Source organism: Musa acuminata, chromosome BXJ1-5 (genome assembly GCF_036884655.1).
Source record: "Musa acuminata AAA Group cultivar baxijiao chromosome BXJ1-5, Cavendish_Baxijiao_AAA, whole genome shotgun sequence".
Taxonomy (NCBI): domain Eukaryota; kingdom Viridiplantae; phylum Streptophyta; class Magnoliopsida; order Zingiberales; family Musaceae; genus Musa; species Musa acuminata.
In genome coordinates this window covers 41,436,920-41,509,008 of record NC_088331.1, presented here as the reverse complement: position 1 = coordinate 41,509,008, position 72,089 = coordinate 41,436,920, and the positions used below count along the sequence as shown (strand labels likewise).

Genomic DNA, 72,089 nt, shown 5'->3' with positions numbered 1-72,089 from the left:
ATCATCGATAATCGTCATATGCTCCTTGTCTCTTCAAGAAGGGAAAAAAAAAAAAAAAGGAGGAGGTGGAGGAAAAAAAATCTTTATGTCCATTTGTAAGATGATTGTTTTGAAATATTAAAATTTTTAAAACAAAATTATAAATAGTAAAGAGAGGATTGTAAATAATAATCTCGAGACTCAAATCTTTTTGGTATGATAGCAATGTATCTCTTATAGGAAATATAATTATAATTTTATCTAGTTATTTGAAGTTGTATTTGGGTGTTGACTGTAGTTATGTCAATCCCTCTTGTTTATTATGTCTCCAACAAAGTTTCATTAGTTTCTCTTCGTTTGCAAAGGTAAGTTGATTCTATCATTTCTTGATCAGACTACCTACTTTCTCATCATTATAATTGATAAATTATATAATCGATGTAAGTAAATTGACCTAACTTTAAGTTAAAGTTTTCCCTCTGATTAGGAAGATGTGACTCGTAATATTATCTTCTCCTTAAATTAGGGAGAGCTTTACATAATATATCTATAAATTATGAAACTTAAGGACGATAATGAGGTCTCCCAAAATAAATTTCAATATGAAAAATAATAGTAATCCTCATAATTAAGACAACAATCCTAATGCTCATTTCATAGAACAAAGCTCTGGCATCAAATAGATAGACGGAGATTTTTTTTTAACATATAAAAATATTAGAACATAGTGGTTTCATATATATCTATGAGAAATTATCATCCAACAAATTTATATACTTAAAATACTACTTTGATAAAAGTGTGCCATAGATATTTACCAGAGGATTTGAAGTCTTATTCGATAAATTTTTATAATAAGACATGGGACTATTGGTGATATTCCAAACACACCTACCATGGAATGAGGATTCAAAGTCTTATACGATGAATTGAAACTATCGTTTACTACATACTCGAACATAAATGATTAATTCAGCTGTGGTTTCAAGCCTGCAATCCACAAAACCCTACAAGGAACTAAATTCCAGTTGCTTTAGCCAATCTGCAGGTGTAGTTGGTAACCTATACTGCAATCTATTAGTGTTGCATGGCCAAGCAATGCAATCTATTGGTGTTACATGGCCAAGCAAAATTTTAAACTAGGGATAAATCATATCCACAAGGGATACAAAAGCCAGCTTATTAATCATAATAAACTCTTATAAAAACAATGTCAGGTGAATCACTACATTATCGTCTTCTCTCTCAAATATTTTTGGCAAACAAAAAAACCATTCGGCATGGGTCTACGTAGTTCTCTTATCTAAAAAAGAGATGCCCTTTGTGTACAAAGAAGTAAGATGATTAAACTGTGTTTGCCTCACCAGTGATATCCTGTCCAAGCCTGCAATGAATAACGTGAAAAGCATTTACATGTCAAAGAAACGGAAAGTTATTATCTGGAAATGATGAAAAATAATGTTGGTCTGCCAAAGAAAACTCGAGTTAAGAAAAGTATAGAGGAAACAGCTATGTCCGATATGAGTATTTATATAAACAAATGTAAAGGCAGACAAATGACAAGGTATCCGCTAATCCATTATAAGAAGATAGTTAATATACACAAGTCTGATCCTTTTAAGCAGAAGGTTGGTTTTATAATTCAAACTTAGCTGCTTATTTTGATGCCGTCATGCCGAGGTCCATTCTCACACAATTATAATTCATTTAAGAAGCACAAACATAGACATGAACATTGACATAGTAACATGTCATCTTTTTCTAAAAAAATATAAATACGGCGAGGATATATATTATATATATATAATATTTGATTAACATGAGTTTTATAGTATTTATATTTAAATTGTATACACTCAGTAATGTGAATAAATAAATATTATCACACAAGTTAAATAATTAAAATCATCTAAATCTAAGTATCCAAAATAAAATTGAAGTATATCAAATAATATTTAACGATGACTATGTGCATTCTCTATGTCATTATCACCTCTATCTAGTGATTCATTAACATCATTAGTAAAAATAATTTTTTCAACTCTTGATTCATCTAAGGATAAATTTGTAACTTCTAAGTACTCCAGCATCTTCCAATAAATTTGATTTAGATCTAGCAATATCTCATATATATATATCTAACTATTCTAGTGTTTTTCTAGAAAGAAAATAGAGATTACAATGAATTAATAACAAATCAACCGGATGTTGAGAAGTTATTTTATTTTATTTTTTTAAAGAGCATATGAAAGAATAGTTGTTTCATTTTCTCTCATGGTGAAGAGGAATAATGCACAAGCAACTTCGAAGCTAATGCCTGAAACATAGAAAGTGATGAACCATATATAACCCATGAACTTTTATGATCCATATGATAGTGATCATGTAAAAAATCATGGGCAGTTTACACAAAAAAAACCCTTTCTTATATGACGCTCCCATATTTGATTTTTACCAAGGGGCATCCTTTTTTTTATTATGACCAAAACATCCTCTATAAAATAAAATAAAAAAATAAATATCCATTGACCTTGTTTGACTTAGGGTTTTTTTAGCATGTTTGATATAAACCAAACCAATTAAATGAAAGCCTATCTATTTGCTTTGGTTCAATTGAGACCTAAATTATCCTTTATTTTTTCCTAAATTCCTAAATCATGCTATCCCCATTTGATGAATGCAACAAAAACTTGTAACAAGATCATTGTTTCCAACCTTCTTGCCACCGATCATTGTCGCAACCACCGTCACCGTAACCAAACAAAAACTTTGTCGGTGTTTCTTGGCCTAACCTAGTGATGCATTGAGCCCTAGTCATTACAAAAGTGGTAGGAGGTTACCATTGCTTTCTTTTGTAGGTTATTTAAATATTTATTCTAAGAATATATTCTTTAAACATCTTAGACGATAACGTCTTAGTAAATAGATCACCAATCAGTATAATAAAACATAGATTCTTAATTGACACTAGTTATTTATGAACTCTTTATCTAATTATTAAGTATTTTATGCCAATATACTTAGAACCACTAAAGTAATTGACATTTATACAAAAAATAATAATTATGGTGATTATAAAATTTCTTTAGCGATTTGACTATTGAATCTAATCACATCCAAATGAAATTTGATAATTACAAAGCTTCGTTAGTGACATCAAAGTAAATTAAGAAATTAGCTTCTATTATTGATAATGTATTAATAACTTATATTATACTGTTCTTATAAATTACCCCTCTACCTAACATAAATACAAATCTTAAAATGAATTTCCTGAGGTAATTTATATAAATAATATCTAAAAATTCTATCATTTTAAGTTGATCTAATTTTTTTACACATGAGCATATAGTTACTTCATCTCTTACAAATATCTTTTTTTTATTTTTTTAATATTTTATTCCTATGTAACTCTAATATCTATCTAGCATTTCAATTGTAAAACTGATATCTAATATTGTATAAACTTCTGATTATACATGCATAAGAAATATTTTTTTATTTGATTTCTTTTAAAATCATTTTAAGATACTGAATTTGACTAAATTTTTTACCTTTGATTATAAGTGTAATATTTGATGAATAAAACTACATATTAAATCTCTCTAAAAGTTAATCAATATATTATTTTTGAGATAGTCATAGGAATTATTAAGATGTATCCATAAATATCTCTATGTTAATAAAATAATCTATCTTGTTCATATTAATCATTTTAAAATTGTTAGTAAGAAAATTTTTAATTTTATATAATAAACTAAGATCAGTACTAGTAAGTAAAATATCATTTACATATAAAACCAATATAATAAACTTACTCTCACTGACCTTTATATTTATGCACTGATCAATAATATTTTTCTTAAATTTTCAAGAAGTTATGGTATCATAAAATTTTATATATCATTCATTATCTAGAAGCTTGCTTAAGATAATAAATAAATAGTTTAAGTTTGCAAGTAAATTTTTTCTTTCCCTTCCTTGTGAATCTTTCAAGGTATTTCATATAATTTTTCTCATCTAGTTTTCCATTTAGAATAGTTATCACATTCAACTGATATAATTTAAGATAATAATGAGCTACAAATATTAGGATGATTTTCAATGAGTATGTTTTAGAAATTAGATAAAATATCTCATTATAATTACTATTTTTTAAGTAAAACTTTTAACTTTATATCATTTAATATTATACCCTTTGAGTCATATTCTGTCCTAAAGATCAATTTATACTCAACTCTTTTATAATTATTAGATAATTCGATAAGTTCCCAAACACTATTTTAGTTCATTGATTTTAGCTCTTCTTTCATTACTTTATACAAATTTCAGAATCATTACTTTCAAACTTATAAAAACGATAAGAGATCCTTTTTTTTATTCCTATATAATAATATAATTTTATAAATATATCAATAATCATGAGAAATGTTGAATCTTCTTTCCCTTTAAAATATACTAAAAATTACCGATTATGATTTTTAAACAAGTTAATCACTAGCAATATTAATATTTTATGATAATATATTAATGTTATTTTATTATTCGTCATCATCAAATCATTTAGTGATTTAAAAAACAACAACTACTCAAAATAAGAAATGATAAACGAGCATCAACCTACATATCCCTCAATATCAAAATCAATTTTTTAGGATTTTTCATTCTCATTGATTTCACTATTTTCTAAAAATTTTGTATTACCATATTCAACTATTCTCATGATAATTAGGATAACAAAATCTATACTCATTGGATTTTTCATAATAACTAATAAAATACTCATAGTTCTAAGATCTATTTTTTTAATATGGATTGAAGACTTTAATCGATGTAGTATAATTCTAAATATGTAAATATCTCGGACTATATATTTTATCAATTTAGAACTCAAATAGAGTTAATAGAACTAACATATGAGCAACTTTATTCAAGATATACAAAATTGTCCTTAAAACTCCACCTATATTGATTTAGATATAGAAAAATAACTCATCATGCTTCTACTCATATTAATAAGCATAGAAGTTCACTTTTTCGTAATTTTATTCTGTTGTGCCATACTTGATAAAGCATATTAAGTATAAATAGCTAAGATTCTGTCTTGATACAATAAAATTTATCACCCCTTTGGATTTGATGATAAGTACTCATTACTATCATTTTCACTTTAAAATGATTCCTTGTGATGACAAATATGCTCTTTTAGTTCTTTGAATTAAAATAAATTAATATACATTATTAGTAACATAAGTTAAAACACCAAAGTCAATCCACTAAGTATTAAAAGGGACTTCTATAAGTTTGTATAGTATTTCTAAACTTAGATGATTTATTTGGTGGATTGTGCTCCAACTTTTATTTATTATCACCCACTTCTTAAGCAATAGTCAAAATATTATGAGATGTTTTCTATTTTAATCTTAATTCTTTCTAGATATATAGTTTCACTTATTCTTATTTGCATGAGAAAAAACTCGTTTACATTCATACCCAATGTTTGGAGCTTTGTAATTTTATCAATTATATTAAGGATATGATTTAGAATTTCTCGAATGTCTTTCAATAATATGTCAATTAATGACTTGTTAATAAATTCAAATCAATATTAAATATTCAAATAGACTAATTACAAATGATAATGAAGTCTAGATGTTATTAGTAATAAGTACAAGACTAAGTCTATTAGACGTATTTCAATCATTTATTTCTATTATTTATTTCACGGGACTTAACATTTCATCAATTAAGTGTGTGACCCTTTCAGAGTCAAGATCTAATACTTCTTGTGTAAATTGCATAAGATTGAGCCATTTAGAATAATTTGATCTAAAATATAGTGATAAGAATATAATCAAGAAAGTAACATTTATAATAATAATATAATATAATATTAATCTCTTAAGTTTTTAAAAAATATGATGAGCGATTGATATATCTCTATTTTACCTTTGGATAAAATATCAATATATCAAGTATTTACTCAAAAATTTATAATTATGGAGAATTAATATCATCTTATTGATTAATGTTGTTACCTTTCAGTATATAACCCTAAATTATAAGAACATAAAAAATAGTATTATCATATTATATCACATAATTATTAAATGTGAATCCAATTTGGGATTACCCAAATATCATAATTATGTGTATCATTGCAAATATTATTATCATTAATAACAACCATGATAATTTTTTTATGTTTCTATAATTTTATCGATTCAAGCCATTTTTACAACTACAAGATAAATATAAAAATATTTTTAAAATAATAAATATTTATTATATTTTATATATCATAAGTCTATTATTGTATGCTACTTTGGTAACTACTAATCAAATAAAACTTAAATATATAAATTATAAATAATATTTAATAATTTTTATATTAATTATAGAGAAATTATTTAATAAAAAATGACCATAATAACTATTGAATATAAACTTTAATCAATAGAGCCATATAATAGCAATGGTCATGATAAAATAAAAAGCATCCTTTCATGTGAAAATAAATATTATTTTTTAATTTTTCTCTCATGCTCATGTATTTAATAACCACATAATTTTTTAAAACAAGAATTAAAAACTTAAATACCACAAGAAATTTAATTTAGAAAATCAAATATTAAATCAATTAAGGATAATAATATTCATAGTGACACACACAAATGTCAAACCACTTATTATTCTATCACATGAAAAAAACTAAAATATCAATAATTTTTAATAATTTTGATAAAATTATTTATTAGATTATGTTATGACATTTTATGTTTTTATTGATTCTATAAAGACTTTAATGGGCTAATTTTATTAGGCTAGACTAATTGGATAACTTAGAATTGGACCATCTAAATTAAATCAGGTCAATCATAAATCTACATTGTGTTTAAAGAGAGTTGAGCTTAGTCTAAATTGGCTAATCAGGCCAGATTGGAGTCAAAATCAGGTTCGATGGAGTATGAACTAATTAGGGAGGTGAGAGAAAATATATTTATGATAATTAGATACTAGGATGTCTTATCATTATACAGGGAGAGTCTAGAAAAAGACAATTAGAAGTATTCCTCCCAAAGTTTTCTCCTAAGATATCCTAATATAAGTGAGCTTCATTTTCATTAATCAATAACTTTAATCAAAATTTAATTATATATTTAATATATATTATTTTAAGTTAATTAGATTATAAAATAATAAGGTTCCTTCACTTAATACCACACATCACCCATGCTTGCACCCGTGAATAAGAGGGGAGAACTAGAGTTCATGGTTATTGACAAGAAGGAAATGGAATGGAGGAGACGGAGAATAAAAGGGCAATGGCCAATGGGTGTACTTCTCCGCCTCCCTCTAAAGGCGAGCAAGATCGAGAAAGATGAGCTATATCCAAATTGGATTAAGTTAGCCTATTCAACCAAACTTGAGCTCAACCTAATCCATTAAAATATGGAAGAATAAGCATGTGTCAATTTTTAAAAAAAAAATTATAACAAACATTGAGTAGCATTTACTCCTTAAATTATTATAATTTTTTATATCAATAATTTAATATAATATCAATAATCTGTGGGACACGATAATTTATTCACATATTAAATTTCAAAAGATATTTGAGTTAGTTTGTAAGATTAGATAAACATATTATTATTAAGCTGAGTTTAACTATTTTGGACAAATGACTCGAGCCTATCGATTTAATAAATTAGTTATCCTACATGTTATGATTAATGATATTAATGCATAGTAGGTTACTTGTTGATGAGACTAGAGCTGTGAGTTGGTTTATATAATTAGATGGGTTTATCTTAAGATATGAGTTGGTTTATCTTATAATGAGTTGGTTTATCTTAAAGTTCAATATTTTTGGGTTAGTAGTTAATAGCGAAAACTCAAAATGTATTACCATATGTATGTGAATGATTTCCTTCTTTATTTTAGGGGCTAATAAGTAATCTTGTGATGTTATTAGAAATATTTTGTATTTGTATAAAACTCTTACTAATCAAATGATTAATCTGTAGATTTTTTTCCTTCAAAATATCCCAATAAGTGTTAGAATAGACATTTGTAACTTTTTTAAGTCTAAGAAGGGTTTTTTTTTTCCTTTTAAGCATTTGGAAGTATTTATAACCTTTTTCTTAGTGTAATATGTTGTTGATAAGATAGAGAATTAGCAGGGAACTCTTATTACTCCTAGAAGACTAAGTAAATTGTATCTTACCATACATGAGAACATTCTTATCACGTGCGGGTCATATTGTCTTGATTAATTATATATTAAATTTTATTTATTTTTAATTCTTAAGTGTCTCCTAGATGCCGAATAGGATCATTGATGCGGTTATGAAATTTGTTAGAAATTTTCTTTAGGATCATTGATGAGTGTTATATTTTCTCTCCTAAGAAGTGGTACTCAACCTTAGAAGGATAGGTTGGGTATTAAATACTTGCAAACTATGAAATTTGCTTTGTAAAGAAAGAGAATTTTATAATATTTGAATAATTATGATAATCTATGAGTTAAAGTAGTTAGGGCTAAATATGGGAGTATTGATCCTTGGGATTTATATTTTCTTCTAAAAACAGTTGGTGTTGGAGATTATTTTTTTGTTACCTTTGAAATTATATGATGATTTCTGGATAATGGGTCTTTAATTAGAGCTATTTTAGAATCCTTGGATTCTGGCCTTATTTCACTAAAGCTCACTTCTTATAATATTTTTGAGATGTAAAATTGGTTGTAGTTTTAGATTTATTTTAGATGTAAAACTAGGTGTACTTTTTATAACGAAGGTTTAAAATGTATTTTCAAAAATGATACAAGCGATCCTCTATTTATTAGATGCAAATATATTGAAAAGGGGAGTATCTGAAGTCCTAATGTATCCAAATTACTATTTAGGATAAAATGAAGATGATCAATGAAGAATTAAAATACGAGATTCTACTTCAAATTCTATGCAAGACGATTCCAATTTGATGGGTGATGAAAATTTTGATCGAAGATCCTTTGTATATCCTTAGTTATTTTGGTTCTTTTCTTATTACTCATTAATATAGATAAAAGAATAATACTACTAACCAGTTAGCCGTGGCCAAATATAGATAATATTTTGGGAGAAGGTAGTGACCCTCACAGTTGGTTAGTTTTTTTACACTCTAATTGACACAACTATTCTTGTATCTTTGCAACTTAATTAATATAGTTTATTTTAAAAAAATCATACTTATCGAATAAATAGACTAGTTTTTTTATTGGACCCTATCACAACATCTAATTGACTGTATTTTCTGTTAGTTTTTCCATCATTTTATTTTTTTCAAAAATAAAAATCTCTTTTTTAAGATGGATTCTACCTGATGCAAACCGTTGCTCCTACCCAGATTAACACAACCTACATATCTTAAACACTTTTTCTTCTTATTTCTTCCTTTTGCAACGTCAGAAAATTTTGTACAATGGAATGATACAGATATATTTTATTTCCTGCTTTTATTTCTTCCCACGAATGAGAATTTTATACCACACTAATTTTTCCCTGCTTTTCTATGTAATATCAAGATTAATTTATTTTTATGAAACAGGCTATCAAATGATACAGCATCAGTCTTTCAGAAAAAGAAAAGGTAGTTGATATATACAGCAGCAGAGTTGATAATGGAATCATGAAGTCCCCACTGCAGTTGCAGTTCTGCATGTTCTACTTTGTGAAGAAGGCAACCGAAAATGCTGATCATTAACCAGCAGCAACCCTTCCTCTCTCTCTCTCTCTCTCTCTCTCTCTCTCTCTCTCTCTCTCTCTTTTGGTGTATGCAGTTCATCTCCATGTGGGGCTCGTGGATTCTACCTGATGGCTAACCATACAATCCAGTCAAGGGAGAACATGACTGAGAATCTAAAAGACAAAGAATGGTGCCTTGGATCTTCTAATTAAACAGCAAGTCATACATATGCATGCGGTCCAAGACAAGCAGAAAGATCTACCAAGTGTTCGACGAGGACCCTCCACAGTAACTGCTGCTTGTGTTTGACTTATGGATCATCTAATATTGACATAGCATTAAGCAAAGTCTAATGCATCTAAAAGTGAGCCAGATAACTACAATAAAATAAACCACATACCCCAAGTAAAGCATGCATGAATGTGAACTTGATCACGTTGAGCTTTGAGTTTCGCAAAAACTTAAATCAACCAACAAACTAAACTTGAATCTCGTCTGCAATTCCCATATGCAAAGGAGCATGAACCCAAATCTTGAACCACTAAAGGCATAGATATGTGGCATCCATATGTGGGTGGAGCAAGATTCTCCACAAGGAAGAAGATACTGATGAAACAACAGAAGAACACATAGAAATTGATGCAAACTTTCCAATGTTCTCTCTCTCTCTCTCTCTCTCTCTCTCTCTCCATGCCAATACTCTATGTTTCTTACCATGTGATTTACCTAGGAAACTGGGCTGACACAAAAATAAGTGCACAAATCCCTGTGAAACGACCACTGTAAGAGTGCCATTCAAATCTCATAGACATGAAAACTTAGATTGGTGAAGAAAACAACAGCATGTGTCAGATGGTAATGCTTTGAAAACACTTAACAATCAAATAATTATAGTTCCACATGGTAGTTAAACGGTTAGCTACCGACCACATAAGGAGAACCTGACCGTTGGGAAGTGGTCAGATCATTTATGTTAGTCACTGTTGACTGAGGAAGACGAGCGGATGAATCTGTTTTGTCTATGTGATGAGGCAATGTGCCACCAGATGATTTGATTCTCCTCTGGCCTGATGCCATGTGACCACCAATTCGATTCTAATTTGACTCAGCCATATGTCTAACCACCTCTTAATTAATTATAGTTTCAGGACTAACGAACCCGATTAATACACATGCATGAGCATCGGATTAAGTGAATGAGATGCCATTCTTTTTTCCATGAACTAATTTCTTTTAAGAATTTTTTTTATCATGATGCATGTTAACTAGTAATGCATGCAAATAAATGTTTGTGTTATTAGGTTATCTGAGTTAGAGGCCAAGGAATGTCAACTTTGTGTTGTTCTTATTGTAAGCAGATAATGTGGTTCGATTCGAGGAAGGATTTAATATGGCATTGGAATCTTTTAGTTGTTTGATTGAAAGAGCATGAAGGTAGATCATCACAAGGTAATGAGATGATGACATCTACTTACCCACTTGGTTAAGTATGCATGAACCTTCACATTCTCCTCAACACCAACCTTCCAAAAGCCTGGTAAATGCTAACCTAATGTGGTTACTAATTATATAGTCTCTTATCCATGTATTTGTTAACTTCAACAACTGGTGCCATTTTGTAAACTATTTAATATCACACCGTGCATTATGATCTGTGATATATTTATTTTTTCCTGTCCATATACTACTAACATTGAACAGTTATATATAATATGGGAGTTCCTGCACAATGCAATCAACACTTAACAGTATCAGTCCTTTCTTTCATAGCAGAAAAAATAGGAATAAGAAGTTACAGAATACGCTCAACCTACCGACAAAGCTATAAAGCTTGAGATTTTTTTCAGTTTGGTATGACGACAAAGCCATGACCAATCAACATAAGCAGATCATTTTGCTATGTTTCTGCTGTTGCAATTTGCCTATGTGCATTGTTGCAATTTGACCAACGATGCACATAGCAATTTGATCATTGCCATTTGATTTGATTAAACGATCTATTTACTGTTGCAATTTGATCATTTTGATATGTTTTATATAAAACACTACTTGTGTTAGCATTTGGCAAGGGTGGAAATTCTGGACTCAAATATAGACTTTATCCATCCACATGATGTTGGATAAAGCCAACTTTACAACTCTGGCCACGACTCAAATGATGTCAAGGAGATCGTGACATCCCCGGGAGTCCGATATGTTGAAATTACTCTGGCCACAACTCAGATGATGTCAAAGAGATCTTGACATCTCTGATAGTCCGACAGATTTGATTTATAGTTATCTAGGTAGTTATCATGATCTAGTAGTTATAGGGTAGTTACCACTAGGTCCTATAAAAAAAATCATAGTTCATGAAGTGATTGAGAATATCTTGTAAGTGTTCTTGTCAATCATCTTGTTTTTAATATTACAATAGTATTTTGTTTTTAATATTACATAGATGCGTTCTATCAAGGATTTTGAGAGGTGAGGCTAAACAAAAAGAGAGGTGTGGCTAGCGATTTTGAGATGACCACTCATTGACATATCACATGTGTATGTATCTAAAACCATTAAAGTAAAAAGTTGTGTCTAATCCAAAGCTACATTTGTTTGGAAAATCTCAGTGATCTTCAAGTGAATAGAAAATATAGATTGTATTCTTGTTAATGAATAATAGAATATATTAGGTCCTAATTGGGTTTGATATGCATGATCACAAGAAACCGTCAAGAATGAGAATTCCTGGACAAATCGCAATAACAAAGAATAAGCTAGAACATGCATATGCAATGCATCATTTAGTTGCCATGATTGCCAAAGAATATAAATAGATAAGCCAGTTGATGATGGATTTAAGTTTCAGCTTGGCCCAATTCTTATCATTTGTTCAAGTTTCCCTTTCTCCTTTCTCCTTTCTCCTTATGATTAGGATTTGGTAGCTCGATGGCATCGAAACAAATCATACCTGCTTGATACCTTCATTAACATATGACAGACATGGATTTGTGATTAGGCTTCTGGACTGCATTCTTGCAGAAAGTAAGCAAGCATGATTAGTGGCTTTCTAATGTTGAATCAATCATCAGTTGCTCTTAATTATTTGTGCTCACAAGGAGCCACCAGAATTCATGTGGAAGCTGCAAAGCAGTACATATAAATGGAAAAGTATAGATCGAACTCAATTAGTTAAGCATGACCTTCCCTCATAGAAATAATTTCTTGTGACCCTTTAATGATCAACTAGAATAAAAAAGGGCCCATGGTGGTTTATGAACATTATTAGAATCCACAACCCTCATTCTTTGTGGTACTAGGCTTTGATAAAGAAGAAGAAATCCTATTCAAGGAAGTTATAAAGCTCACAAAGATTTGAGAGGTATGCAAGCATTCTTTTGAGACTGGACCGTTCCTCACTAAAAATGTAAAGAAATAACATTCCCTCCTTCCCCCCTTTTGAACTGTCCTTCCTAAAAGCACACATCACATAGGTTAGGCACACTCCAAGAGTCCACCACAACACCTAGGAACCCACAAAGAAGTTCCTTTTTAACTAGTTGGTATCGATCCTAACACCATGGTTTCTAATCTTCGTGAACTTTTCACGCATGAGCATGCCACTCACTCCTTTTAGCTAGTAAGAAATCTTCCCATCGAGATTGCTTCGTGGGGTAATTAAAGTTTATGATCGCCGACCACAAAGATCTAACGTTTAAACAAAAGGGGATTAGGATACATGGACATGGCGCTCTTCCTCCATTTGTCCAGTGCAGAGTTAACCTACCTTCATGCACATATCCCTAACTAATCATGCATGAATTGTTGCAACCAATGTACATGTGGTTCTACTCATTGCAACGCTTATGGAATGAGAGCCCAATGAGGAAGCACCACTGCACATTCTACCTCCTATCTAGGCATGAAAAGTAGAGTCACTTGGGAAACCGAGGTCTTATAGCACATGCCTCGCCACCAAGCTCTCTCACCCTCGAGCAAGAGGATGAGAACCAGTTTCACCACTAAATCTTTTGGCGTAGCATTTTGAGTCCCATGTGCAGATTAAATAAACAGGCTTGATTTCATATGATTTATGGTGTCTGCCGAAACAAATTCATGAACCTCCATTTTCTCACATTGTAGATCGCTTGACCCAATCTACAGAACCAACAGAAGGAATCTCATGCGGATTTAAAGCGTTCGAAAAAGGAAAATGCACAAGGTCAGAACATGCTTGAAGTGATTTCATGCTGCTCAATGCACATAGAATATGCTGCATACTTCGCAAAGATCTTTTATTCTTTGAAGAAACTGGGAAGCAAGGATCATGAGGATGCAAAGACAGAGAAAGTTTCAGCATCAGAATCCGCACACACACAGTTCAATGGATGGAGGCCAACGAGGGTTATTATGGTGGTGGGGTGGGGAATCGCCGACTAAATCCAGGGTGGTAGATCCTCCAGCCGTCAGATATAGATATTATTTCCCTTCTCATTTCTTATTGGTCACCATTCATTGGGACCCGCGCAGCAGCAGTCGATCTGATTGGCCGGCGCCTTGAGATCGTTCCAGGTGGACAGCATGGTAGCTTTCGGCTCATCCATTTCCAACTTCGAGGTTTTGCTAGCTATATCATAACCATTGCCAGATCACTGCATCAAAGCAGTTCATATGGAGATGATGAAGCAGAAAGACTATAAGAACTGGTAGCAGTGGTGTCAAAAATACTTCATCAAGTTGGGGTGGTGGTTGTGTTGGATTCTCTAATAGTAGATGTGGATATTTAAGAGGGGTTTGGGATGCAAGTAGGACTAAATAATGCAACCCATTTGACCAGTACATGTGCTTGCCTGAGTGCAGGAGAAGCAGAAGCATTATTCATGCAGTGTGTGTATGGTGGGATTGGGGCCTGTTTCATCATCTGCCATGGCTGAGGCTAAGAGGTCAAGTGACCTTACAAGTGAAAAGAACTAGATGGATATGTCATGGCTTATGTTTCATGTGATGCTCAGATGGTATCAGAACATTTGACAACTTTCATCACGACATGGCTTTTTGTTAAGTAATTCATTTTTTCTTCTTTGCATGGAAATGGAGGACAGCTTAACAACATACTCGAGCAAAGCTCTATAGAATGCTCTATACAAGGATCAGATACTGTTTGAGGTAGACATCAACACTTCAAAGCATGTCTCGATGGTTTCGTAGCCATGAATGGATCCAAAGTCAATTTTGATGAGTCTGATTGCTACAGCTCCATTTTGGCTCAGCAAATTCAACTTGCGAGGAACTTGCTACTTGAGCTTTAATTCCTAATGAAACAACGTGTGGCTAATGAAACATAATCTAATTTTCCTTCGGAGAACAGCTTGACATAAAGCTTGGACTAAAAGAAAACAAATTCCATCTCCCAACCTTTCACTCATTATGTAGTTTCATCATCTAAACTAGTGCTTCCATAGCTAGTGTGTTATCACAATGTGACAATAACGATCTCAACAAGTACTTCACATGAAGACATCAAGAAGCAATTTGTGCCGGCAAGCAACGTTTGATGAAAGGAAACACGGGATGGAGGGAATCAATTGAACATATATGCTAAACTTATACTTGGAGAAATCAATAGAGTTACCGACTTTGTGAGATATATATATGTAAAGATAAAATTTTGCGTTTAGAAAATGAACACTAAGATCTTGTGATCTTAACGTCTTCTTCGCCCATAGAATATTCATGGAAAACTTGGTATGTTTGTATTTTTAGAGAGTGACCTGCCATCATGAACTTTGTACAAAGAGAGGCGGCAGGCTTATTATATTGATAGGGACCTCCGAGTCATATGCACAGCTCTCATGAGCCATGGGCAGGCAGCTCCCCCCCTATTTAAACACCTCCCCTACCTCTCACCCTTCACCACTTCATCAAATCCTCCATTGCTTTCTTCCTTGCTATCTCCAAGTCCAGCTTCCAACTGCTCTCATCACTTCTTTAGCTCTGCTCTGTTCCCACCTGCCGTTGCATCCAATCCCCACTTACACAACCAAGAATGGTCTTCATGGCTGATCAATTCGACTTCTTCTCGCGGAGGTGCGCGTGGGTGAACGGTCCGATCATCGTCGGGTCCGGCCCCTCCGGCCTGGCCGTCGCAGCATCCCTGAAGGAGCACGGCGTGCCCTTCGTCATCCTCGAGCGATCCGACTGCATTGCCTCCCTCTGGCAGAAGCGCACCTACGACCGCCTGAAGCTTCACCTCCCCAAGCAATTCTGCCAGCTGCCCAACTTCCCCTTCCCGGAGGACTACCCCGAGTACCCCACCAAGAAGCAGTTCGTCGACTACCTGGAGTCGTACGCCAAGCACTTCGAGATCAGCCCCCGGTTCAACCAGTCCGTGCAGTCGGCGAGGTACGACGAGACGAGCGGGCTGTGGCGCGTGAGGACCGTCGGAACCGGCGCCGAAGCGGGCAACAGGAGCCACGAGATGGAGTACATTGGCAGGTGGCTGGTGGTCGCCACCGGTGAGAACGCGGAGAAGGTCGTCCCCGAGCTGGAGGGACTGGGGGAGTTCGGCGGCGACGTGACCCACGCTTGCGACTACAAGTCCGGCGAGGCCTACCGCGGCAAGCGCGTGCTGGTGGTCGGCTGCGGAAACTCCGGCATGGAGCTCTGCCTCGACCTCTGCGACCACGACGCCTTCCCTGCCATGGTGGTCCGCGAGTCGGTGAGCAATCCTTGCTGAATGAATCCCACTTTTAATATGCTTCCCGCATCGGCATCTTTCCTGATAAACGCCGCTTGATCGCAGGTTCATGTACTGCCGAGGGAGGTTCTCGGGAAATCCACGTTCGAGCTGGCTGTTATGCTGATGAAGTGGCTGCCGCTGTGGCTGGTGGACAAGATCCTGCTGGTATTGGCATGGCTGGTGTTGGGAAGCATCTCCAAGTATGGGTTGAGGAGGCCGTCCACAGGTCCCCTGGAGCTCAAGAATACGCAGGGGAGGACCCCTGTCCTCGACATCGGGGCTCTCGGCAAGATCAGATCCGGCGACATCAAGGTGGTCCCTGGAATCAAGAGGTTCTCACCGGGAAGAGTTGAGCTCGCCGACGGCCAGGTCCTCGACATCGATTCCGTCGTCTTGGCCACCGGATACCGCAGCAATGTCCCTCAGTGGTTTCAGGTACTAACCAAGATTCTCTACTGTTCCAGCTCGACAGTTTAAGTAGTTTGGTGATACTGTATTTGATGAGACAGTTTTACTGTCCAAGAACCACTCGAAGGCCATGACTACTACTACTAGTTCTTCTTCTTCTTCTTCTTCTTCCTCAGACATTAATTCTGGTATTAAATGAGAGATTGATCCATATTTGTTTGAATCTGCAGGGATGTGATTTCTTCTCCAAGGATGGGTTTCCGAAGACTCCATTCCCCAACGGGTGGAAGGGGCAGTCTGGCCTCTACGCAGTGGGCTTCACGAGGAGAGGCCTCTCTGGTGCTTCCTCAGATGCAGTGAACGCGGCCAAGGACATCGGTCGCATGTGGAGGGAGGAGACGAAGCCCGCAAAGCGGCCTGTCGCCTGCCACCGGAGATGCATCTCGCAGATCTGAGGGCATGGCTCATCATCTCCTGCAAATTCTTCTCTACTTCTTTGTTTTCCTTTTTCGTGTGGCTGAGATGGACTGTAGCCTAGTGTAACATAGAGCTGCAGAAGTGCATGGAGCCCTCTCTCAATGGTGCCCAAGTTTTGGAACAACAAATGGGCCTACTGTACAGAGAACAGTTGATGATGATGAGGCTTTTCTCACTTTTGTGAACTTTGTACACCCTTTCACAGCATTACATCAATGGAAACACTACTACTACTCTGATATCTTGCTCTCTTAATTCTCTCTCTTACTGTCCAAACTGCAAGGTGAACAAAGTTGATCATGTTTCATCTCCATGTGGTTGCTGACAAACAAGACTGGCATCTCATAGCAATGCACTGCAGATACTGTAACCTTCATGAATTATTTCTGGGAAGGCATGGAGCTCAGATTCATTCTGCATGGCTCAATCTTGCTTTCAAAAGACAAGCATTCCCGTCCGCTGGAAAAATTCAAAAAGTTCCTAACAGTTGCAGGCAATGATAGGGCCTTTTCACTGGAGATGGCCCTCCTATATTCTCCAGCACTATCAACTCACATTCTACTCTGTAACAGGGTACAATGTATGTAAAAGAGAATCTTAAAGTGCTGTGCCATCTCGGTTCTCTATCTCAGTTCAAAAGTGGGGATCAAAAGCATCGTACCCCTGGTCAGACTCTGAACTTAGCTCTACTTCCATCCTGAGGCATCATGAAATCTTACCGGACCATTTGTTCCACTTCTGATCATTAGAAGAATGTAGGATTTCACTGATGGGGAGTTCATGGATTCTGAGATCCCTCTGATGAGTTCTGCATAACAATCCAAAAATGCACTGTCAATGTGCATTTCAGATGCTACCACACATGTTCTGCCTCACTGACCTCAGGTGACCTTTGCCCTGGTCCATGGAGTACAGCTTACAGCTTGCTCTGATGCAGTCTCAGACCAGATGGCTGTATGCTTGTGCTCGTACAAGCAAACATATATGCATCTGTACCATCGTCACCAATTTGCAGATGTTTGGTTTGAAGGCTGATGACATGATTTAGGAGCTGAAAGAGAAAGCTCAGCGCCACCAGCATCAAGTTGTGATCAAGATGGCCCCATTGGTGGAGCTTGGCAGTAGGATGGAAGACTTCATGGTGATCCTAGTGGAGGTCATCTTCTATTTGTAAAGAACCAAATCCTCCTGAGAGCCTCTTACTGATCTTCTCTACCTCTCTTCTTATTTTCGATCAGTAATCTGTAAAATGAGTTTTTTATTTAGCAAGAAACTGCTTGAATAATAAGCCTTGTTGGGACAATGTTCATCACAAGCACATGAATTATTTAGGCTCTCAAACATCATAGTGTCATTATCAATACCTATCACATTCTTTATGGACTTTCCTCTGTCAAAAAATTATGCATATTGCTCCTCAAAGAGATCCATATCTATTACTTATCTAATTATTTGTCATAGTTAGAGCAATTTAGATATCTCCATTTCAATATTAGTCTTGTCTTCCTTTTTCTTCATATGGTTGTTTCTTTTGAGTATTGAGAAATCTACTCCAGAGCTGATTCAAAAAACCTGTTCTTGAAGCAGAATACCAAACAATGCTCAAATATGGAGGATGTTTTCTCCTTCCTCTCTTTTGTTCTTCTCTAATGAGGATTAATTATCATGTTGCAGCTTAGGATAAACTTATTTGAAGTTGGAACCCCCACAAAATGTGTTTCTGGAGTTTCTTATTAGATCGAGAACCTGTGAACTCTAAGATTAGTGTTTTCAATTATCAGAGATACTTCAAAGGTCTCTGAAATTTAAAAATATATTTCAACTTGCAGGATACATATTTTCTTATGGAGTTCATATTGTCAACTACAAGAAAATCTGCTTAAAGTTTTTTTTTTTTTTCAACTCTTAATAGTGAATTAACTATTTAGCTCTGAAATGTTCTTTTAATTTGACAAGTGGTCATTCTCGCATTAAAAGTCAAAGCTTTGATTCTCATTAACTAAAAGATCATATAGTCAGTAGCATTAGAAATCAATGTCAGCATGCAGGATACTTTCACATCATTGCATTCACAGAGAGTAATAAAATGTCAACGAGACTTCTACTTTAGATGCCATGGCTACAGGTGATTTTGGCTGTGAAAGTAAAAAAAAACATGGTTTGTGAATGCATCTCTAACTTTGAATATAGAAGTGGAAGCAACGTTAACTACTTATTTATGCAAAAGCAGTTTCTTTCAAATTTTCCTAAAGAATTCTGTGTCTACAAAATCAACCTAGTCATCAGCCTTTCATAGTTTTCGGAAAATCTCAATATTCACAAAATTTCCGCAGCTGAAGTATTCTGTTAGTTGTTGCCGAATTTAAAACTCGCACTTGGAGTTGTCTTTAAAGAATTGTAATCAAGGTTTACAATATCATCCGATATAATATGGTCCATTACGAATAGTATTTACCGGTTCCATAGCCGCAGACTAGGGTAAACTAGGTGGTACGTCCATTACAAAGCTTATATCACTCAAGATGCCTAGTACACTTGGTACAAGGCCCGTACCATCTGGTATAGGGTGGTAAACGTCATGCATTATACATTTTTCTTTTTCATCTTTTTTTTATTTTTTTAAATTTGGTAAGTACTGTATCGATACTCGATATGCCAATACGAGTCTTGAGCAATACAATAAATGAAATTGTGAACCTTGCTTCTAATGATAAGAGTTGATAGAAAAAACTCAAATGGTGACGAGGTCTTGGTTGACAATAAATAAATGTACACTGAAAGTAGAATCAAAATAACCCAATTAGAAAAATTGTATGACTAGGCACTTACAAATATGGAGGTGGTCAAACTTCAGAGCTTTAACATTCTGGGTAGTCGGATTCTGCATGAGTCGAAGTAGATACAGTTCCCCAAAGAAAAAAAAAAAAACACACAAATGTAGCTGACTTCTAGTGTCAGCTTTTATTTCTTTACTACCTTAGAAGGATGAAAGGGACCACATCAAGAGCTTCTTCTCTCAAAAGCAATAAAAGGGTCCCATTGCCAAATGGCAGACAAGTCATGTGACTGATCATTCTTCTTCAAAGACATGGCTGAGGTGGAGATCAACTGCCAATGGGCAGCCCGCAGACCACACCTATCCACTGCCACATTGAATTGGTGGACCAATCATCCCTTATTTGTGGTGCACCGCGAGTAGTCCTGCCCGTGACACCAGCTCTGAGGTTACCTACCATCAAGGTTGAGAAGAATTGAAAGGTGGTCCATCTAACGCTCCTGATAAACCAATATACTGGTCCCATAATAAGTGATAACTTTGCTTGAACGATGTTATTCCCCATGGCGACAACCATGTGATACCCCTCTTCATCAGCATTTAAGCACAAACTCCAACTGAGTTAGTAGCTGCTTGTCACCAATCCATTAAATACGTAGCATATTCAGATTGCAAATTAAATGCACATTCCCTGAGAGCATTCATGGGTTTTGATTGCTGGAAATGGCTCACAGTATATTTAGCTAGCAGCAGCAGGTTTTCTTCATTGTCATTGCGGGTCTCTTTAGAGAAAGCAAGATCCAGCTTTTCTCAATGTTTTTCTTGTTCTATTATCACCTGCGTTTAACGATGAACTGCACCTACAAATGTTTATCGTCTACAAAGTGTCCCTTCTTTACAAATGAATTCACTTAGATGCAAGTGTCAGCAAGCACATACCTTCTTCTCCGAGCAAGTGAGTGAGTGAGACATTCCAAGAGTAGATTTGGTTTAGTCAAAGGACGGAGAGTCATCGAATTCTCCTTTAGCATGATCACCAGTGATAAAGATGTGCTGCCAGGATAGAATTTTTCATGCATTCTGCTAAAAAATCCGTGAAACCTTATGAATCACCAGTGTCAAAACTTATAATATCGACATTTTATTGTTTATTCAGACACTCACTCCACATCAATCTTGTTATTCTGCACATTATTGCATTTGATGAGGAGAGTATGTGTCCCTAAGCGATGGGGACGCTCTCCTCAATTTTTGACTTCCTAAAAAGAATCAACAGTAGTGAAGAATATAAGTCTGTTCAACTACTTCATCTTACGATAACTGCATGAAAAAGAACATTGGATATTGATAATATCTTTTGATGGTTCAAAATATAACCAGTTAGCACATAAATGTAGAACTGAGTTTATCTGCCGACCACTTAAACTAAGCATCCATGGACGGCCAAGCAACAGGGAGATTCCACAACTTTCCTCTAAAGACAGAAACAAAAAAACCAATGTATGGGAATACATGCAGATTGTGGTTAAGCCTTTGTCACTAACATTCACGGTATTATCGAGTATTTCCAAATGCACTCTTCCTTTTGGCAGGTAACTAAAGAGGTGCCTTCACATCATGTGTTCACAAAATTCCATCCCCAACTTAGCTCAAGAGCCTTCTCGAGAAGTTAGCATAAACTTAATGTTAGTTAAACAACAGACAAATTCAAAATGATGTCATAAATCAGTTACAAATCCTCTCACAACTAACAAAACATTACATAATGACCACAAGACATACATGTGTGATGTGACATTATAGTAACTTATCCAATTATCCTTCCACTTGTAGATTACAGGTAAGATATGGCATTGTTCAAAACCATCAAGATTTGGTCCTAAAAGTGGAAGCAGCACAATATCTTGTGGGAGAATCACAGTTTTTACTGAATCTTGACATTGCTGATAATATTGTTGCAATATAAAAAGTAACTGCTTATTTTGAGTACATATCAATTAAAGCATCGTTCAGAAAATTCTCACCATATAACCCTACTATGATGGTAACATGATAGCTCGCGAGAAATTTAGTGGCCAGGAGGACCCTTGTCAAAGTGATCTTATTTGTCGCTGGGCCATCTCTCAGAAAAGCCTTAGAGCTTCTTCCTATTCTCCATTCACGCCACAATATTTATTAAATTCATCCCATCAAAAACACACCTTACCAACTCCATTCGCCTCACCCTCAAATACGTATCTGTTAAACAACTCCGAAATCAGGACCCAAATCCAAATTATTTATCAAAACAAAAAATTGCATCACCTTGGCTCCAATGATAAAGCCAAAATTTTATAGGCCTGCCACATCTATGACATTCACTATATTTGTTACTTATGAAGGCGACGTCACATCAATATCATAAATTTAAAAAATAAAAAATTAATAATCATTTGCAAACGATATCTTCAAATAAAATTTTTAAATTCATCAAATCATAAATAGGATCAAAGTGAACCAACTTCAAATCTTTATATAATCGATCTGGAATTATCCTAAATCTATTTAAACCAATTAAACCTATTTGATTTAATTAATTAGTGAGTTCAAATCAATAAAGAGAGAGTAAATTAGATTATGTCGTATAGTGCTAGTCCAACTCGGAGAGAGATTGCAATAACGATTCCGAGATCGTTCGAGAATGCACCGACAGTTTCGGGGCACGTAAGGGGCTCTCGTTGATGCGCCGACCGCGACGTGCACATAAGCGAGGGACGACATATGCAAAACACGTACGATTATACCAACACTACAACACCATATCCCATAAGAACTCCAAAGTTAAGGGTGCTTGAGTGAGAGTAGTACTAAGATGGGTGACCCCCTAGGCAATCATCGTGGTGCACTTCTTTTTGTGCCCCGAGCGACAAAAGCCTCTCCTGTAGACCTCCGAGGCGATGGTTTTGGGGCTCGAAATTGCTATAACCGCTACACAGTCAGTCTCGTGGGGCTCGGAGAGAGCTTTCCTCACTGGGGTCGCAATAGCGATTCCGAGATTGTTCGAGAAAGTGTCGATGGTTTCAGCGTGCGCTTGCCGTGATCGATATGCAGTCGTTGGGTTGGGGCTCAGAGAGAGCTTGCAAGAGTGATTCCGGGATCCTTCAAGAAAGCGATGGTTTCGCGGCGCGCAAGGGGCTCCGGTCATTGATGCGCCGGGCGTGACGTGCACATAAGCAAGGGATGACGCATAAAAAATGTTAGGATCAAGAGCACTAAGAGGGGGGGGGGGGTGAATTAGTGCAACGGAAATCTTATAATAATTTAAAAACCAAAAGCTGCGTTCGTTCAAAAACTATTATGATGCAAAAGCAAATTCTCAGTTTGTATCTAAGTGCAGTTTGCGTCTAAGCGCAGATTGCGTTTAAGCGCAGTTTTGCGTCTAAGCGCAGTTTTGCGTCTAAACTCAGATTTACGTCTAAATGCAGATTTACGTCTAAACGCAGATTTACGTCTAAACGCAGTTTTACGTCTAAACGCAGTTTTACGTCTAAACGCAGTTTTACGTCTAAACGCAGATTTACGTCTAAACGCAGTTTTACGTCTAAACGCAGATTTACGTCTAAACGCAGTTTTACGTCTAGACGCAGATTTACGTCTAAACTTTGAAACTCGTTTGTATACTCGCAGAAGGCAGTATGCAGTTGAAATCAAGACGTAAACGTGAACTGAAATCTGATGATTGAGCGAGGAAAGCCGATTTACGTCTGAATGCAGTTTTACGTCTAAATGTTGAAACTCGTTCGTAAAATCGTAGAGGACAGATTGCAGTTATTAATAGGATTAAAATGTAAGCGTAAACTGCAAGGAAGCTCGTTCGTAAAAGCGCGGAAAACAGTTCTGCAGAATCAAACGTAAACGTAAACTGTAATGTATGAAAATACGAATTTACGTCTGAATGCAGATTTGGAAGAACAACACTTAGAACTTGTTCGTGAAAGCGCAGAGAGCAGTAGTGATGAGGGAGGTTTGCAGTAATGATAAAGTGCTCGAAAATAAACGCAAACCAGAGATTTAGAGTGGTTCGGTCAGCCTTGACCTACTCCACTTTTGGCTTCCTCCACCAATGAGGTTGCCGACGTCAACTAGGTGCCTTCCTTCAATGGGCGAAGGCCAAACTTCCCTCTTACAATTTCTCTCCTTTTGACAGGCTCAGGAGACAACCTTTACAGACCTTTCTCTCCTCACTTTACAACTGAAAACTTGAAGAACAGAAGGAGGAGACTTAAAGGATTTACAACACTTTTGAGCTCTTAGAATCACAGAAAAGATCAAGATTTCGTTGTAGGTCTGTATCTTTTCAGTGCTGAATGGGTGGGGTATTTATAGGCCCCAACCCAATTCAAAATTCGAGCTCAAAACGATCAAATCGATCAAATCCCAAAATTCTGGGATCAAGCGGTTGCACCTCTCGACTGGAGAGGTGGCACCGCCTGGCAGAGCTCGAAGACTGAGCTCAGGCGATTGCTTCTCTCTGCCAGAGCTCGAAGACTGAGCTCGATGGTTGCATCACCTGGCAGAGCTCGAAGACTGAGCTTGGTGATTGCATCACCTGGCAGAGCTCGAAACTGAGCTCGGTGGTTGCATCACCTGGCAGAGCTCCAAGCTGAGCTCAGGCTGATCCACCTCTCTGCCAGAGCTCGAAGACTGAGCTCGGTGATTGCATCACCTGGCAGAGCTCGAGACTGAGCTCAGGCTGATGCACCTCTCTGCCAGAGCTCGAAGACTGAGCTCGGTGGTTGCATCGCCTGGCAGAGCTCGAAACTTGAGCTCTGGCGGTGCTACCTCTTGGCAGAGGAGGTTGCACCGCCCAGTCTAGCTCGAAGACTGAGCTCTGGGCGGTTGCACCTCTCGGCTGGGGCGGTTGCACCTCCCAGCCTCACAGCCCTGGCGGTTGCACCTCCTGGCTGGGGCGGTTGCACCTCCCAACCCCACAGCCCAGGCGGTTGCACCTCCTGGCTGGGGAGGTGGCACCTCTTCACTATTCCAGCTCACTTGGTTTGGCTCCAAACTTGGTCCAAACCAGTCCGAACTTGGGCCTAATTGGCCCCTACTTGGGTTATAGGATTAACACCTAATCCTAACCCTAATTAACGTGCTAACTATGAATTTAAAGACATTTTCTAAGCTATTACAAAGTCCGCAAGTCAAGACTTCTTCTAGCGAGCTTCCGGCAAACTTCCGGCGGTCTTCCGATGAACTCTCGGAAACCATTCTGCGGACTCCCGGCAAGCTCCTAGACTTCACGATTTGTTCTTAGCGAGTTCCAACGAGCTTCTTCGGCAAGCTCCGATCTTTCTCGGCGAGCTCCGCGAACTCCCAACGAATCTTCGGACTTCCGTCGAACTCTCGAACTCGCAACAAATCCTTCGCGCTTGACTCTGACACTTTGTTTCGCTTTATGTCTTCATCGTTATCATAGTTAATCCTGCACAATTAAAACAAAACTTCAATCGAGACAATTAATCCTAAGCAATTAACCAAGTTGTCCGACATGTCATTGGTCCCTCGACGCTTCGTCCGATTCTTCGGCGCATCGTCCTCTCGTGCAGCCTATTGCCCAATCGGCCAGTTGACTCCGCAACTCCGATATCCTTGGCACAATACCCGCTCTTCTTGGCCCGATGCCCGAGTCCACGGCCCGAAGCCTTCTGTCGATATGTCGACCGATCCACTGGCCCGACGTCCAATCTTCTGACATGTTCCTTCGGCACAATATGATTTTCCTGCTTTAATTGTCTCATCCTGATCGAAGCATCCTGCGTCACTCAAAACGCAGATTAAATCATAAACATATATCAAGTAGTTTCATCATCAAAATACGAGATTCAACAATCTCCCCCTTTTTGATGATGACAACCACTTGATGACGGAGTTAAACTTAACTCCCGGAGTTTAAACAAACTCCCCCTATCAATATGCCATATTGATAGAACCTTGAATTCAAACTGAATTCAAGTCATTGCAATATTCATCATGAATACTTGCAACACGTCAACATGAACTTATGCATAAACTTATGCATCACATGTCATGTCATCAACATACTTCTCCCCCTTTGTCATCAACAAAAAGGAGAAGTACTACAATCAAGTGTGTGTGATATTGGTTCAACTCATTGCATGAAAATCATAATATCAAGTTTTATCATCATGCAAGTTTGCTAATATCAAATACCAACATGAAAAATTGCGATGTAGGCTTTTGATATCATAATGCAAACATTTCAAGTGTTTATCAATTATAGCATTTCATCACATGGTAGGATATCAACGCGTAAAATTACGATACAAGTTCTTGATATCTTAACGCATGATGAAAACATGGCATAATACAAGTTTGGCAATCATAGCATCAATTCATATATCTCTTAATGATGCAAGCATTGCAAATATGGCAATCATATCAATTCATATATCTCTTGATGATGCAAGCCTAACATCAGTGTTCATAGCATCAATTCATATATTTCTCCCCCTTTGTCATCAACAAAACGGAGAACGATATAAGCAAATTTTAAGCATAAGTGCTTGTTGTTATGTATGTGAAATAAATCCTTGCAAGTAAAAACACTTTCATCCATATTCATCAAATCCATTTCTCAAAAAATATTTTTCACATGATGTGTGTATGAGAGATGTATTTGCTAGTCAATTACATATGTCAAAAATCAATGATATGAACTAAACTTGATATGGCATATGCTTGTTAAGTTTGGAAGAGAGTGAACTTGATATGTTAGACTCAAGAGAATCCGAAAATGAAATTTGAGTCTTTCTTCCATTCGAACAAGGTTTTGCTATAGATATTCAATTACAATCATGAAGGTAAAGCATGCTTGTTATCATGGAAGTTTTGTATTCAAGCACATAATTTTCAACATGTAATTGTGTAAAATCATTATGCCAGTCAAGTGATTCAATCATAAAGATAAGACATACTCATCATCATGATAGTATGATAGCAGGTTTACCATATACAAGCTAGCAGAAAATTTGTACATTTTAAGGCCCGCAAGCTAGCAATTTTGAGATGTTCAAGAAAGCAACTCTTGCTTCTTGATATATGCAAATTTGTCAAGTTTTGCTAGATGTGCAAGTTAGCATTTTTGCCTCTTGAGATAGGCAAGCTAGCAATCAAGTTTTTTCATCTTCTTGACTTGTACAAGCTAGCTATCTCCCCCTTTGTCATTGTCAACAAGGGAAAAACCCTTTACATCAATTTCTAAATCATGACAAAGGTAAGTAATCATTCTTATTTGTGCATCATTATAGTTTCAATGCACAGATTCATTAACATTACATTTCAAAAAATTTATGCATGATACCGAAAAATCAATCATCATCATGAGCATATCAAACATGATATTCAAGCATTCGTGATATATCATTTTGGCAGCATGATCATAGATATTCAAACGATGGTATCTAGAATTCATTACATCCTATTATGCATGATTATTAACTCCTCATTTGTATTTCATGCATTATTTCATTTCATCTCATAAGGAATATCAAGAAGAGTTATTGGATGATGAGATAAATATTTTATGAATACACAGAAAATCATAAGTGTTTCATGTATCCATATTATCACATGAAGCATATTATCATTTTTAAGATTCATAACATGAATAACGTTATTACTATTTCATCAAAATCAGTTTCGAGATTCACATAATATCATGAAATCATTAATCTCGATAAAATGGGAAAAACATTTTCTTTTTAAGTGATTCTTTTAACACATCATAAAAAAGAAAAACTCATTCATAATTCAAGTGATTTACAAGATATCATAAATGAATTTATCACTTGTATTTCACCAAAATCGAAAACTCTTAGAGATAGAAAATGATTGAAGCATTTAATCTGATTGAAGAATGATTCATATTTAAAGTGTAGCATTTGTCAGATCTGAAATCATCAAGTATAACTTTAATATTTTCATTGCAACATTAAGCAAGGTTTCATTGAACATAATTTTGAATGATTCTTATAAATGCCTAAAACTTCTTTAGTTTTAATTTATGATTGACTTTATAATAGCATGCTCAAATCTTTATTTTTATGTCAAAACCATACATTATATTTAATAAACAAAGACAATAAAAAATATCAAGCCTTCCAGACAAAAGCCATGTATCGTCATTGAAAAAGCAATATGAAAATCATCAAAATATACATTCTTGCTTCTATAAGATTAATCTCACTAGGTGTAAAATCATTAGATTTCTATCTTGCATTAACATAAGACATGCAATTTTCATTATCATTTTCAAGATTACAAGCATGATCATATTTTTGCATTTTCATTGTTAAATTATTAAAAATATAATTTTCAACAAAATTTAAAGAAAAAGAAAAGTGCATCATGAAAAGCATCATGTAATTTCGAAGTAAATTAGGGGGATTTCGATTACCTCATCATTGTAGGCTGTTAAGGCGTAGTTTGCCGCCTTGCTTTTGTTGACTTTCTCTTCTTCGGAGGAGCTCGATTCATCCCAATTTTTGTTCTTCTTCTTGCGTTTAAAGCAAGTAGTTCCATTCTTTTTGCTTTTTAATTTTCGTTTCATTTTAAGTTCACCATCACTTGAGCTTATGCTCGAGTGGTCTTCAAATGTTCTATGTCCCAAATCCTTCCTGTTCTTTGGAAGGTTGGTTTGTTCATCATTGTCCTCATTACTTGAGTCATCGCTCAAGTAGCATTCATTTGTCCAGAGTTCCAAATCCTTCCTGTTCTTTGGAAGGTGGTTCTCAAGTTCTTCACGTGCATTGCACGTCATTTCATATGTGATCAATGAACCAATTAGTTCTTCAAGTGGAAAATGGTTCAAGTTTTTCGATTCTTGAATAGCAGTTACTTTTGAATCCCAAGTTTTAGAAAGTGAGCGCAAAACTTTGTTAACGAGTTCAAAATCCGAAAAGCTTTTACCAAGTGATTTTAAACCATTGACGACATCCGTAAAACGGGTGTACATGTCAACAACGGTTTCGCTTGGTTTCATATGAAAAAGCTCGAAATCAAGCAGTAGAATATTAACTTTCGAGTCTTTGACTCTACTAGTTCCCTCGTGCGTGATTTCAAGAGTGCGCCAAATATCGAAAGCCGTTTCACACGTAGAAATCCGATTGAACTCATTTTTGTCCAATGCGCAAAATAAGGCATTCATAGCCTTTGCGTTTAAAGAAAAATTCTTCTTCTCCAAAACCGACCATTCGTTCATCGGTTTGGAGGGAAGTTGAAAACCGTTTTCAATGATATTCCATAAATCCAGATTTAGAGAAATTAAGAAAACTCTCATTCGAGTTTTCCAATAAGTGTAGTCCAATCCGTTAAAGAACGGTGGACGAAAGACCGAACAGCCCTCTTGAAAAGTCATTTCTCTCGGGTGTAAATCCGAAATGAGAAAAACCCCGCTCTGATACCAATTGTTAGGATCAAGAGCACTAAGAGGGGGGGGGTGAATTAGTGCAGCGGAAATCTTATAATAATTTAAAAACCAAAAGCTGCGTTCGTTCAAAAACTATTATGATGCAAAAGCAAATTCTCAGTTTGTATCTAAGTGCAGTTTGCGTCTAAGCGCAGATTGCGTTTAAGCGCAGTTTTGCGTCTAAGCGCAGTTTTGCGTCTAAGCGCAGTTTTGCGTCTAAACTCAGATTTACGTCTAAATGCAGATTTACGTCTAAACGCAGATTTATGTCTAAACGCAGTTTTACGTCTAAACGCAGTTTTACGTCTAAACGCAGTTTTACGTCTAAACGCAGTTTTACGTCTAAACGCAGATTTACGTCTAAACGCAGTTTTACGTCTAAACGCAGTTTTACGTCTAAACGCAGATTTACGTCTAAACGCAGTTTTACGTCTAGACGCAGATTTACGTCTAAACTTTGAAACTCGTTTGTATACTCGCAGAAGGCAGTATGCAGTTGAAATCAAGACGTAAACGTGAACTGAAATCTGATGATTGAGCGAGGAAAGCCGATTTACGTCTGAATGCAGTTTTACGTCTAAATGTTGAAACTCGTTCGTAAAATCGTAGAGGACAGATTGCAGTTATTAATAGGATTAAAATGTAAGCGTAAACTGCAAGGAAGCTCGTTCGTAAAAGCGCGGAAAACAGTTCTGCAGAATCAAACGTAAACGTAAACTGTAATGTATGAAAATACGAATTTACGTCTGAATGCAGATTTGGAAGAACAGCACTTAGAACTTGTTCGTGAAAGCGCAGAGAGCAGTAGTGATGAGGGAGGTTTGCAGTAATGATAAAGTGCTCGAAAATAAACGCAAACCAGAGATTTAGAGTGGTTCGGTCAGCCTTGACCTACTCCACTTTTGGCTTCCTCCACCAATGAGGTTGCCGACGTCAACTAGGTGCCTTCCTTCAATGGGCGAAGGCCAAACTTCCCTCTTACAATTTCTCTCCTTTTGACAGGCTCAGGAGACAACCTTTACAGACCTTTCTCTCCTCACTTTACAACTGAAAACTTGAAGAACAGAAGGAGGAGACTTAAAGGATTTACAACACTTTTGAGCTCTTAGAATCACAGAAAAGATCAAGATTTCGTTGTAGGTCTGTATCTTTTCAGTGCTGAATGGGTGGGGTATTTATAGGCCCCAACCCAATTCAAAATTCGAGCTCAAAACGATCAAATCGATCAAATCCCAGAATTCTGGGATCAGGCGGTTGCACCTCTCGACTGGAGAGGTGGCACCGCCTGGCAGAGCTCGAAGACTGAGCTCAGGCGATTGCTTCTCTCTGCCAGAGCTCGAAGACTGAGCTCGATGGTTGCATCACCTGGCAGAGCTCGAAGACTGAGCTTGGTGATTGCATCACCTGGCAGAGCTCGAAACTGAGCTCGGTGGTTGCATCACCTGGCAGAGCTCCAAGCTGAGCTCAGGCTGATCCACCTCTCTGCCAGAGCTCGAAGACTGAGCTCGGTGATTGCATCACCTGGCAGAGCTCGAGACTGAGCTCAGGCTGATGCACCTCTCTGCCAGAGCTCGAAGACTGAGCTCGGTGGTTGCATCGCCTGGCAGAGCTCGAAACTTGAGCTCTGGCGGTGCTACCTCTTGGCAGAGGAGGTTGCACCGCCCAGTCTAGCTCGAAGACTGAGCTCTGGGCGGTTGCACCTCTCGGCTGGGGCGGTTGCACCTCCCAGCCTCGCAGCCCTGGCGGTTGCACCTCTTGGCTGGGGCGGTTGCACCTCCCAACCCCACAGCCCAGGCGGTTGCACCTCCTGGCTGGGGAGGTGGCACCTCTTCACTATTCCAGCTCACTTGGTTTGGCTCCAAACTTGGTCCAAACCAGTCCGAACTTGGGCCTAATTGGCCCCTACTTGTGTTATAGGATTAACACCTAATCCTAACCCTAATTAACGTGCTAACTATGAATTTAAAGACATTTTCTAAGCTATTACAAAGTCCGCAAGTCAAGACTTCTTCTAGCGAGCTTCCGGCAAACTTCCGGCGGTCTTCCGATGAACTCTCGGAAACCATTCTGCGGACTCCCGGCAAGCTCCTAGACTTCACGATTTGTTCTTAGCGAGTTCCAACGAGCTTCTTCGGCAAGCTCCGATCTTTCTCGGCGAGCTCCGCGAACTCCCAACGAATCTTCGGACTTCCGTCGAACTCTCGAACTCGCAACAAATCCTTCGCGCTTGACTCTGACACTTTGTTTCGCTTTATGTCTTCATCGTTATCATAGTTAATCCTGCACAATTAAACAAAACTTCAATCGAGACAATTAATCCTAAGCAATTAACCAAGTTGTCCGACATGTCATTGGTCCCTCGACGCTTCGTCCGATTCTTCGGCGCATCGTCCTCTCGTGCAGCCTATTGCCCAATCGGCCAGTTGACTCCACAACTCCGATATCCTTGGCACAATACCCGCTCTTCTTGGCCCGATGCCCGAGTCCACGGCCCGAAGCCTTCTGTCGATACGTCGACCGATCCACTGGCCCGACGTCCAATCTTCTGACATGTTCCTTCGGCACAATATGATTTTCCTGCTTTAATTGTCTCATCCTGATCGAAGCATCCTGCGTCACTCAAAACGCAGATTAAATCATAAACATATATCAAGTAGTTTCATCATCAAAATACGAGATTCAACAAAAAATGGGTGCGATTATCCCAGCACTAAATCACTAGATCCCATCATAACTTCAAAGTTAAGCATACTTGGGCGAGAATAGTACTAGGATGGGTGACCCCTTAGGAAGTTCTCGTGTTACACTCCTTTTTACGCCCTGAGCTACGAAAGCCTCTCCCATAGACCTCTGAGGCGATGGTTTTGGGGTTCGGAATTTACCGTGACCGCTACGCTGTTAGCGCACTGGGGTCGAACCGGTGACGCGCGCAATGCACGCTGGCGATTCCGCCTATCACATCGCAGGTCGTGACATGCAATAAGGTGACAGATGATGAACGCTGCACGGGTGCAATCATATTAGCACTAATGCATCAGATCCTATCAGAACTTCAAAGTTGAGCGTGCATGGGCGAGAGTAGTACTAAGACGGGGGACCGTACTTAATTATGCTAGACCACTAGCATAATCACATATATTACATGATAATAATCATATCAATATTATAAACTTAAATAAAGTAGAAAACCAATAATCATTTCTAAATGACACCTTCAGATAAAACTTTGATTAGGTTAAGTAGGTTTGAACTAATTAATTTGATCTGGAATCACCCTAAACCGACTTGAACCAATCAAACCTATTTGATTTAGTTAATTAACAAGCTCAAATCAATAAAAGAAGAGAAATTTTAATTATTTTATATAATGCTAACCTAAACCGAGCAAACCCTCGAGAGTCTTAAATGGGTCATGTGAGTCGCACATGTCTATCCCAAGTAATAGGTTGGGCTGAGGTACAATAAGATAGATAGAGGAGCGACGATATGTCTAACACTAATCACATAGCTAGGCAAGCCTAACTTTACCGACTAGGTTGAGCCTTACTCCCAAGTTAGGCTTAGCGTTACCACTAAACTAAATCATGCTTAGCTGGCATATTAGCTCATGCCTAGACACATGATTTGGGGTCGTGTCTGGCCACATGACCTAGATCATGCTTAGTCATATGGGTTGGGTTATACCTGGGCTAGATCATACATGACTATATAGGTTAAGTCATGCCTGACCACATAGGTTAGGTCATACCTTACCACATGGGTTGGGTCTTACATGACCACATGAGCTGAATCATACATTGTCATATGAGTTGGGTCATACATGATCATAGGAGCTGGGTCATGCTTATCCATATGGGTTGAATCGTACATGGTCATAAGGGTTGAGTCGACCCAGTCTAGTAGATCAACTTGACTTAGGTCGGACCCTAGTTAGATTCTTCTTTTCAAATTAGATTTAAAAATTCTAAATTAGAAAAGAGTAACTTAAATTCATAAATTAAAGAATATAAATTCATGATCTTATATTGAAAACTAATTAAATCATAAAAATTCATATATAATTCTTAAACATAGATATATCTAATTAAATAGATTAGAATTATTTTATTAATCTAAAAATAAAATTAAATCAATCTTAAAATTCGCTTAAGCTTGAGAGACCATTATAAGTCAAATAATCATTCTAACATCACAAATCAATTATCATTATTTATTAATCATAAAATTTTAAAATTAAAATATTATTATACATAATAAAATTAGAATAATCATAATATAAAAAATTAAAATTAATTAAAAAAGAATAAAATATCATATCTCTCCTCGGGATCCTCTAATTGGGGAATCCTCTCCTCAATATTTCTATTATCAAGCTCAATTAAGAATAAGAATGTAGGAACCTCTTTGTATAGAATAAGATGAGCTCTCCCCTAAAAGGTAAATAATAATTTAATTTTTATTTTACTTTCACGTATAAAGATAGAAATATAATATTTATTGCTTATGGTTAACACACAAAAATAAAATATAAACTATTTACTTTTTAAAAATCATATCACTCATTTGAAAATAAATCAATTAATAATTTAATTGATTGGTAAAATATCTAACTTATACACATAATTAAGAAAATTAATTTTAACCATTTCCTTAATCATACTATATAAATAAAAATTTAATAATTTAAATAAATAATATATTTATTTATAATAATTAATTTATATTAAGAGAGAAAATTATCGGTGACAAGATCAGCCAACTCCGGAATCAAAGCATTCCATAAAGCAAGGCTTCTTATGGGTACTACATCAAACAGGCAGTAAGTATAGTTTGGACTCTCTTACGTGCTGTGATTTGTAAATATATGAAAGAGAATCCATCTTTTTTACTCGACGAGATACCTGTGCTGTGATTTTACGGGTCAGTGGACCCCTTTGATTCGTTCCTATTTCTCATGGTAACTGAGCGGGAAAGAGAATAGGTGTCGTGGTTTATATATATATATATATATATATATATATATATATATATATATATATATATATATATATCACAGCACAGGTATCTCGGACGAGTAAAAACTACATTGATGGTACTACTTAAAGCGATAATGGTACCGTCTATGATGATGATAGTATTATCAAAGTTCAATAGTATAGTTTCATTTTAAAAATTATAACCGATGGTAGTATCAAAGTTCAATATTATAGTTTCGATCAATATTTTGAAGTCGAACGAGTAATTTATGAGTCAAGATTTTGGTCAAGATTATCTTGGATATTTTGAGTTTGTATTAGGTTACAATAAAGCTCATTTACCATGAAAGCTCGCACTAGTTGTTAGACTTAAAATTGAACTAGAATTGAATATTGAAAGGCGAAATACGTGGTTAAAGTTGTTCCGAGAGATGGTATCAACGGTATTATCTATGATGATGGTAATATTATCAAAGTTTAATAGTATAGTTTTATTTTAAAAATTATAATAGTATCATCAGTACTTCCAAGTCATTAAAATTTTTTACTTTATTTTTAAAATCTTCTAGGGCTATAAATAACTTATTTGAGCTTGCCTAATAAAGTATCGATATCTAAGTTTACAAAGTGTTATAACTCTTTTTCTTTGAGTAGTTTTAAATTTCTTTCTTATCGAGTTAATTTGTGATATTAAGTGTACGACTCTATTTTAATATAATAAGTGAAAATATTTTTACATTTTTTTTAAAAAAATATAAAGATAATTTATCTTTACCTATTAAAAAAAAACTAGTGAAAGTTGATGACCTTAACGATAGAGGAAAAAAAAAAATAGATTAAAAGAAGTATCATTTAAATTTCTTTCTTATCGAGTTGATTTGTGATACTAAGTGTACAAGACATGAGTCTATTGTAATGGAATAAGTGAAAATATTTTTAAGTTTAAAAAGAAGAAAATTATAAAGGTAATTTATCTTTACCTATTAAAAAAAAATTTAGTGGAAGCTGATGATAGAGGAAAAATAAATAGATATAGATAAAAAAATAAGTATCATTTACTCTTTTTAGCATTTATATTATCAAAAAATATTATATACAAATTAGGTATAGAGTATTTTGTGTAATTTGGGAGGCTACAGAGAAAATAATAAATAAGAAGTGGTAAACGGGATTAAAAATGAAAGATTTTGGATGTTCCTATTTAAAACCCTCGCTTCCCCAAAACCCTTCTCCTTCCCTTATCCATTTCCTTGCCTTCATCCTTACTTCCGACCATTCCAAGCAACCCCAGAAAGGAAACGCGAACCGTGGAGGAAGAAGAGGAGGACACTAATGGCTCTTCTTCCGCTGTCCTCCGCGTCCCCTTTCTCCTACCGGTCGGCCTTCCCCTCCGCCCCCAGTACCCGGGCCTTTCCCGTCCTCAACGCCTTCCCGGCGACGGAGAGGAAATCCCGCAGAAAGAAGAAGAAATCGAGGCACGACGATCCCGATTCCCTGTCTTCTTCTTCTTCCGGTGGGTTGTCGGTGTCGACCGTGGAAAAGGGCCTGAGGTTCGCCTTCATGGAGGAGCTCATGTGGCGCGCCAGGAGCCGCGACCCGGCTGGCGTGGCGGACGTGATATACGACATGGTTGCCGCTGGGCTTAGCCCTGGGCCGCGTTCTTTCCATGGGCTCGTCGTCTCTCACACCCTTTCCGGTGACGAGGAGGGCGCGGTGCGTTTTCTTTTCTGCGCTTTGGATATTGTGTCGTTGAAGTCAAGAAAGCGACTCTTGGAGGCTGACATTATTCATGGAAGCAGTAATATTTGAAGAAACTATGCACGCCATAGTATTGTGATTGTAATTTAGTTGTTGTTAGAAATATGAATCTTGACTTATGATAATGAATTTGTCAACAAATTAATTGTGATCGACTAGTTTCACTTGAATACGATTAGTTCCATGTATATTGTTTAACAAGGAAGCTAATCGAAGGAATATCTGGAAAAATGCAGATGGCCTGTAGGAGGCTAGGGCCTAATTTGGCTAGAATATGAGTCTAGGTATCATCTAACATTGATACTGTAGAAGAGCTAGATTGCCCCTTCCTAGTGATTGAGCATCATTTGCAATGTTGAAAAGATTAGGGCTAAATAAGTTCTCAAAGACAACTAAGGGTCTGAGAAATATAAATGAATGTTAAAGAATTGAACTTTGTATGGGAAAAAAGCAGTGATACCTATATCTTCATTGCATATTCGCATCCTTGTTTGTGAATCATCGATCATAAACTGCAGAAAGGAGAAAACAAGTAATTTATAAGGTACTAAAATGAAAAGGTAGGAAATAAGATAAACGCAATGCTGAATGGCCAAAGGCATATTTTTGTTGCAAGTAAATTCTTAAATTACAAGAATATATATATTTCTTTAAACAAGCCTAAAGCACTATATGGTCTTTAAACTAAACACATGTAAAATTGTTAAGTTACTTGAGGCAAATAAGATGGTGCTTGGCTATTGAGTACAAGCCAAAAGGAGAGAGGGCATGAAAAAAATAGTGGTAGGAGGATATTCTTCTCGTTCATTTCTTATGTATCAATTGCACATTAATGTATGAAATAATTTTCAAAGCTTAAAGATTGAGAATAATGGAAATCCATTGTACGACAGAGTACTAATGAGGACTAAGGAATCATGTTCCTATTTTATATTTCTCTCAAAGATAATGTGCAAGGAAATAGATATTAATCTAATATCTCAGTTCTCTTTATTAATAGTTATTGTCTAATCGTTGAATGCATTGACTTACCAGCACATCACAGTGTCTAATATTCTCGTTTTCTGATTTTGTGATTGATCTAAATCTTTACACTCTTCCCAATACTAGAACTCATGGCATTGTCAAGTGGTCAGCTAGGCAGCTTCGCCAGTGCTGGGGCAGTTAACAAGTCTCAAGATGCCTATGCTTGCTTAACCATCATATGTAAATTTATTATGAAAACCATGTTAGAAACTTTTGAACTATGGATAAATTCAAACTTTAACCTAAATGACTCAATGTTATTAGAGTTATTACCAACTTTTTTTGACATAATCCATAATCAAAGCATGTCTTCTAAGTTCAGTTTTCTCAATGAACAATTTGCTTGAAGTATTTACCCTGGAGCATTACGATGCTTAAAACATCATGTCTTTGTTTCTAAATTGATGTTCCCATGAGTTGTTTTTTACATTTTTAGATGCATCATATTATTTCATAGTCAACGTCTGATGTGTGTCATTTTGGGGTATCAGAGAATTTCTCACTTGAATCGAATCCCATGAAAAGCTCTGCGTGGGTTGCATGACACGACAATAATAAAACCTCCACCACCATTGTATTTATCTCTCTCCCAATTGAATTTTATCTTCTCTACTTGGTTCATTTATCAGTTATCACACATCTTTGCCCTAGATCTACTTATTATTAGCTTTGTAAGGATTGAAGATTGAAACTATACCGGGCTTTGCCTACTGGAAGTCGCTATTTGATATTGGATTGTAACATATAAATCATTTGATGTCATAGTTGAGATCGTTTGAGCATATCACTTAACAATTTTGGTTCAACCTTATTTTGCATGTGGCAGCTACTATATACAACTTCAATTGTATATTGAGAAATCACATAGTGCTAGGATCCACTTCCAAAATTAGGATTCTTTCCATATTATTGTCTAACCACATTCTACTCCTGATCCAATTATGAAGACCATCCAAGCCTCTAACTCTTATCTCCAATCAGACGTTACATTTAATCAGCGATTTCAATAGGCGCTTGGGTGAGGCGAGGCCCGAGCACCTCGCTTCATTTCCAGGCGGCGCGCTTCAAAGAGGTGCTGCCTGGGCGCTCGCCCGAGCCTAGGTGTCGGGCGCTTCGGGCGAGCGCCTGAGTTAAACTAGGCGATCGAACCGGTATTTTAGGTCTGGTTCGATCTCCGGTGCTTTAGTTGGTTCAATCGAACCAACTAAAGCACCGATATCAGCCTTCCTCTCGCGACTTCACAACCCTAACCTTGCTTGCCGCTCCCGCTCCTACTGTTGCTGCTTGTTGCTACCGCTACCGTTGCCACTGTCGCTGCTCCCGCTCCAACTATCGCTGCTCGCTGCCCGCTGTCACCGCTCCTGCTACCGCTGTCGCTGTCGCTACTCGCTGCTGCCGCTGCTACTGTCGCTGCTCCTGCTACCGCTGCTCGCTACTACCGCTGCCGCTGCCACTGTCGTCGCTCGCTGTTCCCGCTTTTGCTGTTTGCTGCTACCGCTGCCGCTACCACTGTCGCTGCTGCCGCTACCGTTGCTATTGCTGCCGCTGCTCTCAGTCTACAGCCTCGGTCTTCCTCTTACTCACACTCTTCTCACTTCAATAGTATACTATTAACAGTATATTGCTAACTGTATACTAGTAAAAATATTTTTATTTATTAGATTAATAATATATTATTTTAATTTTAATGCTGTTAATTTTTATTTATTTGAAATTATTGTTATTGTTTTGAATTTTGAGACTTTTTGTTAATGTGATATTGTGATTTTGCAAGATTTTCTTAATTTAATATCATATTTTTATTTAAATAATTATATTTATTAATTATATTATATATTTTTATATTTTAGCCCCTTGCTTCGTTCGGACATTTTTGGACCTTGACGCATTTTTGCACTTAACGCTTTTTAAATCACTGCTTTTAATCCAATTAGAAAAATCATCTAAAACTTAAAATCCAAATTACAAAAAAACCCTATTTAAATCAACTAAAACTTCTCAGGTATAACAACTCCTGATGATGAAGCAGGCTACCACTACACCACACTAATCTCACACATCCTATCTAGATCATAAGAACTAATCAGATTTTTAGTGGCATTATTCCTGGCATCCCATGTTCCTGTAGATCCTCAAAATTATACTCTGGTATCGCTCTGTTACCCCCTGATACGATTTAATTCATATATCTAAAGAACTATCCAAAATTAGGATTCATATTATTGTCTACATTCTACTGTTAATCCGATTTTGCAAGATCAGCTAAACCTCTACTCTCATCTCTATTCAGACCCTATTCCTAATCCAATTGGGAAAACCATCCAAAAGTTGAAATATAAATTACAAAAATACCTTTAATCAAATCAACTTAAAATCTGGATACAATACGAGCAGTTTACATAATATCTTATTTCATAGTCTGCATCCAACATGGGATGGCTGGAGGTAATACATTGCCATCATAATATTTTGTTCAGTATCTGGGATCTGATAATTAGTCAGAGTCAACTTTCGAACCTAGATATTGACTATATTATTCTCTTTCTCCAGTTAGATTGCCACTTAATTCATCATTTTCTTGTTTTTTTCCATGTTTGCAAGATAAACCACGAAATCTATAGAGTATAGTAATTTGTCTCTTATTGTTTTTCTGTTGTGTTCTCATTTGACAACACTCTCATACTGGATATATATTGCATACTATGCAGATGCAGTCATTGAGAAGAGAATTAAGTGCCGGCCTACGCCCTCTGCATGAAACTTTTATTGCTTTGATTCGTTTGTTTGGCTCTAGAGGTCATGCAACCAGGGGCTTGGAAATTCTGGGTGCAATGGAAAAATTGAAGTTTGATATCCAGAAGGCTTGGCTAGTCCTTGTTGGTAGGATACTTATCTGTTGGTTAGATCTAGAGATTCATTTACCTCAGAGTTCTCTAAGAATATTTCTGTTTGAATTTAGAGGAGCTAGTCCATAATCACCATTTGGAAGATGCCAATACTGTATTTTTGAAAGGAGCTAAAGGAGGTTTGCGAGCCACCGATGAACTTTATGATCTTTTAATTAAAGAAGACTGCAAAGCTGGAGACCATTCTAATGCTTTGACCATTGCATATGAGATGGAGGCTGCAGGAAGAATGGCTACCACATTTCATTTCAACTGTCTCCTTAGTGTACAGGTAGTGTTTGAGTATTTTATAATGTTGACATAAATTTCAAAAACTCAACAAAAAATATCATTATTACAAAAATGTTGATAACATGCTTGTGTGTAATTTTGTCTTTTGTGTGCCTTACTGTAGCAAGATATAAAAGTTGTATAATTTTATCAGTCAACATAAAGCTTTGTGCCACAAGAGGTCTAACTCCCTCATGTTTCTTTTTACCTTTTGGAGCTTAAGGTGTATCTTGCTTATTTGTTTATTTCTTTTTAAGCTTCAGGGAATTGAAATTTTTGCTAAATTTTTTTTTGCCACTAATTTTTCTTCTTGAGATTGGTATTGAAGATTTGCTACTGTTCTAGGCTTTAATTAGAGAATAATTTGTTATGAATGGATCATGTAACAAAAATGCAGCAAAAATGTTGATGTCAAAAATAACTTTGGTACTTATCTGCAGAATCTTAAAGGTCAACATTCATGTTTGTTTAGGCAATGTTTTAAGATTTCTGACAAATGTAAAGCACAACCCTTCTTTAACTGACCGCGAACTGTCTTTGCAAGAATACGGCATTATGCACATTCAGGTAGATTTCTATGTCTGATTAACACAGGATTCTCTCTCAAGTCTTGGAACACAATACCAATCAGTAGACGAAATGGATTTTTAGGTATAGACTTCTTGGTGCAGATTGCTTGCATTACAGTTAAAAATAGGAGGGATTTCTTGCTTGGATTAGTTACAGTTTATTGCTCCATTTTTTGTTGGAGAATATACTCTTTCTTTATAACACAAAACTTATATCCACTGCATGGAAATTCTAGTTCCTTTTTACTGGTTGTTCATAGACATGCTTCCTAATCTACAGTTTACTTCTTGGCATCATGGTGCAGGCAAATTGTGGAATTCCAGAAATAGCTTTTGCAACATTTGAGAACATGGAGTATGGGGGTGAAGGTATATATCTTACACAGAGGTTATTGCAGTTATTTTATTCTTCATGATGTTCTTTTATTATTATATTACTTGATTAATTGATGATTATGCAAACTAGAGATGTTCAATTGCATTTGGTTGTTTATTGTAAAAATTCTTTGATTTAAGTCGTATGTCTGATGACAGATCAAACAACTCAGCTGCTTGGCACTGCTAGTAAATTATCTGTTAACAATCTTACAAACTTTATGGATTAAGGTCATGCGAATAATCATTATCTTTGCTAGTATTTCTTTTTTTGTATTCATATCTATCTATGCAATCAGAAAGAAGTTATGTTTCTTGTATGATCATGTTATTTCTCATGGAGCTGCTATATGGCGTCATTTATTAACTTACTGTGAAATCCTTTGCTCCTTAATGGTGAAATAGAGTTGCTTATATAGTTATATGGTTTGATCATGTTACTTGATTGTTTATGTGTTGTGCCAAGTGCCAACCACTGGCATAATATATATTTTATCATGCTGTGCTTGTGGATTGCCTAATTTGACTCGAAGGCATGTCAGAAAAGCAGACATATATTCTGAACTGTTCCATGCTTTTTTTTCTTGGATCATCAACATTGACATAATCTATAAATTACTTGTGTGGTTTTGTTGTGATTGCTGCAGCTCATACCCATGTGCTTGACATGCACTGCACGAATCATAACATGCATAGATAGTCCATGTACAACATTCATGTCTTGCAGGTCTTCACTCTCCTAACCAATCATAGCACAATTTAGATTGATGAGAGGTTTTCTATTACAGTATAGAAGGTTTGAATGTCTATGACCAAAATGTTGTCCAGAATAAGAGTTAAACCTGGCTACTTTTACATGTGTTAATATTTTGAATCTGGTTACTGCCTGGAGAATGAAAAAGCATTTAATCTTGCTGGAGGTTTTCATGGAATAGAAGAATTTTCACGGAACCTCCTTGGAAGCAGATTGCATGGTTGTGAAAGCGACAAGAAATCCGATTGGGTGGAAGATCAATGTACCTGGAAGGAAGCTAGGAGCCCTGACCACTTGTGTTTTGATTAAACAATTGACTTTCTTAGCTATTTCTTTCTTTCTTTCTTAGTTTCTTTCATCGTTTGCAGTCATTTCATTCTCGAGTGAAATAAATCTATAACCCTGCCTATCTTTGCCTCAGCGAAGGTACTTACCTCATGATGCTTTGTATCCAATATTAGGTGCAAGGCATTTGGTTGGAAGATCAACAACATTTTATGTGATTTTGTGCATTTTAGTGTTTAGGAACTAGAATGCGCTCTTTTGGCAATATGCTAATTACTCATTAATTGATCCTGAATTGCACTCTTTTGACTGTGGTTATTGCAGTTTGTTATGAATTGATCCTGAAATGACTTTTTTGTGTTCTGAGATGATTCTGGTTATTGCCTCAGTGAAATGACTGTTTTCACTTTTATGTTCTGTGACCTAGCAATTGGGATCAATAATTCTGTCTTTTAATCACATTGGCTAGGTTAGATTTTGTTGACTCCATTTTTTTCCTATTAGATACATTGGCAATAAATAACAGATAAGTAGATATTCAGCTTTAGCACATTATCTTCAATCATGTTCTCTTTCCATCAAAAGTGCCTTATCATTGAAAGTGATTGGGATTGGCCAACTCGCTTCCTAGAATACTGGCTGAGAATACTGCTCTAAACAAACTACTTAGGTGTGGTAAAGACAAGAACATTGAAATGTTTCTGTATCTCTTTGTGAAAGCAAAGAGGATATAGTGTGCAGATAGGAACTAAACTTACTAATTGACAGTAAAAAAATCAAGAATATAGTTACCAAGCAATGGTATATAAATGTGCACTGAGGAACAGTCTGAGGCACATATCTATGTCGAAGGGGTTGGAATTATAGCTAGCATAGGAAAAATTTTGTAGCAAAAGCAAGGGTGGTTACTATGAAATGCTGACATCATAATAATGCATAAGGTAGACTAAGATAGCTAGAAAATTGGGCTCAACAGTTGTGATTCTGTAGGAACTCGATAAATGCTTGTTGCCATTTTGTTTCAATCCTTGCCATGCATTAGTTGTTATTCCCACTGAATGAATTACGTTCTAAAGTACCTCCTGAAGTTGGCCTTGTTTCCAACTGAAATCAGGATTGCTTGACCAAAAGCAACAAACTATATAAATACCACTGATAAATGTTCTGGAGATTATGTACTTTCTACACTTCTATTTTGTTGTAATCCTCTTTGGTGTTCTGCTTGTGTTTTTTTTTTTTAATTTTAAAGTTGTATATGCAATTTCTATGTAGTTTGATTTTACTTTTTTTTATTAGTGGCAAAGCTGAAACTGCTACTCTATTTTTCTACTTTGATCATGAACCAGTTCTGTTTTATTATTAGATACTTTGGCTGTTATATGTCAATGATTTTGTAGTATATCTAAGTAATCATGCTTTGATGAATTGGTAACCGAACTGCTTCTGCAACTGATTACTGCATCATCTTATAGATTACATGAAACCTGATACCGAGACATATAACTGGGTAATCCAGGCATATACAAGGGCAGAGTCCTATGACAGGTAAAACCTTCTGCTTAAGCATTTATATATGTTATTATTACTGGCCTCTTCCTCTTTTGTTTTATTTAATTATTTTTTTTGCGATTTGCAATCAAGTTTATGACAACTGAAGTCAGTGTATCAATGGTTACATCTATTAAATTCTTCTTAAGGACCTTTTTAAAATCATTACCTAATGTCCACTATGTTTACTGTCTGTCTTTCTTCCTCTCTCTGTTAAACAAATAACATCTCATGCCCAAATTTACTATATCGCTTACCATGAAGAATGCTCTGTACGATCTAACTATGAATTATTGGCCAACATGCCAAACAAGATAGAGGATTTTAATCACTTCTTCTTAGTATATAAACTCAATAAATTCCAAGAACAAGAAAAACTCAAGAGGGATAAGGGTGTATTCAGTCAAACACAATACTCATATTAACCATGGTTGTCATACAAAGGAAACAAGATTTTAAATCTTTATTGCAATGCTAATATCAACACAATACTCGTGCTATACTTTTTCCCTTATTTGTTAAATTCCATCTGTCATTCTTTCAGCATTTTCAGAATAAAACAAAATACCTTTCACCAAATTGAAATATTGACAATATTATTATGCCACCAGTATTTCCAGAATTAAAGAGTTCACTAAATTAAGAATGCTCATTCTTTTCTGGTCAGACCACTGTTATGCTTCCTCACCGCATCGAACAGGAGAATTAGCAAAGGGAACTGCAGAAAGAAGGATGCATTTATGCTTTTGTCAGAATGCCAACAGGGAGGTGCAGCCACTACAAGATATGGTGCCGAAGTTCACTAACATCATCATATTAGGTTGTGCCTGGAGAAGATAAACAAGCTCGCTCACAAAGCGAAGGGCATATATATTTGGACTACTGCAATTGGGCTCTTTTAGGTCATTCTTCGGTCTGCTTGAAAAAAATGCATTGTATACCAGGGTTTTCAATTTCGATGTGCACCGCTTGGTACATATCGGTTTGAGAGGATACCGACACGCGAACCGCCCTCTATTGAGCTGTCACGAATGATCGTCGCGCACTCGCAACAACTTCGTTCAACGAATCGTTCGTCGCTTTTGCATGCTTGTACAGAGACATGGCAGTCTGTTTTGCTTTGGTTTTGTGTGTTTTGCTTGTAAAAATATATGTTCGAACATGTTGCACTACTATAGTGCGACTGCTCATCGCGCTGGGCCAAAAAGCCCCAAAATGGCTTCGTTTTCGAGTGCCGCGGGTTGTTTTCTACAGCCCGCTGTAGTGCCCAAAACGTTAGCCATCTCAGCAACTTGGAACCCCCCGGGGGCACAGGGTTGGATGGGGCTTCGGTATATTGTCGGGCGTTGAAAAACTCTTCACAAGTTTGCATGTTAACTTGACGGGAACTTGCCTTCGCGCTCGATACTCTGTGAGTAGTTGTTTGTGGACTGACAACTGTTCGTTCTACCTTCTAAAGTCCTTGTTTTCCTCCTTCCTCTCTTTTCTCCTATGAACACAAGAGCACTGAATATGGGATATTCTTGAAACGAGCTTGGAGGAATTCTACCATGGCCAACGAAGGCTTCTTGGGGTAGAGAGCTCGCAAGGAGAAGCTGAATCCCAGATCGACAAAGTTGAGGCCCTAGTCGATCGACTGTTAGACGACACCAAAGACTCCGTGCAACATCTGCAGGAAGTCGTGGCAGAACTCATTTTCAGGGTGACTATGCTCACAAGGGCACTGAATGCGGGAGGAAGCAATACCCGCGTTGCGCCGCCACAAAACTTGAGGGCACCCGAGCCGCATTGTTATGGAGGTGCAAGAGATGCTAAAGAGCTCGAGAATTTCCTATTTGACATGGAACAATACTTTCGAGCTATAAGGTCTGATTCGGAAAATACTAAAGTTTTTGTAGCAACCATGTATCTGAACGGAGATGTAAAACTTTAGTGGCGAACCCGTTGGGAGGAGATCGAATAAGGTCGATGTCGAGTGGACACATGGGAGGGACTTGAAGCGGGAGTTGAGAACACAGTTCCTACCGGAGAACACAGAGTTCGTCGCAAGAAGGAAGTTGAGACAACTCCGCCAAAGTACTTCTATTCGAGATTATGTGAAGCAATTTTCTGCACTAATACTGGACATACAGGACATGTCCAAAAAGGATAAATTGTTTAGTTTCCTCGATGGTCTGAAGCCATGGGCTCAACAAGAACTGCATCGAAGGAATGTCACCGATGTGATCGGGGCAATTCTGGCTGCAGAAAGGCTCACCGACTTTGTTTCCTCTGAAAAATTAGGAAAAAGGAAACAAGCTTCAAGAAATTGCCCTCCAAAATATTCTCTAGGGAAGGAGCCCGGGGGCGAGCAAAGGAAGAACTCTCACAAAGGGCCAAGCTCAAAAGGCAAGGCCCCAAAACCTGGTGGATGCTTCTTGTGTGAAGGGCCGCACATGGTGAGAGATTGCCCACAGAAATAGGCACTCAATGCTTTAACAACTTCTATCCATCCCCTCAGATCGGACAAGGGCAAGGTTGTCGCTCTTAGTTCGAGTAGTTCAGAATCCAACAGCGACGATGAGGAGTCGTAAGGACCCCGGATGAGAGCAATGCGTTTGTTGAATGCTATGCGGGGTCTAGTGGGGGAGAACATGAAGGCAAGGCTACAAAAAGCAGGAAGTAGCGAGCTGATGTACGTAGACATTAAGCTCAATGGCCAAACGAACCGTGCAATGGTGGATACGGGCGCTACCCACAACTTTATTGTCGATCGAGAAGCAAAGCGACTTGGGCTGATATTGGAGAAGAACCAAAGTCGAATGAAGGCGGTGAACTCGGAGGCCAAGCGAATTTCCGGGTTGGCAAAGGGAGTTCCCATCAAGATCGGAACATGGAGCGGGAGCACGAACATGATGGCGGTGCCATTGGACGACTTCCAAGTGATTCTTGGAATAGAGTTTATGCACGTGACGAAGTTGGTGCCAATGCCGTTCCTAAACTCCCTATGCATGATGGGAGGTGACGACCCCTGTGTGGTTCCCGTCTCTCGGAGAGGAACCAAGGACCCCCTACAGATATCAACATTACAATTGAAGAAAGGGGTACGAAAATGTGAATTAACATTCGTGGCTGCTATGAAGCTAGAGCCACTTGACGAGAAGGCAATTCATGAACCTGCTATGGTGGCGAACGTCCTGAAGGAGTTCACAGACGTTATGCCACCCGAGTTGCCGAAGACTTTGCCACCACGTAGAGGCGTGGATCATCACATCAAGTTGGAGCCAGGAGTTAAGCCTCCAGCGAGACCACCCTACCGCATGCCCCCTCCAGAGTTGGCAGAGCTCAGAAAGCAGTTAGGTGAACTACTAAGCAATGGTCTCATCCGCAGTTCTAAAGCACCATTCTGTAACGGACAAACTTCTAAACAAGATGTTGGATGTAATGCTTATGTCTGTCCGTTGTCTTTTGGCATGTTCATGCCTTGTATAGCAGGTAGAGGGGCGGCCGAAGGCTTATAAGTCCCATTTTAGTTGGGTTGGTGGCCTCTTTAGGCTTGTAAATAAAGGTTGTGTCATGTGGACACGTTCGAGAGCTTTTCGGTCTGTAATGGACCATTTTACCCTTTGTTGTGCAACTATTCAGAGCTTGTAAAGTCTGTTTGTAACTTGCATTGTCTATGAAGTGTTTTTCGGACATGTTTGCTTGTGGATCCCGATTGAGGCGTTCTTTTTAACCCGTTCTCTCTTTTGTTGGTCCTAAGGGACAATGGGAGGCTTCGGGGAGGCTGACCTTTGCGGACGGACGCGCGAGGGTGCCGCACGCCTTAGGCAAAACCAGCTAAGGTCGTGACAATATGGTATCAGAGCGGGACAAGCACTCATAGAAACACTTGACATGCAAACGTGGGGGACCTAGCGGGGCTGCGTTGAGGGCAGTCAGCGCACGCGCGACCGTTTGAGGGAAAACGGGCATGGAGATGTAGGGAAAAGAGTCGCTCAGAGGCGCGGGCATCTAACATTGGCATTCAGTGGAATGGCCAACCCTTCGCGCAAGAGGCACCACGAGAACAGGCAAGCTTGGAAGAATTTGGAGCGCACAAAGGTTGGGATGGCTGAGTTTGAGCTACGGCTCAACGTTGACAACTATACTTGATGGTGCTCTAGGCAAGCGAGGCGCTTGGCAAGAATGAGACCATCCAAGGTGGAATGAGTTGCTCAACGACCAAAAGAGTTTTGCAAAGCTCACAGAGGTGAGGGGAATTGCTAACTCGAAGAATTTGGTACTCATGCATGGGCTTGTATGCGGACGATGGAATGTTCGTGGCCATCCCAAGGCGGCCGAGACTCGGCGCCAATGGAGCATTAAAACTTTCTCTTCGGCATGCAAAGGATACGTCCGTAGAAGGCTGAAGTGTGCAACGAGTTCAGCATGTTGCTAGGCCTTGAGGGGTGCAGTGGTGGCTGTATTGACGTGGAGGCGCAATCTAGCAAGTGCGTTTGCAAGAGGCAGAACAATGCACAGTTTGTTCAGCAAATCGGAGTAGTCCAAGGGGATGGTGGTCTCCAAAACGAAGAGAGATGTTGCTCCAACAGGACAGTTATCCAAGAGGGATAAGTCTCGGCTCTCCAGAGGGAGAATCATGGGAGATGGAACTCACAAACAACAACTTCACGAAGCTCGATGGATCGAGCAAGTGGCGAGGAGTTGTCGCTTGATCTCGCTCGAGAGAAAGCATTGGTGGATGCATTGCGAGATCAAGTGGGGGAGCGACCTGAAGCAACTTAAATGAAGGCACACTTAGAGTCGATATGGAGATCGGACTCAAAGGAGGGCTGACCCGTGAAATGGTGGGCGCGAGGGCCACCATCGACTCAATGCAAAAACGAGGAGCGGAGCAACTTGGGTGTAACTTGGCGAAGTACCCAAGCCGCCTGAAGGGAGCCAGCAGAGAAGTTGGAACATGGAGCAGAAGCACAGTGCTTTCCTTAGACAGAGGTCAAAGACATGAACTCTTGCAGGCAAGGGTAGGATCATGTTGTTCCATGGGTCCTTCATCCTGACGGAGCGGACTCATCTTGCATGGTGACAAAGACGAAGGGAGCTTCGCGGCACATGCACCTTAACTCGGAAGAGCATTTGATGGAGGAACTAAGGCGACTCAACTTGCGGAGGCGAAGTTGGGTTCAGAAGGCCTTAGCACGGGGCAAGAGGACGCAGAGGCAGGTACTCTTGAAGAATATGCCACAGTGTTGCCATTCAAGTTGCTATGAAGGAAGCAGTGCGCAGTGGAGATTGTGCTGGTAGGGGCAGAGGCCCAGGATCCAGACAATGGTGCACAGATTACAGTGAAGTCGGTGGACTTTGAGAGCTACTAGGCGACGGACTGTCCTAGAGCGGTGCTTCATCTAGGTGTGACCCAGGAGTGGGTGGATGAAGGTCGATTGCCAGAGGAGCGAACAAAATCGAAGGTGGAAGGGACCCTGCGATGTATTGGCAGAGGCCACACATGGAGGGTTCACAATTCGAGTTTATTCCACAAGGATCAGAATGCAATGGAGATGTCACCAGGAGGCGACATGGTGCAGCGGATCGTGGTGGAACAGTTCGTGGCAATGCGATACACACAATCAGTCCCGTGAGGGATGAGATCATATGGAGGTATGATCGGGAGCTACTGGGAGCTCCGCTTTGGTGAACAACACGACGGCAAGAAGGGCTATGGATTCAAGGAGTGAAGGCCATGGTACCGCAGAGGCGGGTCTTCCGGGCGTGCACCGAATTTTGCATCGGATGAAAACCTTGGTCATCAGCATATGGGGGCTGGGTTCCACCAAGGGAAAAGTTCGATTGCAAGTACCAGTGAGTTCCATGGGAGGGACTTGATCATGCAGAGGTATGATCGAAGCAACTGGAGAGTTGGACTGCTCCAGAGCTTATATTCGCTTAAGGGAGCCCGACAAGTCAGAGGACAAGGTCGAGGAAGCGAACGTTGCTACCAAGGAAGCTAAGGAGAACAGAATCGGTGCAAACTCTACAACGTGATGGCAGAGGCCATGCATGGGAGTTGCAGTCTGTCTTTCCATCGACCAAACAGACTGCTTGGAGAACACAGAGGTGTTGAAGCAGGGGGTCGAAAGGGGCGAGGAAGCGACGACGAGTCCAGAGGGACTTAGCTACCCAAAATCAAGCATCAGTTAGAATGGAGGTGGACTCAGAGGAGTGCCACGGAGACATATCTACTGATCGTGAAGAAAAGGGATGCAGATGTGAGGCGACGGATAGTAGGGCCATGGGCATGGCAGCGCCATGGTATCGCAGAGGCGGGACTTCCGTCAAAGTCATTGATCCCTTGCTCTCACGGAGGGAGAGCGCTTGGTCGTGAAAGGGGCCGAGGAGGTGGAGCATGCAGAGGCAATCTCCAAGTACCGAGACAAGGCTGAAGGGCAGAGGCCACGAAACTTCGTAAGACCGGTGTCAACAAGTTTCTCATCAAGATAGCCGTAAGTGAAGGACTTCGGGTCATGCAAGAGTGCACGACCAAGGAACGAAGCAAGCAGTACGTGGTGCTGTACCTTTGCTACTCAGTGGAGTAGGCGGCAGGGTTGATGGAGAAGACGGTACAATCCCAGAGGCGACCTCATCTATCAGAGAATTACTCCAAGTTGGGGTGAAAACTTCCTGCATTCCAGAAGTTCAATGACATTGAGAAGGTGAATCACAGTAGCTAACTCAACGCAAGGAGTGCAAACACTTCAAGTGCTTCAGAAGTGTGAGCAAAGAGCAGGCGAAGGCTAGTAACCAGCTCGATGCGTGAAGTACAACCTCGAGGAGGCGGGCGAAGTCAAGTAACCTTTGCCTTCTCAATCCTTAAGAGAATGGGCGAAACCGAGTACCCCAGTTCTCTTATCTATCCAGCAGAGGAGCTCTGCACAAGTTCAAAGACCCTTCGAAGATAATGGAAGACAATAGTTGTCAAATCCTCACCAACGGTGATCAGTGCTACTGAGAGTAGATTGTCCGCTTCATTTCCCAACGAAATGCCAATCGAAAGCGGAAGTGATGCGAACCTACTTGGATGTGACAACTAACTGAAAGAAGAGTCAATGAGCAGATTTTGTGGAGGAAGGACCCAAAACTTCAGAAGTTTGCGAGGTGATGCTCGTTAAAGCTCCAACAAGCATCCACCCAGTTCAAGCAGCGTGTGGAAATTTTGAGAAACTGGCGCAGTAAGAATGGTCTTTTCCTTCATTTGGTGGATCCGCAGGAATCAACGAGGATCAACACAACTCAGCCAACCCCCCACCAGAGTCAGAGTCATTGGTGAGTTGAAGCAACATGGCGGATCAAAGGTTCGACTACTCAGAAACAGCAGCGGAGAGCAGCTGGGAGCCAGGAGGCGCATTGCAGCTGGAGCAGAAGATTGAAGACTCAGCAAAGGCGAAGAGTTGCAGTGTTCACAAAGGCTTCGACGAGGACGTCGAAGGGATAAGTGGGGGAGAATGTAACGGACAAACTTCTAAACAAGATGTTGGATGTAATGCTTATGTCTGTCCGTTGTCTTTTGGCATGTTCATGCCTTGTATAGCAGGTAGAGGGGCGGCCGAAGGCTTATAAGTCCCATTTTAGTTGGGTTGGTGGCCTCTTTAGGCTTGTAAATAAAGGTTGTGTCATGTGGACACGTTCGAGAGCTTTTCGGTCTGTAATGGACCATTTTACCCTTTGTTGTGCAACTATTCAGAGCTTGTAAAGTCTGTTTGTAACTTGCATTGTCTATGAAGTGTTTTTCGGACATGTTTGCTTGTGGATCCCGATTGAGGCGTTCTTTTTAACCCGTTCTCTCTTTTGTTGGTCCTAAGGGACAATGGGAGGCTTCGGGGAGGCTGACCTTTGCGGACGGACGCGCGAGGGTGCCGCACGCCTTAGGCAAAACCAGCTAAGGTCGTGACAATTCGGAGCTCCAGTTCTCTTCCAAAAGAAACAAGATGGGAGCCTCCGACTATGCTTCACTTATCGAGTCCTCAATAAAGTGACGGTGAAGAACAAGTATCCCATCCTGCTCATCGGGGACTTGTTCGACCAATTGAGCAAAGCCAAGTATTTTTCCAAACTTGACCTCCGGTCGGGGTATTGGCAGGTGCGTATTGCTGAAGGCGACGAAGCGAAGACTACCTGCGTGACTAGGTATGGAGCGTTTGAGTTCTTGGTGATGCCTTTCGGCTTAATCAACGTTCTAACCACGTTCTCCATCTTATGAACCAACTATTCAAGGAGTATTTAGATAAGTTTGTGGTTGTCTACTTGGACGATATCGTCGTCTACAACCAAACGCTCAAGGAGCATGTCCAGCACCTTCGGATAATTTTCAAGGTTCTCAAGGAGAACACTTTGCTCGTGAAAAGGGAGAAGTGCTACTTTGCTTAAACGAAGATATTATTTTTGGGATATCGAATTGGTGATGATTCCATTCGGATGGACAAATCAAAGCTACAAGCTTTTGCGGAATGACGAACTCCAAAGAAGGTGCAAGAGTTAAGATCTTTCATTGGTTTCGTCAACTACTTCCGGCGCTTCATAGCGGGGTATTCGAAGCGTGCAACTCCACTGATGGAGTTGCTGAAGGAGCCAGTGATTTAAAAAGCGCTAGGCGCCAAGGTCCAAAAATGCTCGAGGCATTAGGCGCTCGCCCGAGCGAAGCGAGGCGCTAAAATATAAAAATATATAATATAATTAATAAATATAATTATTTAAAAGTTTAAATAAAAATATGCTATTAAATTAAGAAAATCTAAGATACAAAATCACAATGTCACATTAACAAAAAGTTTTAAAATTCAAAACAATAAAATTTTACATCAAAGTCATTCATCATAATCAATATTATCGTCATTTTCACACAAATCATCTTCATTGAATTCGTCTTGTTCCTCTTGTCCTTCGATTCCTTCCTCTTCATTAAGATATGTTTCATTCTCTGTGTCTTCAACAATAGCAGGAGCCGAGCTTGATGCTTTTGCACTCATTTTTCTCTTTGACATCTGTCTTGTATATGTTTGTAGTTCTCCAACACCTGAAGCTCTTGCCACATCTCCCCATGTCAATCTATCATCTTCAAATACAAGCTCGTCTTCAGCATCTTGCAAGTTAGCACCCATTTCTCCTATTAACCACTCATTTGAATCATCAATATCTTGTAATGAGATTGAATCAAATCTATTTTTTAAATCATGACGAGTCTTCAAAGCTTGATTATACTTTATGTAAACAAGATCGTGCAATCGTTGATGTTCTAACCGATTTTTTCTCTTCGAGTGAATCTGTTATGTCATATAATTTAAACATATATTAATACATATATCTAAATAAATAAATAAATAAATTAAAACAAAAATATTTAGTAATACTTACATGCTCAAAGACACTCCAGTTTCGCTCACAACCCGAAGCACTACATGTCAAACTAAGTACTTTGATAACAAATTTCTGTAAGTTCGAGGTGGAATTTCCAAATAGACTCCACCATTCAGCTGCAAAATTTATGTTATTATTAGCAATAACATAGTAACATAATATATATGAAATTAATTATATTAAATTATTAATACCTGGAGATGTAGTTGTCCTGGATCGAACGACAATTGGAATTCCAAAAAGACCTTCAGCATTTTTATATAAAGATAATTCATGAATAATCTTATCTTGAACCTCAAGGCTGGGAATTAATCTTGCAACGCACTGATATAACCCACCCAAAACTTCTGCATCAAATCCAACAAATTTAATCTTATAAAAGAATTCAGGGTTCAAATAATATCCTGCTGCATGTAAGGGACGATGAAGTTGACAATTCCATCTTTCGTCAATGATTGTAAAAATTTTCTCATATTTTTCTTCATTTTCATTAAAAGATCTTTTAATCGTCTCCTTTGCTTTATCCATAGCCTCATAAATATATTTCATTGCAGGCTTATTTTCATTATCCATCAATCGAAAGGACTCGAACAAGAGGGCCCATTACCTTTAATATATAAGCTACATTATTCCAAAATGATGGCATTAAGATGATATCAGTAGCCCTCTTGCCTTTTGCTTCTTTTGCCCATTTGCTTGTCATCCATTTCTCAGAGGTAAACATATTTCTCAGAGTATGTTTTTGACGATGCACGCTCTGTAATGTCAAGAATGAAGTAGCAAATCGGGTGACACCGTGTCTCACTAATTCTTTATTCCCTGTAAATTCTTTCATCATATTCAAAGCCCCAATGTGATTATAAAGAAATCCAACAATAAAAATTATCCTTTCTAAGGTTTTCTTGATTTCTAAGATCTTTCCAATATTCTCCAACATTAAATTAACACAATGTGCTGCACATGGAGTCCAATACAAGTGTTGTCTTTTTGATTCAAGCAATTTACCTGAGACAAAAGATAACAAAAATGATAAGACTTAAGAGTTTAATACACTTAATTGAAGATAAAATAATTAACAAAATCAAAAGATGAATATTACCAACTAAAACATAGTTGCTTCCATTGTCGGTTATGATTTGAACGATATTTTGTTCTCCAATTTCTTTCATGAAATTGTCAAATAAATAATATATCTTGTCTCCAGATTTTACAAAAGATGAAGCATCTATTGACTTCACAAACATAGTCCCTAAAGAACAATTAACCATAAAATTAATTATACTCCTACGCCTCTTGTCAGTCCAAACATCTGACATAATAGAGCAACCATGTGTTGCCTATGATTTTTTATGACCCTTTAGTAAGTCATTTGTATAATTCAACTCTTTTTGCAGCAATGGAACTCGCATCTCATAATAACTTGGAGGTTTTAATCCTGCACCATATCTTCCAATAGCTTCAATCATATCCTTAAAACTGTTTAAACGAGTTATACTAAGGGGAAGACCAGCCTGATAGAAGAAGCGAGCAATGTGCTGAATTGTTCTTCCTCTTATTTCTTTATCACAAGCATCACTTATATTTGTTTGTCTAAATTTTGAGCCTCCTGCTTGCCCTTGTCGTTTCTGGGATCCTTGAAGCATATATAGATCCATCGGTCATTTTTTACCTTTCTTAGTACTCATAACTTCTTTTCCCATTTTGTCGTATACTCTTTTTTCACTTGGATTAATACTCATAGAATAATCTTCTTCTTCATCCCTGAGATGTTCAACATTGTCTTCTGATAAATTCCCGTAAGATTCATTCTTTTGTGTCTTCTTTTTATATTCATATAACTCAGCAACTCTTCTTTTACCTCAGGTGGACATTTTTTGCAAGCTGCTGCATTCTTGAAATTTCCTACTAGATGTTGTTTTGCACGAAAAATACCACATTTGGTACTCTTATCGTAGAATATGCAAGTCACTGCATTATGATCTTTCGGATCCTTCAAATAATTATACTTCCATGCAGGATTTTTTTTTTGATACCATTGGAGACTATTGAGTTGCTCCCTACACTTGCCATTTATGTTGAAACCTAGCAATAATTTTAAATAAATAAAAATTAACAACATTAAAATCAAAATAATATATTATTAATCTATTAACAGTATTGAAAATTAATCATTTCAAAATTCAAATAAACTTAATATTAAGAGTATACTGTATACTGAGCCTGACGGAGAAACGAGGAAGCAGCGGCGAGCGACGGCAGCGGCAGCGGGAAAGGGAAAGGGAGCAGGAGGCGCGAGCAGCGACAGCGGCGAGCAGTGGGAGCAGGAGCGACGAGCAGCGAGATCGGGATCGGGATCGGGAGCGGCAGCGGGTTAGGGTTGGGTAAGGGTTATATCGGTTTAGTTGGTTCGATTGAACCAACTAACAACCGAACCAGGACCGAACCAGACCTAAAATCCTGGTTCGGTCACTTGGTTTACCCAGGCGCTCGCCCGAAGCGCCCAGCGCCTGGGCTCGGGCGAGGGCCCAAGCGGCGCCTGTTTGAAGCGCGCCGCTTGGGACATTAGCGAGGCGCTCGGGCCTCGCCTCGCCTCGCCCGAGCGCCTTTTTCAATCATTGGAAGGAGCAGCCTTAGAGGTGGTCTGACAAATGTGAAGCTGCATTCCAAGATCTGAAGGCTGTTGTGTTGGAAGAACCGATGCTCAAATTGCTGGAATATGGGGGGCCCTTCGAAGTCCATATAGATGCTTTAGACTTTGCTATTGGGGGAGTACTCATGCGAGAGGGTCATCCGGTGGCCTACGAGAGCTGCAAGCTCAACGAGATCGAGCGGCGGTATCCGGTGCATGAGAAGGAGATGACAGCGGTGGTCCGCTGTCTACGAGTTTGGCGGCACTACCTTCTTGGATCGCGATTTGTGCTCAGAATAGACAACATTGCTTTGAGCTATTTCTAAACTCAAAAGAAACTCTCCCCGAAGCAAGCACGATGGTAGGACTTCCTGGCTGAGTTTGATATGGCAATGGGGTACAAGCTTGGAAAAGCAAATGTCATGGCCGATGCATTGAGCCGGAAAATGGAGCGAGTGAATGCCGTACAGTTGGAGGGTAGAGGCCAAGCAAGTCAGTTGCACTCCAACTTCCTTTTTAGGATCAGGGATAGACTGTACAGCGATCCCCAGGCAGTAACCCTGATGTAGCTCATCAAAGAAGGTAAGACACGACAATTTTGAGTCCAGGAGGGACTCGTTTACACAAAAGGGAATAGTGTTTATGTCCCTTGAGTGGACAATTTGAGGCGTAAACTCTTAAGAGAGTGTCACGATTCCCTTTGGGTTGGACATCCGGGCATTCACAAAACCTTGGCTCTCGTGGAGAAGGCCTTTTATCGGCCGAAGATTGGGACTGATGTGGAGGAATATGTTCGAAGATGCCTCACTTACCAACAAGACAAGGTGGAGCAACGGAAGTCGGTAGGACTTTTGGAGCCGTTGCCCGTACCAGAAAGGCCGTGGGAGAGCATTTCCTTGGACTTCATATCAAGCTTGTCGGCAGTAGGGGGACTCGGATCGATACTCGTGGTGGTCGATCGATTTTTAAAGTATGCAACTTTCATTGCTGCACCCCTACACTGTTCAGCAGAGGAGGCGGCTAAGTTGATGATGAAGAATGTGGTGAAGTATTGGGGAGTCCCGCATAATATCATCAGTGATCGAGACGCTCGGTTCTCGGGACGATTCTGGACCGAGCTATTCAAATTTTTAGGGTCTAAGTTATACTTCTCCACAAGCCTCCACCCCCAGACGGATGGTCAAACCGAAAGGATAAACTCGCTCCTGGAGCAAATATCTTCGGCACTACGTGAGTGCCAACCAACGAGATTGGATAAAACTGTTGGACATAGCCCAATTCTCCGACAACTTGCAGCGGAGCTTTGCGTCCAACAAGAGCCCCTTCGAGATCTTTACAGGACAACAACCGTCCACTCCTCACACCATAGCAATCGGGTATACTGGGAGTAGTCCGTCAGCCTACCACTTTACAAAAGAGTGGCACCGAAATGTAGATATTGCGTTGGCTTACTCGGAGAAGGCGGCCAAAAAGATGAAGAAGTGAGCAGATTTGGGAAGGCGACCGCAGGAGTTCAAAGTCGGCGATTTGGTGTTCGTAAAGCTCCAACCAGCATCACTCCAATTCTTTAGGAACAAAGTACACAAAGGATTGGTGTGCAAGTATGAAGGGCCCTTCCCAATTATCAGTAGGGTGGGCAACGTCTCCTACAAGTTGCAGCTACCGACGTGGCTCAAAATTCACAATGTTTTTCACGCCAGCAACTTGAAAGCCTACCACTCAGATCCGCAAGATGCTTCCCGAAGTGTTTCAACTCGGCTACCCCCCACCAGAGCCTCCTACGAGAAGCGAGTTGAAACCATTTTGGCGGATCGCAAGATAAAGTTACCCAATGGAGCTGAGCAGATCGAGTACTTGGTGAAGTGACGACCGAACTGAAGCCAATTGGGAGTCCGAAGATGCCTTACGACATGAAGAAGCAATCATCAACAACTACCAACAAACGTCGACGAGGGCGTCGATAGTTTAAGTGGGGGAGAATGCCACGAACGATTGTTGCGCACTCGCAACAACTTCGTTCAACGAACTATTCGTTGCTTTTGCATGCTTGTACAGAGACATGATAGCCTGTTTTGCCTTGGTTTTGTGTGTTTTGCTTGTAAAAATACATGTTTGAATAGGTTGCAGCGCTACAGTGTGACCGCTCACCGCGCCGGGCCAAAAAGCCCCAAAATGGCTCAGTTTTCGCGTGTCGCGGGCTGTTTTATGCAGCTCATTGCAATGCCCAAAACGTCAGCCATCTTAGTACCTTGGAACCCCCCGGGTGGCACAAGGTTGGATGGGGCTTCGGTATATTGTCGGCCATTGAAAAACTCTTCATAAGTTCGCATATTAACTTGACGAGAACTTGCCTTCGCACCCGTCACTCGGTGAGCAGTTGTTTGTGGACTTGCAATTGTTTGTTCTACCTTCTAAAGTCCTTCTTTTCCTCCTTTCTCTCTTTTCTCCTGTGCACACAAGGTGCTTGCTGAATTGCTTGTAAAGCTTCCTCTTTTGCGAGACGTTGGGACTTGTCCATCGCTAGTTCTTCGAACTAATTAACTTTCTCTTTTATAGGTCCTTCGGGACCTGAGTGAGGTTGCAAATTGGTTGACCCTTTGCAGACGTGTATCGCAAGGGTGCATCATGACTTAGGCAATCCCAGCTAAGTCCGGAGAGTTGGCACAAGGGTGCTTCACGATTTAGGCAATTCTAGCTAAGTCTGTGACAGGGCGGTACCAGTGTTTTACCTTCATATCAGGCAATACGAGGTCTATACCGGGCGGTAACGGTAGAAATCCGATCGTTACCGAGGCATATCGATCGGTACGCCTTGGATTTCGACCATTATCTAGGTTTACTGGTTGGGATTGTATTTTTGGACCATTACCTCCATGTATTTTTGGGGGTTTCTCAGCTCTTTTTAGGCGTACCACCGTTTCACTCTGACATACTGTTGATATGTCTCGGCACGTACCATACCGAGTAGGGCTTGGTACAGCGGTACGGACCGAAATTTAGAACCTTGTTCTATACAAGGATGATTGAAACAACATCAATAACAACAACAACAACAATAACAAAACCTAAAGCCCCAACTATATTCTTGAAATAACATTACAGGACTGAAAAATTGACAAGCAGCACATAAAATGCATCTAAGTGCATATTAAGGAATAGATCCATGTCTATATTCTCATGACCAAGGTTTTGGATACTCGGTATGTACTGTTCAGTGCTTACCCATCTAATTAAAAGACTGTCACTGGACACTATATTACCAGTTGGTATTTGTTACAGGTCAGTACACCAAAAGGCATATTGGTACCATATTTTTGTGAATGGTTGCCAGAAAAGGTATGAGGCAGTATTTAAAACTTTGATCACGACTAGTTGGATTTGCTGTCTGACAGATTATATGGAGAAAGTACACTAGTTTTCATCTAATCAATAATGGCATTGTGATAATGGTTAAGGTTGTAGAATTTCTACTAGCGACTGTAATGAAAATTAGTTCAGAATGAATTGTTTTCTTGGTGGAGTTTAGCTTAAATTTTTTTTGGGAATACTGAAGTTTGAAAAATACAGATGGAAATTTTAGTTGATTGATTAATAAATCCACAAATATTAAACATTATTATTTTTTGGAGACAATCTTTGTCATTTTTCTTCTAAAATTCGGAACTTATCACTATTGCCCATAAAACATTTTGGGTTCTATGAATTGTTCACCTTTTCTCAGTTGCAGTTTGTGATTTACTTTGGTTGGATTGGTCTTAGGGTACAGGATGTAGCTGAGTTACTTGGGATGATGGTTGAAGATTACAAACGTTTGCAGCCAAATGTCAAAACTTATGCGTAAGGACATTACCTCTGTTCTTCCTTTTATTTTAAATATTTTGGTATAATATTTCTTCTTAATTTCAATTGAAATTTAAAGTTTATACTATATCTATTATTAGCTTTTTACATGTTCTCAAGTGGATGATATTTCCTGGTTTACACTGGCTACTTTTTCTTTGTGTCAACCTCTTTAATTTAAGATATTATTTTTGTTAAAAATATTCTCTCAAAATGTTCCCTCTTTTGGCATCACAAGTCATATCTATCTGTCCATCTGGATTTTTATGTACATGCATATCCATGGTGGTCTACAGGTATAACAAAGTGAGTATATCTTAGCCAAGCATTGATCCTTTTGCCCGTGCTTGGTCATGTTTGACAATGTCCAAGTTGTGGGACTTCTTTGGAGGTTGGCATCACTAATATGTAGTTTCTCATATAAATTATTTAGCATTATCTAGGATTTTTTTCTTGTGTAAACTTATAAATATTAAAATTATGTTATCTCAATAATTGCCTCTTCAATCCCAGTTACTGCACTTTGCTGTTATTGTAAGTTATGCGGCAATGTTAAAACCAATTACCAATGTTATTAAGCACAAAGTAATTAAAAATAATGTTTAGAATTTTTTTCTTTGCGTGCTTGATTTTCTTACTTTCTCACCTGAAGACAACATTATACTATTACATCTCCATTAATGGTTTTGTTAAATAGCTCATTTCTTTTTCAGTTTATGGACTAATAGCATAAATGATATGTCAGGTTCAAAAGAAAATCTGACTTTTAGTTTTTATCTTCTATGTGACATGGTTTATAAATATTTTTTAACAAGTAACTTGAAATGAAGGTTTTGAATGTCTTTTTTTTAGACACGAAATAATGGATATGTATTTTGTGTTAGGTTGTTAGTGGAGTGTTTTACAAAATATTGTGTTGTAAAGGAAGCAATTCGGCATTTTCGAGCCCTTAAGAACTTTCCAGGGGGCACAAGGGTTTTATATAATGAAGGGAACTTTGGGGATCCACTCTCGCTTTATGTACGAGCTTTATGCTGTGAAGGTACTTTTAACTTGTCATTTTCAGTCGTGATATCTTTCTGTGGTTACTAAGATTGCTTCTTTAATTGACAATCTTAGGCCTTATGCTTTATTCTTTTTAAAATTTTCCTTGGAAAATTTTATTACTCTCTGGTCCCATATCTTGAGATTTGAGTTAAAAGGATGTGGATGCTTATGCTAATGTCATGAATGTGTTTTTTTGTTCTTTCGCGTAACTCATTGATACTATGCGTGTGATACACTATCCTTGTTTTGCACACTTTTATGATCTTGCTTGCTCTTGCAAACCGAGCTTAATACCCACTCTCTCTAAAAATCTATTGTCAAACCATGTAGTGCACATATTTTTTTTTGCTAAAATGTTATTGGTAGACATGAGCTTTGGGGCTAGACTCTTCTCAGCTTAAACCCACTATCAGGTAGAAGAAAGGGAAGATGGAATAAGATCATTTTCCACCCATCAGCACCGACTCAGATAGAGATAGGATCATATAGTACCATATCAGGGTAAGATTATGAATTCCTAGATCAAATAGTACTATATGTTGGTAAGATTCCATCTTTTCTAGATCAAAGAGTATTGTACTGTATACGTTGGTAAGATTCTATATTCTGTTAGAAGTGGTGTCAATCATTTGAAATAAAATATTGAAGGGTTGAGTAAATACACTGCTTTGCTTCGCAAAGAGTAGCAGGGGGTCTCGTTCCAAACAAGTATTGGTACTGACATGAAGTGTGGGCTTAATTCTTGACAAACATTACATAGACAGTTTAAATATTTTTTTTCAATGACTAAGGTGCTGTCTGCTGTCATTCTTATGGTTTGTGGCATCTACTGTCCTGTGTCATCGTTTGACAAACAATGGCATACACTTATGCAAGGCCAGTATTCCAGCTATGCCAATAAGTTAATATTTTGTGTCTTCACTCATTTCTAAACATCTGAAAGGCCTTTAGACTGTACCAATTAAATTTGCACTTTATATTGCATCCACACTAGGTTATGCTGGATGATTATTTGAAGAGTATGCCTTTTCTTAATCTTATTGATGACAATCATAACTCCAAGATAGATGGATGGCAATATATATCTTTAGGGTATCAATTTTCCTCCTGTGTTGTTAAAGTTGGTCCCATTGGCTCCCATAATCCAGAGAACATTCTTGTCACTGTATTTAATATGCCTGGCTTACTTATCTGCAAGTGGATGACGATACGTTGTATCCATATCATATGCTTTACCACTGTGATATTTTTCCTCTTCATCAGTAGTGAAATAAGACACTGTACTAAGCAACCATCTCTATTGCTTCTTGTTTTTCTTTGATTGTTCATTAACTCCTTGCATCTGCAGGGCCGTTGGACTGTTTCAGATCTGACAGCTCTGTTTCCACTTCAATTGGAGACCTCTTCAAAACCTATAAAATTAGTATTACCGGAAGTGTTAGCCATATGCATTATCTTCCATGTTTCTGGCTTCTATACTTCTTGGTTTTAAGTGAAAATCTCGACAACTCAGAATCAAATAGATTATGATAATATAATCAGTTATTTGGAGAGTTTTAGAATTTTTTAACATATAATTTCTTGATCATTCTAATGTTTCTCAAGTGGAATTCTTTACTGGCATTCCCAAGTAGCACTGCTTACTACATAAATGATATAATTACCCTATAATTATAATATTTGAAATTTTAATGGTAACTTGCACAAAAGACAGAGAAAATACAATGAATCACACTGTCTAGGCATATTGCAGATTGTTTTCTTTTAAATATGTTCTTGAAAACAGTTATTTATGATATCATAATCAATTTGTAAAGTACTTATTTCAGATTTTTTAATATCTACTCTCTAGGAGCACCATGCTAAATATTCAGTCTTAACTAGGGATACGTAAACTAACCGGCCAGAGCATAAAGCTGATTTGAACTGATAGACTATTTGTTTTTGTTTGGGTTCTTTGTGTTGATTCTTTTGGTTCTGATTGGAAACTTGGAAATCAAGCAATCATTAGTCTGGTCTGCGTTTGAATTTAAGAAATTCTAAGTTGACCAGACTAAAAAATTATTATCATAGGCTATGTATCAATTTGTAGAGTACTTATTTCAGATTTTCTATATCTACTCCTGGGAGCACCATGCTAAATATTCAGTCATAACTAGGGATATGCAAACTAACTGGCCAAAATAAAAAACTGATTCAAACTGATAGAGTAAATTGTTTTTGTTTGGGTTCTGTGTGTTGATTCTTTTGGTTCTGATTGGAAACTTGGAGATCAAGCAATCATTAGTCTGGTCTGGGTTTGGATTTAAGAAATTCCAAATTGACCAGACTAAAATATTATCATCATGGGCTATGTTTAACTAAGCATTGGAGTAACCTCTTAAATGTAGTAATTTATAATTAGTTGTTTGTATAACCAGGAAGAGCTGTTGAGCTGCTGGAAGCTTTAGAAGCAATGGCTAAGGACAATAAACTTATTGCACCAAGAGCAATGATTTTGAGCAGAAAATATCGTACACTTGTGAGTTCCTGGATAGAACCTCTGCAAGAGGAAGCAGATGTGGGATTTGAAATTGATTACATAGCCAGGTAAACCTTATCCTTTTGAAAATCTGTTAATACTACTACTTCAGTGAGCTTTTGATAGTTTCAGAAGCTTGTGATGTACAGAGTTGCATCATGGAAATTTTATAGTTATATCTGTTATCGTGCTTGTTCTATTTATATATGTTTGCTCATATTGTGTCTTTTGTGGACTAAAAGGTATGTTGTAGAAGGAGGGCTTACAGGAGAACGCAAGCGGTGGGTGCCACGGAGAGGGAAGACCCCTCTAGATCCAGATGCTCTTGGTTTTGCCTATTCAAACCCGATGGAAACGTCTTTCAAGCAGTGCTGCCTTGAGGAATGGAAGATCTACCACCGTAAGCTTCTAAAAACCTTGCGCAACGAAGGACCTTCGGCTTTAGGTGATGTTTCTGAAGCTGATTATATTAGGGTCGAGGAAAGATTAAAGAAAATAATTAAGGGGCCTGACCAGAATGCTTTGAAACCAAAGGCTGCTAGTAAAATGATAGTCTCAGAGTTAAAGGAGGAGCTAGAAGCACAAGATTTGCCTACTGATGGAACTAGACAAGTCCTCTATCAGCGAGTGCAAAAAGCAAGAAGAATAAACCGCTCACGTGGTCGTCCACTTTGGGTTCCTCCTGTGGAGGAGGAAGAAGAGGAGGTAGCTAATCTTTTCTTGAACCTGTTTGTAGGTTATTTTTGTCATAATAGTCATTCATTTTGAAAGAATGAATATTAAAGGAAGCATATGTTGTTTGTCTAGTACATGCCTTTTTTAGGTGTCTTTTGGTTCCTACCGCTTTTGTCTTCTGGAGGTATTTTTTTTTTCTCTTCTATTCATTGTAGGTCGATGAAGAACTAGATGAATTGATATCACGTATCAAGCTTGAAGATGGAAATACAGAGTACTGGAAACTCCGTTTTCTTGGAGAAAGCTTAACAAATGTTCATGAGAAGGATATTGTAGTAGAGGATTCTGAACTTCATGATATATTGGATGATGCGGATGCTCTAGAGGATGGGACAAAAGAAGCAGAAGAAGATGATGTAGATGAAGAGGAGGAAGCGGTTGAACAGACAGAAAACCAAGAAGGCGATGTGATTAAGGACAAGGTAATTGAGAGAGCCAAGCCTCTTCAAATGATTGGCGTTCAGTTGCTAAAGGACTCTGAAGAAACAGCTCCTTCTTCAAAGAAATCAAGACGGAGGGTTGCCCGAGCTTCTATTGAGGTATATTTTACATGAATAAACATCCCCAAGGATAAAAATTTCTTCCCGTTGTTGCTACCAAATGTATATCATGTTAGGTCTATATCTAATCTTTCAATTCTGTGATCTTGATACACTCTGAATATTTTTTATTAGCTATGACTGTTTCTTTTCATTCAGTTAACTATTGCCAAGACCATGATAAGTTTTTTTTTTTTAAATCTATATTGCAATGCTCTTGCATGATTGTTCTGCCTGAGTTGAGTTCTGCCATGCCCATGATAAACACATGCAAGTGCACATCCAACATGGTGCAAAATGATCATCATGGCCAGCATGTTTAATTGTTGCTCAAGAATTACGTTGTCCTTTGCATCAGATTCCATTATTTTTTGTGCAAAATATTTACCATTAATGCTTCTCTACCCTTGGTTATTCCGCATGCTTAACCATACAACGAATATCTTGCTCTCCCTGGAGATTACAAGCTGAGATGCTCTAGTTGTTGAAACTAATGACTCCAAAGCTTTTGCTGATATATAAGAAAATTGTGTTTTGGGGCTCCGGAGATTTTCTTTACTTGAGTTGTTTGCATCTTATTTCTGGTTTTCCTGTTGCTCGTGTTTCCAGTTCTATATTTATACTTGTGAGTTTCCTGTCCTTTTCCTTTGGCTCTGTAGCTTTTATAATTTTGGTTAACTTCCTAGCCTTTACCTTAAATCTGGCCTTTCCATAAATCATCTGTATCTAGTTATATATATATATATATATATATATATATCCACAAACAAATGCGATTCACAATACTAAAGAGCTGCATTTTTTCAGGTTGACATGTTATGAAATTCTTGCTAAAAATAAATATTTGTTACCAAGGTTCTTAATTTCACTCAGACTAGTAAAGACTAGGTTATATTAATGGTCCATTGAACTGTCCCTGATCGTTCGGTTTGGGTCTGGTTCAGGATTAAAGAGATTTTAGTTTGGATGATCCAGATTTTCTTTCATATCAATGACATAATTGCCTTATTGATGTAGGATGATGCTGATGAAGACTGGCTTCCAGAGGATATACATGAAGCATTTAAGGTCATGAGAGAGAGGAAGATTTTTGATGTATCAGATATGTTCACAATTGCAGATGCTTGGGGTTGGACTTGGGAGAGAGAATTGAAGAACAAAATGCCTCGTAAATGGTCACAAGAATGGGAAGTGGAGTTAGCAATTAAAATCATGCAAAAGGTATGTCCTTTCATCTCCTCTGGAAGCGGCTGTCTCCGTTTCTTTATATTACTATGTGCCACTATTCATCATTTGAAGTGAAAAATGTTGGATTTCATTGACACACCCACATTTGTTAATTGTCTTTGTAGTGTGATCTTTTCTTTTATGTATGATATTTCTGTAATTGAGCATCAAGAGAAATGATATTATATGGTTAATAGTTTTTCTCCAAGCTTGCACTATGATGATTGAGTATTGAGTGAACAAAATAGTAAGTTTAATTGTTTGAAAGTGCCCTTACATAAAGTCGGGAAAAATTTCCAAAGGAAGAAGTTTTTCCATTTATTTCCACATTTACCTTTATTCAACTAGATTTATAATTCAGAGACTTGTTTTACCAGTTAATCATGATTGATTTCTGGTACTTCATAGATGCATTTTGTACCCCTTTTTTTTTTATCATTCAGCTATAAATTAAAGATCTGAATTACAGTATAACATTTTGATGCAGTTATCAGTTATCCATTTTCTAAGTAATTTCATTTGCATAGTTTTTTAACCTATAAATGGTAGATTGGGAAGATTAACAATGTTTTTAAAGCCATAAAGAGATAGTGCACTTAAGACGATCTTTACAAGCTTGTTTGATTTGCTAACATCCAGTATGAGTAGTTTCTTTTGCTATCTTTATACTGTTTTTAATAAATGTCTATTTTATCCTTTTTACAAGATTTGTATAATATGTTGTATTGTTTTTCTTTACATCCCTACTCGCCCAGTCTCTTGATTCTATATGTTCTGAAATCTATAAGGATATATTTTATTAATGTTCAAATTAGAAAATATTGCCGGTGGTAAGTAGGTCAGTCGACTGAATGTAATATATTGTGATTTTCAGGTTATTGAATTAGGTGGGACCCCAACCATTGGAGATTGTGCCATGATACTCCGTGCTGCTATAAGAGCTCCTCTGCCATCTGCTTTTTTGACAATCTTGCAGACAACACATAGTCTTGGCTATGCATTTGGGAGGTAAAGTTTATAATCTTTATATAGCTCATAGATGATGCAAGAATAGCTAATCCTATTTAACTTTGCATGGATTATTAGTAATCTGATACTAATAGACCAAGCTGGTTGATGCATCAGTTGGTTCCTTTAGTTTTTTATTCAAAGTGATACTTGTGATCAATTGTTGTCCTAGTAAGGACTGTTTCTTAAGCAGAAGTATCAGGTGTTACTAAACCTAATGGGGCCCTCTTAAATTGTTCATGTTATGCATCAGGCATTCGTGCTGCATTCGATGTGTTACATTTTTGCAGATAATATGATACTTTGATCCGGAGTTGGTTTCATACTTACATTTATCTCAGAGACATGATTAAACATTTTTGTATAGTTACTGATTTTGATCATGCTTGCAACCTAAATGCTGGATACAAGTAAAATATTGTTCATTGAAAATTACGGTGCTTATATTTTTGTGTTTGCTTTTTTGTACATGTGACAGCACATGTTTACATGTGCCTGTAGTGTCTTTGTGAATAACCGTACCATGCTTTATTGATATAGCTATATAGATGGCTGAATTATGTCCATTACCCTTTAAATGGTATCCAGTCTTTTAAAGTTAAGTTGATATAATTGATCTCATTTATCATGAAGCCATGATCCTGGATCTACCATTTAGTATCTGGGTTGAGCACAGTGATATGACATCATGTCAACAAGATTTCATCTGTGCCTTTGATTTGATTTGACTGTTCTATTAATAATATGAGAAATTTAAAATGCTATGAACATATTCAAAGACCTATAGATGCGCTAGTTAGACAAATGAGTTGATTAGAATTAGTGATCTGAGGAAAGGTGTAGGGAGAACTAACAACATTTTACTTGGAAAATAAGGTGTTATTGTTGGTGCCTTCATGTAGTATTAAAATATTAACTGAATGAGCATTTCTGCTAAATGAATAGTTATTTTCTTCTAATTGTATATTTGTGTTTTCTGACAAACTATGATTCAGTGGGAGAAGATTCTTCGATTATTCTCCTAGAAATGGCCAGTTCAAACTAGAGTTTCTAAAATCCAGGATTCAATGCAACTTGCATGTGGGTTTTTCTCAATGATTCTGTTTTTGATTCTTCCATTAGGTTCTAAGACACCAAATGTTAGATCTTTTTAAGTCTAGTGTACTCTCATTTCAAGAGCATGGAAAAGACACTTCTGCAGTGCAAAACTACCAGTATGTTTCTGCATTCTTGGTTTGCAATTCTAACTATCGTTTTCCTGATGGATTCAGCCCCTTGTATAATGAAGTTATCCTGCTGTGTCTTGATCTTGGAGAAGTGGATGCAGCCATTGCGATTGTTGCCGATATGGAGACTACTGGAATCAAGGTTTCAGACCAGACGCTAGACAAAGTGCTCTCTGCTAGACACGGTGTTGAATCTACTTCAGATGAGTCAGCAGCTCAGGAATAGACCTTCTGGAAGATCGACACGAAGGCTTCAGATCCTACAGAGGAAATCATTCCCATGGATGATATGTCACATGCTATCTTAACTGTAAACCAGGAGCAGCATGGAGCCGACATTTTACGGGTTATCATGCAATATTCATGACAAGTCTTTTCAATTGTAACATCCTTGGGGAGTCCGTGGGGGCAGAGCATGGAAGTTTTGTTCTTTACTGCTGTTCAAGTGTATCAGTTTTAAGTCTAACTTAAACCAACGTGAGTAACTTGGGTTTGCCTTGAGTTTCCCCGAAAAAGAGGTATGCTGATAAAATGTATTCTTGTGGGCTTCATTCACTTGAAATTTGTAATATAATCGTCTCATTGTAGGTATCTTATGTATATTTTGAGCAGTGGATAAGATCTTCATTTTGATGTGCAAGGTGAAAAGAGGGACATCCTATATTTCTGCTGCTTTGCAAAATGCTCCACTGCTTAACCGAATCTTTTGGTTCTCTTGTTGGTTTGTCGGAGCCTTTTGGACCTTTACATCTGAAAGTAGCGGAAGATGCATTTCAGGTAGGCACTAATCAACCCTTTAGTGAGCCATTTAGTAGGCTAACACATTCCACAATTTCTATGCTATTGTTATTTAGTGGTTTCTCTTGTCATTCTTCCAACAATTTTCAATGTATATCTACACTAAGATTAATGTTCAATTATACTATACATACTGGTAATTTGCCGAGACAAACCACCTCTTGGACTACATGCATGGTGATTCACATTTCCAACTATTGGCTGAGTTCTATGAGGTTGAGCAGCTCCCAAAATAAAAAGGTATTTCTTTGTTTTACTAATTATTATTATTATTATTATTATTATTATTATTATTATTATTAATCCCAAAATATTGTCTTCACCAATGATAAAAGTAGAGGATAATAAGTCCATCAAAATCAAAAGTATCAAGTAATATATTAATTAGAGCATAAGATAAATAAAAAACAAACAAAATTATAGTAAGGAAACGAAATTATGAGATATTAAATAATATTTAAAGTTCAAGGTAGACACTAATATTATAAGATTGTTTTTCGTTAACGTACCTTTTAGAAGAAAAAAAAAATTGCAGGTAAGACATAAAAAAATAGGCAACAGAAACAGGAAAACGTGTTTTTTTTTTGTCGTGTTTATAAAAGATTCAGAAACAGAAGCATGTGAGCAACTGAACCAGCAATGTCTCAGACTTGGCGTTGACCGAGTCGCGCGGGTGGCGCTTAACATAATCCCCACAATTAGCACTGCCCGACGAACGACGAGCAACGGGCTCGTCGTTCGTTCACCTCCTAACGTTCCAAACTTAGCCGGGAGCCAGGACAAGATTCCGTTGGCATCCCTACCCCGGCTTCCCCTGTGTCATCGTTAAGTTATTTTCATGTTTGTGGTCGCGGTGGTGGCGGTGGTGGCGGCGGTCGCTGTCGCTGTGGCCATGGACGGTGGCCGGACTCCCGGAGGGAAGCGAAGGGTCATGGTGGTCGCCGACCCCGGCCGCGAGTCCGTGGGCGCACTCGAGTGGGCCCTCTACCACGCCGTGCTCGAGCACGACGAGATCATCCTCCTCCACATCGAGCAGGCGAACGCGCGGCGGTCCTCCGCGTTGTCAGCGTTCCTCCGCCGTCCTCCCGCGGCCGCCTCCCCCCGCGTCTCCCCGCACGCCGCCGTCGGCGTCGCCGACGGCAAGGGCGACTACGAGTTCCTGGAGGTGATGCGAGCTAGGTGCAAGTTCGCGCAACCCAAGGTCAGGGTGCAGGTCGAGAGGGTGGAGTTGGAGAGCAAGGACAAGGCGACGACGATCCTCACGTGCACCAAGGTGTTCCGCGTTGACCTCCTCGTCATCGGTCATCGCCGGAGCTCCTCTTCATTCCTGGGGTAAGCGTTTTCCAACAATGCATGAATGTATAACCCCACAAGACAATTCGCAAGTTGTTGAAGAAAATTTCGTGGAAATACACGTAAAATATATGCACCCAAAACAAGCCTAATCAAATTCGCCAAGCTTTCGCAACCGTATTGAAGACTTCTACTTATGTGGATAAATTAATGAAAACATTTGGGTGGGATATAATAATGTAGAAGGTGTTCGGATAAAATATGAAACAGACACAAATCCAACTTAATTTCATGCTACCCACCATAATTAAATTGATTCAGGATTGAAAAGAATTAATTTTTTTTTATCATTCAAGAAATAGATATTAGCTACAAATTTAATGGTTTTACGTACTTATTTTTCTTAAGAAGTTTTACTATAATATAAAGAAATATTTCCAACAAAAATCCTATATATATATATATATATATATATATATATATATATATATATATTTCCAGCTTTACTTTGGTCAATATTTTTATATGAATATTTTCTTAACATCTCTTCCTATTCTCTCTTTTTTATAATATTTAACTCTTCATTTTTAAATTTTTGCACACGTTGACTTTGATATCATGTTGGAAATTTTAAGATCCACCGAGTAAGTCTGAGCGATAAGATCAAATAACGTACATGGGATTAGATATTCATTCAACTATCTTTTCAACTGTTCTTAATAGCTAAAACATAATTCCTCGTGTTAACCATTCATCACTTATCAAACAAATGCATCAAGAAATCTGTGGAAAGCCCACGAGAAAAATGGCTTCTATGAACTATATTTTCTTGTTATGAATTGTAAGCCACAAAGGTTGCGGAAGACGTTGTGGCATCACCATCTTTTTTTTTTTGTGTTTTTTGTCTTGGCAGGTGCAAGCTAAGTGGAGGTATGTCAAGTAAAGGGGCAGACGCAGCAGAATTCCTGATCGAGAACAGCAAGTGCCTCTGCGTTGGCGTCCAAAAGAAAGGCCAAAACGCAGGCTATCTCCTCAACACCAAGACTCACAAAAACTTCTGGCTTCTCGCCTAGCCTTAGTGTGCCTCCATCCCTTTCTCTTTTCTTCTGTACTAACTGATCTCTTCCATCAAATGTGTTGCATTTCCCTTTGCCTTTTACCTCAGCTTGCATCTTATGGGCATTCATGAAACCAAAGAAGTCAATGATCAGTTGAAGTATAGGAAATCTAAGTTATAAGATGATGGTTTGTGCCTGACTGCTGGATATGTCCTCTTGTTTCCATCTTTTGAAGCTAAAGATAGATGTGTTGATGCGAGAATACTGCTTTTGGACATTAGAACTTTCTATTTGTGTGGAGTATATGGTGTTTGAGAACAATCAAGTCCATGATTTATTGTTCTTATAACTTGTTTTTTTATGTACTGCAAACGTTTGCAGAAGAATTAAGCCGTTTAGGTTATAATAAAGAGTTACGATTATTTGGTCTTCTATATTTGAGATCACAATTTGCAGCTCTTTTCTCTTTGTAGGCTGCTTTTACTTTTGCAGCTCTTTTACTTCGTAGCTTGGGAAGCGCACCTTGCAGCCTGCACATCCAACAGCAGTAGATGACCTTGCTTGAATATGACTATATACCCTAAACCTGTATCATCATCGGAAGTAAACAATCCATCGTATGGTATAATGAAATCATGCATCCTTTCATGGGGTCCCTACGAATTGTTGGGTACTTTGCAAGAGCCAATAATGGATGATACTATTTTCCTGAATATAGAAAACATATTGGTCTGATGGTTATTATAATGATAATTATT

General features: G+C 38.1%; 3 protein-coding genes and 1 pseudogene across 3 annotated transcripts; all 4 read left to right on the top strand.

Annotated features, from left to right (window-relative positions):
* Nucleotides 1–15,612: 15,612 nt before the first annotated feature.
* Nucleotides 15,613–17,547, top strand: LOC135675107 (probable indole-3-pyruvate monooxygenase YUCCA9). The gene is made up of 3 exons (XM_065185378.1): nt 15,613–16,402; nt 16,487–16,858; nt 17,062–17,547. Exons 1-3 carry the CDS (start codon nt 15,731–15,733, stop codon nt 17,284–17,286), a joined length of 1,269 nt encoding a protein of 422 aa, XP_065041450.1. The 5' UTR covers nt 15,613–15,730; the 3' UTR covers nt 17,287–17,547.
* A 14,697-nt stretch (nt 17,548–32,244) lies between these two features.
* Nucleotides 32,245–32,363, top strand: LOC135675254 (5S ribosomal RNA; annotated as a pseudogene).
* A 3,384-nt stretch (nt 32,364–35,747) lies between these two features.
* LOC103985662 (uncharacterized) lies at nt 35,748–68,845 on the top strand. Its single transcript, XM_009403429.3, has 13 exons — nt 35,748–36,242; nt 40,022–40,193; nt 40,273–40,490; nt 41,364–41,427; nt 43,945–44,017; nt 59,799–59,876; nt 60,764–60,921; nt 63,347–63,515; nt 63,690–64,152; nt 64,338–64,721; nt 65,739–65,942; nt 66,823–66,956; nt 68,228–68,845. The coding sequence occupies exons 1-13, from the start codon at nt 35,862–35,864 to the stop codon at nt 68,406–68,408; spliced, it is 2,679 nt and encodes an 892-aa protein (XP_009401704.2). The 5' UTR covers nt 35,748–35,861; the 3' UTR covers nt 68,409–68,845.
* Nucleotides 68,846–69,793: 948 nt separating this feature from the next.
* LOC135673973 (uncharacterized) lies at nt 69,794–71,346 on the top strand. Its single transcript, XM_065183378.1, has 2 exons — nt 69,794–70,312; nt 71,187–71,346. The coding sequence occupies exons 1-2, from the start codon at nt 69,819–69,821 to the stop codon at nt 71,344–71,346; spliced, it is 654 nt and encodes a 217-aa protein (XP_065039450.1). The 5' UTR covers nt 69,794–69,818.
* Nucleotides 71,347–72,089: the final 743 nt, after the last annotated feature.

What these genes read in the sequence shown, in the direction of transcription:
- LOC103985662 (XM_009403429.3), top strand. Translation starts at nt 35,862, where the DNA reads ATGGCTCTTCTTCCGCTGTCCTCCGCGTCCCCTTTCTCCTACCGGTCG. An exon ending in GAAATTGATTACATAGCCAG is followed by an intron (nt 63,516 to 63,689) that starts GTAAACCTTATC and finishes GTGGACTAAAAG; the next exon opens with GTATGTTGTAGAAGGAGGGC. An exon ending in TGGAGGAGGAAGAAGAGGAG is followed by an intron (nt 64,153 to 64,337) that starts GTAGCTAATCTT and finishes TATTCATTGTAG; the next exon opens with GTCGATGAAGAACTAGATGA.
- LOC135673973 (XM_065183378.1), top strand. Translation starts at nt 69,819, where the DNA reads ATGTTTGTGGTCGCGGTGGTGGCGGTGGTGGCGGCGGTCGCTGTCGCT. An exon ending in AGCTCCTCTTCATTCCTGGG is followed by an intron (nt 70,313 to 71,186) that starts GTAAGCGTTTTC and finishes TTGTCTTGGCAG; the next exon opens with GTGCAAGCTAAGTGGAGGTA.
- LOC135675107 (XM_065185378.1), top strand. Translation starts at nt 15,731, where the DNA reads ATGGTCTTCATGGCTGATCAATTCGACTTCTTCTCGCGGAGGTGCGCG. An exon ending in CCATGGTGGTCCGCGAGTCG is followed by an intron (nt 16,403 to 16,486) that starts GTGAGCAATCCT and finishes GCTTGATCGCAG; the next exon opens with GTTCATGTACTGCCGAGGGA. An exon ending in ATGTCCCTCAGTGGTTTCAG is followed by an intron (nt 16,859 to 17,061) that starts GTACTAACCAAG and finishes TTGAATCTGCAG; the next exon opens with GGATGTGATTTCTTCTCCAA.